General features: G+C 39.5%; 1 long non-coding RNA gene and 2 pseudogenes across 1 annotated transcript; 1 reads left to right on the top strand and 2 right to left on the bottom strand.

Moving 5' to 3' along the window:
• Positions 1 to 29,135: 29,135 nt before the first annotated feature.
• LOC134761283 (uncharacterized) lies at positions 29,136 to 33,426 on the bottom strand. Its single transcript, XR_010139721.1, has 2 exons — positions 32,252 to 33,426; positions 29,136 to 29,947 (listed from the first exon to the last, which is right to left on the bottom strand). It is a non-coding gene; the product is annotated as an uncharacterized LOC134761283 (long non-coding RNA).
• Positions 33,427 to 58,079: 24,653 nt separating this feature from the next.
• Positions 58,080 to 58,229, top strand: LOC112133328 (U2 spliceosomal RNA; annotated as a pseudogene).
• A 6,189-nt stretch (positions 58,230 to 64,418) lies between these two features.
• LOC100937335 (metallothionein-2-like) lies at positions 64,419 to 64,604 on the bottom strand (annotated as a pseudogene).
• Between the last annotated feature and the right edge of the window lie 4,703 nt (positions 64,605 to 69,307).

Here is a 69,307-nt window from a genome sequence, read left to right as displayed (position 1 = left end):
GAAAAGCTAACTTAGATTGTATTCCCTCCTAAGAAGGAAACTTTGTTCTTATTCATCTTTAATTCTTTATACCATCTAGCACAATGCCTAGAACAGCAGAGGCACTACAAAGTAGCTGCAGAATTACCAGAAATATTACTTTAAAATATGTTGTTCTGCCTGTTTAAAACCAGACCTAAATGAACACCTTTTGGGTTTCCTCTAAGATCACAAACAAAACTATTTTAATCTCTGGAAGCCACAATTTCCTGTTCAACACCTAGCTTACTACAGTCACATGTTTTCCTGCCTATTCGTGACTCTTATTTTGTTTGGGCCTAATAAGGTTATAATGAAATACACAAGAAATAATAAGACCTGCCCTATGTGTGGAATATCTGGAAGTATGAGACACAAATTATTAAAAGTAGAACTCTTGGACAGGCTGTTGGAATGGACATGCTGTTTCCTTATCATCTAAAAAGACTTAAGGGAGAATATCCCATATTAAGAATCACTTTATTTAATGTTTCATGCCTAAAAAGAACAAAAGAAATGGCTGAAGTTGGAAAAGAAAAAAAATCCAGACAAAAACAATCCTTTGCTTAAATAACTTGACGTGCAGGAAAAACACATCCATGGGAGGGCATGGAAAAGGTCACCACAGGCCTTTCTTCATCTGTTTTCCCGTTCTCCATTCCTCAACCCTGATGAATTGTGTGTCCTCTATCCCCACCTTAGAGGACTTCAATAATGGTTGGGTGTGTCTCTTTTTTTTTTATTCTCTTAATTTTTTAATTATACTTTAAGTACTAGAGTACATGCACACAACGTGCAAGTTTGTTACATATGTATACATGTGCCATGTTGGTGTGCTGCACCCATTAACTCGTCATTTACATTAGATATATCTCCTAATGCTATCCCTCCTCCCTCCCCCTACCCCACGACAGGCCCCAGTGTGTGATGTTCCCCATCCTGTGTCCAAGTGTTCTCATTGTTCAATTCCCACCTATGAATGAGAACATGCGGTGTTTGGTTTTCTGTCCTTGCGATAGTTTGCCCAGAATGATGGTTTCCAGCTTCATCCATGTCCCTACAAAGGACATGAACTCATCCTCTTTTATGGCTGCATAGTATTCCATGATGTATATGTGCCACGTTTTCTTAATCCAGTCTATTATTGATGAACATTTGGGTTGGTTCCAAGTCTTTGCTATTGTGAATAGTGCCACAATAAACATACATGTGCATGTGTCTTTATAGCAGCATGACTTATACTCCTTTGAGTATATACCCAGTAATGGGATCGCTGGGTCAAATGGTATTTCTGGTTCTAGATCCTTGAGGAATAGCCACACTGTCTCCCACAATGGTTGGACTAGTTTACACTCCCACCAACAGTGTAAAAGCGTTCCTATTTCTCTACATCCTCTCCAGCACCTGTTGTTTCCTGACTTTTTAATGATTGCCGTTCTAACTGGTGTGAGATGGTATCTCATTGTGGTTTTGATTTGTATTTCTCTGATGGCCAGTGATGATGAGCATTTTTTCATGTGTCTGTTGGCTGCATAAATGTCTTCTTTTGAGAAGTGTCTATTCATATCCTTTGCCCACTTTTTGATGGGCTTGTTTGATTTTGTCTTGTAAATTTGTTTAAGTTCTTTGTAGATTCTGGATATTAGCCCTTTGTCAGATGGGTAGATGGCAAAAATTTTCTCCCATTTTGTAGGTTGCCTGTTCACTCTGATGATAGTTTCTTTTGCTGTGCAGAAGCCCTTTAGTTTAATTAGATCCCATTTGTCAATTTTGGCTTTTGTTGCCATTGCTTTTGGTGTTTTATTCATGAAGTCCTTGCCCATTCCTATGACCAATGGAACAGAACAGAGCCCTCAGAAATAATACCACATCTACAACCATCTGATCTTTGACAAACCTGATGAAAACAAGAAATGGAGAAAGGATTTCCTATTTAATAAATGGTGCTGGGAAAACTGGCTAGCCATATGTAGAAAGCTGAAACTGGATCCCTTCCTTACACCTTATACAAAAATTAATTCAAGATGGATTAAAGACTTAAATGTTAGACCTAAAACCATAAAAATCCTAGAAGAAAACCTAGGCAATACCACTCAGGATGTGTCTCTTTCTGAATTACTCAATGGGAAATGAGTGTCTTTATTTATTTATGTATTTATTTATTTATTTTGAGGCCAGGTTATGAGACTGGCTAATTTTGTTTTGTACTTTTTTTTAGAGATGCGGTCTTGCTATGTTGCCCAGGCTGATCTCGAATTCCTGGGTTCAAGCGACCCACCTGCCTTAGCCTCCCAAAGTGCTACAATTACAGGTGTGAGCCACCGCTCCAGGCAGGAAATGAGTATCATGTCACATTTATCTTTCAGAACAAATGCCAACATCACTACCACTACCCATTTCTTTTATTGAGAAACAAGAAAGAAAAAAATGAACCCAAACTTTCTGAATACTGAACAGTATCATTTTTAATGATTAAGTAATCAAAATAATCAGTTGAATCTAAAAATAAAATTTGAATCAAATTAATTCTTAAATTTTTTAAAGTATCATTGTGTTTCAGTATAATACACAGTTCGTAGATTAGAAGGGAAAATGATTAATTTATTTCTTCAAGTAGGAAGGCATAGGAGAGGCAGGTGATATGAAAACAAAGGGCTGGGCCAGGCGTGGTGGCTCACACCTGTAATCCCAGCACTTTGGGAGGCCCAGGCAGGTGAATCACCTGAGGTCAGGCGTTCGAGACCAGCCTGGCCAACATGGTAAAACCCCCATCTCTATTAATAGCACAAAAATTAGCTTGGTGTGGTGGCATGTGCCTGTAATCTCAGCTACTTAGGAGGCTGAGGCAGGAGAATAGCTTGAGCCTAGGAGGCAGAGGTTGCAGTGAGCAGAGATCATGCCATTGCACTCCAGCCTGGGCTACAGAGTGAGACTCCATCTCAAAAAGAAAAACAAAAACAAAAAGAAAAAAATAGAAAAGAAAACAAAAGAAAAAGGAAAACAAAGGACTAAGGGAAGAGAGAAAAGGAAGCAATGACTCCGCCTGGCAGAACACTTCCTTTCTGTGAAGGAAACAGTTATTTTCTAAACTGCACTCCCAAGTAATCAAATTCTTCATGCTTGTCCCCTCTAGACACATCACTGTAAGCTCCCGTACTGAATGCCGTTTTTGACAATCTCTTTATTTCTAAGAAAACATCCTTCGTTGTTGAGCAAGATTAAGTTTTCATTCAAATATAGAAAATTACCACCATTTACTTTTCCTTCCTATTGTTATACTACATCTCTTTCCTGGAAGACTTCCCTCATCTATTTAGGAGACTGCTTTGTGCTTTATAGGATGCAGTACTTCATCCAACGTAGCACTTATTTGTCCATTTTATAATTGCCTAAATAGTTTTTGTGTTCCTGATGTATTTACTCTTCTTAAACACTGAGATTTTATCCTTTTTAACCACAGTATCCCCAAGGACTAGCTAAGTGCCAGAAACATGGTTGGTACTCAATAAAGATTTAGTAAATGAATGAGTACCTTGATATTTGTGACTTATGGATCTAAGATTCTCTTGCAGGGTACTGGGCCAGGCCTAGCCAGGACATGAGTCTACAGGACTGGAAAGTGAGTATTAGTCCTAAGATAGGGTATACAGGCTGAGGAGGTCTAAAATGGAAAAAACAAGAGGACTGAATTCAAAGCAAAGTCCTCAAAGAGAACAAAGTTTAAAAGTCAAGGAAATATGGTCAAAGGTCAAAAGGGGAGTCTTAAAAGGGAAGAAAACTATCATCTATGACTCTTAAATTGGGGACCTTGTGTTCACAGGGGTATTTGTCAGGGTGCCTCAGAGGACAAGAAGCCAAAAGACCAACATGGACCATCTTCCAACAGTGTCAAGTTTATTCAATGGTGAGTAATTTGAAATATTTTATTTCTATTAAACATTGGTAGATAAAGTAAAACAAAAAAATACAGACTTTAAAAATAAAAATGAGATTTCAAAATAACTATGCTTTTAGTGAGCCACTTTGTTTCATACACAAAAGCTCCTAGAGTTTTGTGCTTTTCTCCTGATGTTGGGGTACTGCGGCCCAAATTTTTGAGATGCATATGTAGGATAAGAAACTGAGAAAAATCAAATTTTCAAAAAAATACTTGGGGTATAATTTAAGAGAGATCTTGGGCAATTGACAGGAAAAATATTGGGCTATCCTTAGCTAAACTTTACTGATTTGCTTTAAGGTATATTCTATGGACAAGAGAAAATGTTAAGCAGATCTTAACTTCTTTTTTAACTAAAATCAACTTTTTTTTTTTTCTTATTACAAATGGTGCATAAAACAAGGTTTTCCAGAAGTTGATAATTGTTGAATCTGGGTGATGGATACTTGAGGTTTCATTTTATTACTATCTTTATTTTTGGATTTATTTGAAATTTTCCATACTAAAAGGTTAAAGAGACAAAAAACAATGTATGCTTATTTACAGAAGAATATTATATACATGTGAGTGAAAGGAAGAAAATTAAAAAGAAATGTAAGTCATTGTCCAGATACTATCATATGACAATATTAATTTTCTGGAATATCTATAGAGAGAGATTAGGTAGAGATTTTTTAATTGTGTCCAAATCCCCAAATGCATTCCGCTCTATTATCCGTGAAATGGCAGTACTCTGATTTTAGAAATTGCCTTTAACTCAGTGTGTGAGCCTGACTGGTCTAAAGATAATCACATTCTTTCTGCCAGCTATCAGTTGAGAAATCAGCAGTTCTAGCCAATGATAAATGAAGAGATGGTGGCTACAGACTTCTAAAAATTTCCTCTTTGGTCTTTGCAGAAAGCAATAGCAAGCCATTCTCTCTTTCTTCAGCATATGAATGAGAAAGCAAGTAGTAATATCCAATTGCACCTGGAATCTATCTTACAATTATTTGGGGAACTAGCTGTGAGATAAAGCAGATATTTTGGATTACAGAGCAGAGAGACAGAAAGAACATTGTTTTTTAATAATATTGTTGGGTCACTGAATCAGTCTACCCTGAAGCCTATTTTACCTCTGCACTAGAACAATTAGATTAATAAATGTAATTATGATAATTATAAAAATATATTTATTTAATTCATTTTGAATTAGATGTTCTTTTGCTTCCTGCCCAAACTATCCTTCAGCATATAGTTTACCCTTTTTGTGCACTTAATGATGATATGTTATAAACATCTTTCTTTGTCAATAAATTCAATTCTACAGCTTCATTTTGAATGTGTAGTATTCTATTGTGTACTTGTACCTTTCCAACATCTCCAACATTTATTGTGCAATCTTGTGCTGTCAAATGAGTGAATTTTTTTAGTGCCAAGTCCACTAAGGACACAGTCTCAATATTCATAGTCTTCCTGAAGGCAGAACTTCTCCTCCATTAAATGATCACTATAAATAATATAGAACTATATGTTCAAAATCATTTTATTGGCAGGGCATGGTGGCTTATGCCTGTAATCCCAGCACTTTGGGAGGCCGAGGCGGGCAGATCACCCGAGGTTGGGAGTTCGAGACCAGCCTGACCAACATAAAGAAACCCCGTCTCTACTAAAAATACAAAATTAACCGGGCATGGTGGCTCACACCTGTAATCCCAGCTACTCAGGGGGCTGAGGCAGGAGAATCGCTTAAATCTGGGAGGCGGAAGTTGCGGTGAGCCGAGAGTGCGCCATTGCACTCCAGCCTGGGCAACAAGAACGAAACTCCGTCTCAAAAAAAAAAAAAAAAAAGAAAAAGAAAACACAGTCATTTTATCTAAGTCTGGGATCTGAACACAAGATAACACTTCATTTTTGTGAACCCACAGAAAGTTTTACATAATATTGTCTTCCTTTCCACTCCTAATTCAGGAAAAGTTTACTACAAACTAATACCAAAACAATTTTGCCACCTCATGGAGGATGCTCACTGAGTTCCAGGCAAAGGTAGGGCTCAGTGGCAAGAAATGTTTTTATTGTTTTCCTGGCATTCTCAAGTATCACTCGGATGAATCAGAAAGTAATGATGCACAAAGAAACTCTGGCTATTAGAGGGAAAGATAGGTTTTTAAAACGACTCATTTAGGGATTTTTAAGCGTAATATGTCACGTTAACCAATTAACCTTTAGCTGAAATCTTCTCAAAAAGGATACAGTATTACTAGATTAAGATTAGGGTTATCTAAGGAGAATAGGTAATAATTTTCTTTTTTTCTTCTTTCTTTTTTTTTTTTTTTGTTGTTGTTGAGATGGAGTTTCGCTCTTGTCACCCAGGCTGGAGTGGAATGGCACAATCTCAGCTTATGGTAACCCCTGCCTCCCAGGTTCAAGCGATTCTCCTGCCTCAGCTGCCCGAGTAGCTGGGATTACAAGTGCCTGCCACCACGCCTAGTAATTTTTTTGTATTTTTAGTAGAGACGGGGTTTCACCATGTTGGTCAGGCTTGTCTCAAACTCCTGACCTCAGGTGATCCACCCCTTCGGCCCCTCAAAGTGCTAGGATTACAGGTTGAGCCACTGCACCCAGCCAGATAATAATTTTCTTTCTTTTTTTTTTTTTTATTTGAGACAGAGTCTCACTCTGTCATCCAGGCTGGAGTGCAGTGGTGCGATCTTGGCTCACTGTAACCTCCACCTCCTGGGTTCAAGCAATTCTTCTGCCTCAGCCTCCCAAGCAGCTGGGATTACAAGCATGTCCTGCCACGCCTGGCTAATTTTTTGGATTTTTGGTAAGATGGGGCTTCACAGTGTTAGCCAGAATGGTCTCAATCTCCTGACCTCGTGATCTGCCCGCCTCAGCCTCCCAAAGTGCTGGGATTACAGGCGTGAGCCACCGCACCTGGCCAATAATTTTCTTTTTAACTATAACATTTCTATCTGTTATTGAGCAGCCCAAATATGGGCAGAGAAAATGTGAAAAATGTTAGTAGTTCATATGCATATAGTCACTTAATAGCTGTATAAAATACCATATTATGACAAAAAGAACCATGATTATGTCATAAATATCACAAGTATCAGTGTTCTACCAAACCTAACTGTATCTGTATTAGTTCCCTGCTTGTTTGCCTCTTAAGGTGAATGCTTTGTCAAAATTGTGAATACTCACATTATTTTGGATTTCATGCATGGGCCAGCCAATTTATGTTCTATTATACTCGTTTGTCATAATGACATAATTCTGCTGAATTGGTAAAAGTCCTAATGCAGATTATTTTATGAATAGAAAATTAAAAGAAAAATTATTGGCATAAAACAGAACCACAGTGGATGCTCACTACAATCTACTCTTCAATTTTACCTAGCACATACTCAAAGACATGCTTACATTCCAAAAATGCCCCTGCCAGTCATAATCTACATGCCATCAAAAACACCACCTCCTCTCCAGTGGAAAATCATGTCTACTAGACCTTCTCGGGTAGTGTCTGGAGGTCAGTGCTCAAGTCCAGGCTTTCTGTGAGATGTACAATCTCCTTCAGTGTAATTGAGTCAGGCTTTTAATGCCAAGTTCCAAAATACTGCAATCTTCAGTTAGATGATGAATTTCACTGTTCTGTCCATCAGGGTCCCAAGAAAAAATAGAAAGCACAACTAAAAAGAAAAATTTTTGTTTCTATATTTAAGTTTTTATTTAAACCTTAAGCAAACAGCTGAGAACAACACCGATGCACTTTCTGCTCATGAAACTTACATTCTGTGAGAGGAAGGGAGAATTCAAACTAATCATTTAATAGTAAAAATTAATCAAGAATTTAAGGAAGCTACAAAAGCTTATACTTGGAGGCCTGATTTGGTCAGGGAGGGGAAAATTCACTTGTCTATGTAGAGAGTAGATTTCAAGAAGGAAATTAAGTGTGGACGTAGGGTAATTCTGATTTATAATTCAAGAACCCGGGGTTTTGTAGTAGCTGAGGTATTGCCCCTCGGCCAGCAGTTACTAAAGGAGGGAGAGTCCCATGAAGCCATTTGGCCTGAAATGAGCAGTGACCTTCAGCTGAGGGACACAGGAAGGGAGGCTCAAGATAAGTACCCTTATCCTAGCCTCCCACCTCCTTCTTTTTTTTTTTTTTTTTTTGGAGACAGAGTCTCGCTCTGTCGCCCAGGCTGGAGTGCAGTGGCGCGATCTCGGCTCACTGCAAGCTCTGCCTCCCGGGTTCACGCCATTCTAGTGCCTCAGCCTCCCTAGTAGCTGGGACTACAGGCGCCCGCCACTACGCCCAACTAATTTTTTTTTGTATTTTTAGTAGAGACGGGGTTTCACCATGTTAGCCAGGATGGTCTCGATCTCCTCACCTCTCCGCCCGCCTTGGCCTCCCAAAGTGCTGGGATTACAGGCTTGAGCCACCGCGCCCGGCCCCACCTCGTTGTTATCTACTGCTGTGCCTCTGCATTGGCTGAACCCAACTGGAAGCCAGAGACGTAAGAATCCTTTAAGGTTGTTCATACAGGTCAGCCTCCCAGGATTGCATTGCAGGTAGAGGAAGGTGGAGCGTGGAGAAGGATTCAGAGGGGCAAATAAAGGTGCACTACAGACAGAATTACCTTAATAAAATATCTCATTTAGGGGAAAGAAAGGGGCTTGAGAATAATCACTTGTTAGGAGCAGACAGTATAAAATGTTCTTGACTTGATCCCTTGGAAATAGAGGAAGTGTCATTGCTGTTTTGTTTTGTTTTGTTTTGTTTTGTGAGACAAGGTCTCACTCTACTGCCAAGGCTGAAGTGCAGTGGCACAACCTCAGGTCACTGCACCCTCAACCTCCTAGAATCAAGCGATTCTCCAGCCTCAGCCCCCAAGTAGCTAGGACTACAGGTGTGTGCCACCACACCCAGCTAATTTTTGTATTTTTTGTAGAGATGGGGTTTCCCCATGTTCACCAGTCTGGTCTCAAACCACTGGACTCAAGCTATCCACCCGCTTTGACCTCTCAAAGTGCTGGGATTACAGGCATGAGCCAACACACCTGGCTCAGAAATGTCCTTTAAAAGCCAATCAGCACCTGATTTCTTCTCCCTGGAAAGATTTCCCTTTCCTTGTATCTTTCTGGGCTGCTTCTAAGAGGGATATTGGAGAGATTCTTCTTAAGTAGCTATATTACCTTTGCAAGTCCAAGTCATTCTTTATAAGTGTGGATACTTAGGCCTGAGGAATGCATTGCAAGTTGAGTAATCTCTGTTCCTAGGGCTAGGCTTCCCTTTCCTGGAAAATTTAATTAATTTAAAACTTCTGCTTGCTTCAAGTCAATTTGAATTTGAAACTCTATTTGCTAGTTACTAAAACAAAAAATCTTATGGAGTCATGCCCATTTAAGCTTCTGGTTTGCTAAAGAAAAAGGCCATCTCTACATCATTCCTGGCAGCTCTGCCTTTCCCCGTAACTCTATTTAATGACCTTTGTTTAGACACGGGTGAGAAACAGTAGCTGAAGTATTGAATGAGGATGATGGAGGTCTTCCTTCTAAAGTTTGCCCTTTAAGCTGAATTCCAGGGAAATGTGATTTGTAACAGGATATGGTATTCCTTTAGTCCAACTAGACAGGAGCTGCCAGAGATGCTTAAAAAGTGTTGCCAACTCTTTGGCTCCTCCTAGATGTCCACATTTTGTTTGCAAAGATCTCACTATTTCCTAACTGCTACAATGACTTTAAAGTGTGACAAATAACTAAAACAACTGTGTTATCTCCTAACTTCCATGGATTTCAAATCTTCCTCTAGAAATAAAATGCTTTGCTTTACAAATTTATATGCTTGTCCTATTTTTCCATATCTACTTTCTGGTGGGCCTGCTTAGATAGAAATTAGTACCTCTCTTGAAAGACAGAAATTAGTATCTCTTAAATCTTATTTAAAATATCTTAGGCCAGGAGTGGTGGCTCACGCCCGTAATCCCAGCACTTTGGGAGACTGAGGCGGGCAGATCACCAGAGGTCAGGAGTTAGAGATCAGCCTGGCTAACATGTGAAACCCCATCTCTACTAAATATACAAAATTAGCTGAGCATGGTGGCGCACGCCTGTAATCCCAGCCACTCGGGAGGCTGAGGCAGGCGAATCACTTGAACCCAGGAGACGGAGGTTGCAGTGAGCCAGAATCGAGCCACTGCACTCCAGCCTGGGAAACAAAGTGAGATTCGCTCTAAAAAAAAAAAAAAAAAAAATTATTAAATTACATTTCTAAAATTCTAAAGAAGTAACCCACTTCAACACCCTAATACTTTGCTACTATGGTCACAGGGGTTTTGGCTCCAGTATAAGAAATTATTAACTCAATATTTTTTGTATGGCTACCATGTATCTCACACTCTCAGAGCTCCTGGAGAATAATTAATTGTACAATCAAGGCCTGTGCTCAACAGAGCTTTTATTTTAGCTGAGTGGATCAATAGTTTGAGAACTGAGAAACAAGAAGTGATGGTTTATAGCTACTCTTCACAGCATGTCAAAGACAGTCACCCTCACAGTCAGAGATTGAAGGATCCTCACTTTCCCCAGTCATCTCAGCTTAGCTGCTTCCATATTTTAGATTCAGTAGCTTATAAATCTCTCAATTTCTAGATTTGTCAGTACTCCTTGGTTGAAATTATGGCAGAGTTGCCTGGATAAGGAGTTCAAATTTTTCTAAAAATTCAGATATTTATAACACAAATAAAATAGCTTTGCTTTATAGCCTTCTTTCTCCTGGAACGTTATAGTTGTTCCTCCATTATTGGGTCAATTAATTCTCAAAGTGACCTCTGCAGCCTGAAATCAATCAGGATGAGCCCTATGTATCTCAGCATTCTCCAACCCTGGGCTGAGTTCCTGGCCCAAGAGTGGCCATCTTCAAGTAGTTGGAAATGATCACTGTCCCTTCTCCTACATTATCCCACTTCCTCCCACACACACACACACACTCTTACTTACATGTGTTGCAAATTTTAATTTCACCTTGATTTCAGTCCCTAATGTCATATCTACTGGTATTCACTAGGTGCTATCTTCATGCAAGTGAGATTGCAGGCAAACTACTCTGACAGGCCAGTGCTCCCAGGACAGATATTCACATAAGTATTGTCACAGTGGTACTACTCTGAGGGCACAGGTTGTGGTAATGGTAATAGAAAGGGTAGGGGAAACTGATTTAAAATATGTTTTAGAGAAAGAATCAAGACAAGAGCTTTGCAACCAACTGAAAGGTAGAAAATATCTTTCCCCACGGGTGTTGCTGTTTTTTTAAACACATGTTTAGTTTTCTCTTTATCAAGAGTAAGGGAGACCTCTTAATTCAGTTTGAGATACACCAAGTTTGAGAGCTAATTCTATATTTAGCATTAGTGCACACTTTCCTATAGGCAATGAACAAAGTGGAACTGGACCTCAGGAAAAGTGTAAGATATCAGTTTTTAATTATATTCATAGAGTTTAGAGTGGAAGAGGTGAAATTATGATTACATATGAAGAGCATGTGAAAAAAGGTAAGCTGCAGCTCTAGGATGGAACTTAAATTTCTGTAGTAAACAGGGAAAATAAAAGAATACAGTGGTTTCTATCTTTTGCTGCAAGTAAGAATCACTTGAGGCACTTCTAAAAATTCTAATTCCCAGATTGTACCACATACCAAAATTGGTATGTCTATGGGTGGGAGCCAGGCATCAGTAATTTTTAAAGATCCCCAGATGATTTCAATGTGCAGCAATGAACTAATGAAGAAGACTGTGTATGAGTTGCTGATGTAGTTAAAAAAAAAAAAAAAAAAAAACCTGACGAAGTATGGTATGGAAGCCAGAAGAAAAGATTATAAAGGAGGGTTTGGGGCATTATCAAAGGCCTTTAAAATGTGCATTTTCTTTTATTCCACTTCTAAGAATTTAATCTAATGAAATTTAAAACTTGCCTATAAGAATATTCATTCTAACATTGTTTTGAATAGTCCTACCGAAAATGCAGTAGAACATCATCCCCTCATAAAAAATAATATGGATAAATAGATTTATGGTTATGGAAAGATCACCATGTGTTGTTAAGAGGAAAGTAGATCATAAACCAATTGAGAACAGTCTGATTTATTCATATAATTGTATGATATACAATATATACACATACTGTATTTTTAAAAATCTAGAAGCATGTACACACAATAAAATGTTAACATTCCCTAGAGGTTGAGAGGATGTCTGATTTTGTTCACATTCTTCTTATTCATCTATATTTTTAAATTATAATAAAGTAACACACATAATTTTTGAAGGGAGAGAATGGTCAAGCACTGGATTACCTCCCTGTATTATTTTATTGATGTGCTAGATTTTAAACCTTTGAAGGAAAACAGTGGCCCTCTTTTTTGTTGACCACTGTGTCCCTAACACCTGGCTCAATAGTTGTTACATACTAAGCATTTGATATTACTATTAGTGAATAAATGAATCAAATTCCTAATGGGTCTCTCTGCTTCCCACCTTATTCTCATCCAGTACATTATCCCACCTCTTGCTAGCATGTTCATTTTGAAATACCAGTTTCATCATGTCACTGTCTTGCTAAAAATCTTTCAATTACCATTTACCATTTCAGGATTTATCCTGGATTTTTAGCATAATATCTAATATCTTGTCTGCCTATCTCTTCAGCCACATCCCTGGTAATGGTATACTTTGTACTCTGATCTGTTTTCTGTTTTATCAGGATATCCACATAAATGATCTTCTTTGATTCAGAAGAGCCATTCTCTTTTTTGGCCCAACTGAACTATCCAGCTATCAGCACTTAACTCATCTTTCACCTTCTCTAGGAAGCTGTTCTCTTCTAGTCTAAATTAGGTGTCCTTCCTAATCTGAACTTTCCTTAGCCATAGCACGTATTATGTTGTATTGTATTATATATTATATCGTATTATATTTTATTAAAGTTTTTAATACTGTTTTATTTTATTTTTATTATTAATTATTAATTATTGTTAATGATTTATTAATTGTTAATTTATTATTAATAATTATTGTATTTTGAGGGAGAAAAATAGGTTTATTCAGGAGCTGACAACCAGAGGAGATGGTGGACTCATGTCACAAAGATCACCTCAAGTTTCTCAGGCTAGCTAGACGATTTTTATGGGAAGCACAGGAGTTGACTACGTGTGCGGTAGTATGTCTGGTCTTGACGACTATCTTGAGCAGTGGGCCAACTAGTGGTCTAGCTGGTGTCTGCTTGATTGCAACAAGAATATAGATGAACTACACACAGATGAAATACATTCTTCCTGGGGTGAAATGTTCCACAACCTTGATTTGACACTTAGTTTTTCAAGGCCTGTTCCTGGAGTTCTTGTTCTTTTTTTTTTATATATATATACTTTAAGTTCTAGGGTACATTTGCACAACGTGCAGGTTGTTACATATGTATACATGTGCCATGTTGGTGTGCTGCACCTGTTAATTCGTCATTTACATTAGGTATCTCTCCTAATGCTATCCCTCCCCAATTCCCCCAACCCCACGACAGGCCCCAATGTGTGATGCTCCCCACCCTGTGTCCAAGTGTTCTCATTGTTCAATTCTTACCTACAAGCGAGAACGTGCGGTGTTTGTTTTTCTCTCCTTGCGATAGTTTGCTCAGAATGATGGTTTCCAGCTTCATCCATGTACCTACAAAGGACATGAACTCATCCTTATTTATGGCTGCATAGTATTCCATGGTGTATATATGCCACATTTTCTTAATCCAGTCTATCATTGGTGGACATTTGGGTTGGTTCTAAGTCTTTGCTATTGTGAATAGTGCCATAATAAACAAACGTGTGCATGTGTCCTTATAGCAGCATGATTTATACTCCTTTATGTATATGCCCAGTAATGGGATGGCTGGGTCAAATGGTATTTCTAGTTCTAGATGCCTGAGGAATCACCACACTGTCTTCCACAATGACTGAACTAGTTTACACTCCCACCAACAGTGTAAAAGCATTCCTATTTCTCCACATCCTCTCCAGCACCTGTTGTTTCCTGACTTTTTAATGATTGCCATTCTAACTGGTGTGAGATGGTATCTCATTGTGGTTTTGATTTGCATTTCTCTGATGGCCAGTGACGATGAGCATTTTTTCATGTGTCTGTTGGCTGCATAAATGTCTTCTTTTGAGAATGGTCTGTTCATATCCTTTGCCCATTTTTTGATGGGGTTCTTTGATTTTGCCTTGTAATTTTGTTTAAGTTCTTTCTAGATTCTGGATATTAGCCCTTTGTCAGATGGGCAGATTGCAAAAATTTTCTCCCATTCTGTAGGTTGCCTGTTCACTCTGATGATAGTTTCTTTTGCTGTGCAGAAGCTCTTTAGTTTAATTAGATCCCATTTGTCAATTTTGGCTTTTGTTGCCATTGCTTTTGGTGCTTTAATCATGAAGTCCTTGCCCATGCCTATGTCCTGAATGGTATTGCCTAGGTTTTCTTCTAGGGTTTTTATAGTTTTAGGTCTAACATTTAAGTCTCTAGTCCATCTTGAATTAATTTTTGTATAAGGTGTAAGGAAGGGACCCAGTTTCAGCTTTCTACATATGCTAGCCAGTTTTCCCAGCACCATTTATTAAATAGGGAATCCTTTCCCCATTTCTTGTTTTTGTCAGGTTTGTCAAAGATCAGATGGTTGTAGAGGTGTGGTATTATTTCCAGGGGTTCTGTTCTGTTCCATTGATCTATATCTCTGTTTTGGTACCAGTACCATGTTGTTTTGCTTACTGTAGCCTTGTAGTATAGTTTGAAGTCAGGTAGTGTGATGCCTCCAGCTTTGTTCTTTTGGCTTAGGATTGTCTTGGCAATGTGGGCTTTTTGGTTCCATGTGAACTTTAAAGTAGTTTTTTCCAATTCTGTGAAGAAACTCATTGGTAGCTTGATGGGGATGGCATTGAATCTACAAATTACCTTGGACAGTATGGCCATTTTCAAAATATTGATTCTTCCTATCCATGAGCATGGAATGTTCTACCATTTGTTTGTGTCCTACTTTATTTCATTGAACAGTGGTTTGTAGTTCTCCTTGAAGAGGTCCTTCACATCTCTTGTAAGTTGGATTCCTAGGTATTTTATTCTCGTTGAAGCAATTGTGAATGGGAGTTCACTCATGACTTGGCTCTCTGTTTGTCTGTTATTGGTGTATAAGAATGCTTGTGATTTTTGCACATTGAATTTGTATCCTGAGAATTTGCTGAAGTTGTTTATCACTTAAAGAGATTTTGGGCTGAGATGATGGGGTTTTCTAAATATACGATCATGTCATCTGCAAACAGGGACAATTTGACTTCCTCTTTTCCTAATTGAATACTCTTTATTTCTTTCTCTTGCCTGATTGCCCTGGCCAGAACTTCCAATGCTATGTTTAATAGGAGTGGTGAGAGAGGCATCCCTGTCTTGTGCTGATTTTCAAAGGGAATGCTTCCAGTTTTTGCCCATTCAGTATGATATTGGCTGTGGGTTTGTCATAAATGGCTCTTATTATTTTGAGATACGTGCCATCAATACCTAGTTTATTGAGAGTTTTTAGCATGAAGGGCTGTTGAATTTTGTCGAAGGCCTTTTCTGCATCTATTGAGATAATCATGTGGTTTTTGTCTTTGCTTCTGTTTATATGCTGGATTACATTTATTGATTTGTGTATGTTCAACCAGCCTTGCATCCCAGGGATGAAGCCAACTTGATCATGGTGGATAAGCTTTTTGATGTGCTGCTGGATTTGGTTTGCCAGTATTTTATTGAGGATTTTTGCATCAATATTCATTAGGAATATTGGTCTAAAATTCTCTTTTTTTGTTGTGTCTCTGCCAGGCTTTGGTATCAGGATGATGTTGGCCTCATAAAATGAATTAGGGAGGATTCCCTCTTTTTCTACTGATTGGAAAAGTTTCAGAAGGAATGGTACCATCTCCTCTTTGTACCTCTGGTAGAATTCAGCTGTGAATCCATGTGGTCCTGGATTTTTCTTGGTTGGTAAGCTATTGATTATTGCCTCAATTTCAGAGCCTTTTATTGGTGTATTCAGGGATTCAACTTCTTACTGGTTTAGTCTTGGGAGGGTGTATGTGTCCAGGAATTTATACATTTCTTCCAGATTTTCTAGTTTATTTGCATAGAGGTGTTTATAGTATTCTCTGATGGTAGTTTGTATTTCTGTGGGATCAGTGGTGATATCCTCTTTCTCATTTTTCATTGCATCTATTTGATTCTTCTCCCTTTTCTTCTTTATTAATCTTACTAGCAGTCTATCAATTTTGTTGATCTTTTCAAAAAATCAGCTCCTGGATTCATTGATTTTTTGAAGGGTTTTTTGTGTCTCTAGCTCCTTCAGTTCTGCTCTGATCTTAGTTATTTCTTGCCTTCTGGTAACTTTTGAATGTGTTTGCTCTTGCTTCTCCAGTTCTTTTAACTGTGATGTTAGGGTGTCAATTTTAGATCTTTCCTGCTTTCTCTTATGAGCATTTAGTGCTATAAATTTCCCTCTACACACTGCTTTAAATGTGTCCCAGAGATTCTGGTATGTTGTGTCTTTGTTCTCATCGGTTTCAAAGAACATCTTTATTTCTGCCTTCATTTCATTATGTACCCAGTAGTCATTCAGGAGCAGGTTGTTCAGTTTCCATGCAGTTGAGCAGTTTTGAGTGAGTTTCTTAATCCTGAGTTCTAGTTTGATCGAACTGTGGTCTTAGAGACAGTTCGTTATAATTTCTGTTCTTTTACATTTGCTGAGGAGTGCTTTACTTCCAACTATGTGGTCAGTTTTGGAATAAGTGTGATGTGGTGCTGAGAAGAATGTATATTCTGTTGATTTGGGGTGGAGAGTTCTGTAGATGTCTATTAGGTCCACTTGGTGCAGAGCTGAGTTCAATTCCTGGATATCCTTGTTAATTTTCTGTCTCATTGATCTGTCTAATGTTGACAGTGGGATGTTAAAGTCTCCCATTATTATTGTGTGGGAGTCTAAGTCTCTTTGTAGGTCTCTAAGGACTTGCTTTATGAATCTGGGTGCTCCTGTATTGGGTGCATATATATTTCGTATAGTTAGCTCTTCTTGTTGAATTGATCCCTTTACCATTATGTAATGGCCTTCTTTGTCTCTTTTGATCTTTGCTGGTTTAAAGTCTGTTTTATCAGAGACTAGAATTGCAACCCCTGCCTTTTTTTGCTTTCCATTTGCTTGGTAGATCTTCCTCCATCCTTTTATTTTGAGCCTATGTGTGTCTCTGCACGTGAGATGGGTTTCCTGAATACAGCACACTGACGGGTCTTGACTCTTTATCCAATTTGCCAGTCTGTGTCTTTTAATTGGAGGATTTAGGCCATTTACATTTAAAGTTAATATTGTTATGTGTGAATTTGATCCTGTCATTATGATGTTAGCTGGTTATTTTGCTCATTAGTTGATGCAGTCTCTTCCTAGCCTCGATGGTCTTTACAATTTGGCATGATTTTGCAGTGGCTGGTACTGGTTGTTCCTTTCCATGTTTAGTGCTTCCTTCAGGAGCTCTTTTAGGGCAGGCCTGGTGGTGATGAAATCTCTCAGCATTTGCTTGTCTGTAAAGTATTTTATTTCTCCTTCACTTATGAAGCTTAGTTTGGCTGGATATGAAATTCTAGGCTGAAAATTCTTTTCTTTAAGAATGTTGAATATTGGCCCCCACTCTCTTCTGGCTTGTAGAGTTTCTGCTGAGAGATCCGCTGTTAATCTGATGGGCTTCCCTTTGTGGGTAACCCAATCTTTCTCTCTGGCTGCCCTTAACATTTTTTCCTTCATTTCTACTTTGGTGAATCTGACAATTATGTGTCTTAGATTTGCTCTTTTTGAGGAGTATCTTTGTGGCGATCTCTGTATTTCCTGAATTTGAATGTTGGCCTGCCTTGCTAGGTTGGGGAAGTTCTCCTGGATAATATCCTGAAGAGTGTTTTCCAACTTGGTTCCATTCTCCCTGTCACTTTCAGGTACACCAATCAGACGTAGATTTGGTCTTTTCACAGAGTCCCATATTTCTTGGAGGCTTTGTTCATTTCTTTTTACTCTTTTTTCTCTAAACATCTCTTCTCACTGCATTTCATTCATGTGATCTTCAATCACTGATACCCCTTCTTCCAGTTGATCAAATCGGCTACTGAAGCTTGTGCATGCGTCACATACTTCTCGTGCCATGGTTTTCAGCTCCATCAGGTCCTTTAAGGACTTCTCTGCACTGTTTATTCTAGTTAGCCATTTGTCTAGTCTTTTTTCAAGGTTTTTAGCTTCTTTGCGATGGGTTCGAACATCCTCCTTTAGCTCGGAGAAGTGTGTTATTACCGATCGTCTGAAGCCGTCTTCTCTCAACTCGTCAAAGTCATTCTCCATCCAGCTTTATTCTATTGCTGGTGAGGAGCTGCGTTCCTTTGGAGGAGAAGAGGTGCTCTGATTTTTAGAATTTTCAGCTTTTCTGCTCTGGTTTCTCCACACCTTTGTGGCTTTATCTACCTTTGGTCTTTGATGATGGTGACCTACAGATGGGATTTTGGTGTGGATGTCCTTTCTGTTTGTTAGTTTTCCTTCTAACAGTCAGGACCCTCAGCTGCAGGTCTGTTGGAATTTGCTGGAGGTCCATTCCAGACGCTGTTCGCCTGGGTATCACCAGCAGAGGCTGCAGAACAGCAAATACTGCAGAACGGCAAATGTTGCTGCCTGATCCTTCCTCTGGAAGCTTCGTCTCAGAGGGATACCTGGCTGTATGAGGTGTCAGTCGGCCCATACTGGGAGGTGTCTCCCAGTTAGGCTACTCGGGGGTCGGGGACCCATTTGAGAAGGCAGTCTGTCCATTCTCAGATCTCAAACTCCATGCTGGGAGAAGCACTACTATCTTCAAAGCTGTCAGATAGGGACGTTTAAGTCTGTAGAAGTTTCTGCTGCCTTTTGTTCAGCTATGCCTTGCCCCCAGAGGTATAGTATACAGAGGCAGGCAGGCCTCCTTGAGCTGTGGTAGGCTCCACCCAGTTCGAGCTTCCCGGCCACTTTGTTTACCTACTCAAGCCTCAGCAATGGTGGACGCCCCTCCCCCAGCCTGGCTGCCACCTTGCAGTTCAATCTCAGACTGCTGTGCTAGCAGTGAGTGAGGCTCCGTGAGCGTGGGACCCTCCAAGCCAGGCGCAGGATATAATCTCCTGGTGTACTGTTTGCCAAGGCCATTGGAAAAGCACAGTATTAGGGTGGGAGTGTCCCGATTTTCCAGGTACCATCTGTCATGGCTTCCCTTTGCTAGGAAAGGGAATTCCCCAACCCCTTGCACTTCCTGGGTGAGACGATGCCCCGCCCTGCTCTGTGGGCTGCACCCATTGTCTGACAAGCCCCAGTGAGATGAACCCGGTACCTCAGTTGGAAATGCAGAAATCACCCGTCTTCTGGGTGCTGCAGACTGGAGCTGTTCCTATTCAGCCATCTGGGAACCTCCTCTATTAATGATTAATTAATGAATTATTAATTATTATTTGTCCATGGTGATGTTTCAGAAAATATTGAAAAGAAGTCTGAAGAGAATAGAGTTAGCCAATCTGCCAATATCCCAAAATATTTATTTTGTGCCCACAAATGTACACGTTTCAGTGCACATCGTCCTCCCTATTGTGCACCCTCTGCCCCCAACGTTATTTCCCATAATGAAGGCAGAGTGACTTTTTAAAACTATAGACTAATCATGCCATTCCCCTCCTTAAAGTTGTTTTAAAATTCCTTATTGGCTTGAGAAAAAGATCTAATATCCTTATTATAACGTATAAGGCCAGGAAAGATCCAGTTCCCACCTACCTTTCCACACTTACCGCATACCACTTCCACACCACTCCCTCCACGCTACCACACTGAAGTTCCCACCTCTATGCATAGCAACATTTTTACTACCACAAAGGGAACTTTCTGTGTGTTCTCCATTATACTGCATTGTCAGTTTTTAATTATACATCTGTAAAAACTTTGCTGTCTTTATCAGTAGTAGGCATTTTGCCCAAAGTGTAATATACTTAAAGACTTAAAATAGTCAATCAAATGACAGAAGTTTTCACTTTTCATTATTTCGAGAAACTAAAGAAAAGGAACTAAACAAAATGCCTACTTGGATGTAGGCAATAGCTATAAGAATAGGTACAATGATATAAACACTACTTAATAAAAACTCAAAAACATGCACAGAGTTAATATTTGATTTGCTGTGGATATTTAAGAACTGAAGGATACTTATGATGGCACAAAATGTAAAAGCAAATCAACAGAGTTAAACACAGTTAAACTCACTATGCCAAGTACCTTCAGTTAAAAAATACATATTTCAATAAGTCCATTCTATTAATAACTTAAAAACAATATTTTTAAAAGCAGGCTGGGTGTGGCGGCTCATGCCTGTAATCCCAGCACTTTGGGAGGCTGAGGCGGGTGGATCATCTGAGGTCAGGAGTTCGAGACCAGCCTGGCCAACATGGTGAAACTCCATCTCTACTAAAAAAAAAAACAAACAAAAAAAAACAAAACATTAGCCAGGCATGGTGGTGTGTGCCTGTAGTCCCAGCTACTTGGGAGCCTAGGTAGGAGAATCGCTTGAACCCAGGAGGTAAAGGTTGCAGTGAGCCAAGATCGTGCCGTTGCACTCCAGCCTGGATGACAAGAGTGAAACTGCATCTCAAAAAAAAGAAGCAAAAAAAACTTTGCCTCTCAGGACTGTTATTTTGCCTGAAGAAAATAATATTTCCTCTAAATCTGAGTATTTAGACAATAATAAAAATTAAAAGATAACATATTATCAAGCTATAAATAAATAACATAAAATCTAAATGAGGCCGGGGCGCAGTGGCTCACACCTGTAATCCCAGAACTTTGGGAGGCCGAGGCAGGTGGATCATGAGGTCAAGAGATTGAGACCATCCTGGCCAACATGGTGAAACCGGTCTCTACTAAAAATACAAAAATTAGTTGGGCATGGTGGCACATGCCTGTAATCCCAGCTACTCAGGAGGCTGAGGTAAGATAATCACTTGAACCAGGGAGGTAGAGGTTGCAGTGAGCCGAGATTGTGTCATTGCACTCCAGCCTGGGCAACAAGAGTGAAACTCTGTTTCAGAAAAAAAAAAAAATCTAAATGAACGATTCACCCATCTCTGTTCCATAATCAAGACCAATAAAGTTAAAAGTCAATTGTTTTAATACCGTCTCTCAACTATACCCTCTAAGTTTACCTTTATTTTTTCTCCATCATCATTTAATGAAGGGTTATATCTTCAAACTGTGTTAAAGATACCTGTGATATATCCATGCTTATCTTGACTGTATGATGTATATGTGTAGGTTTTGGATGAAAAGGGACAGAGCAGGAAAAAATGAGGACTGAGGTAAGTTTGTAAGGAATACATGTAAATACAATGGGGAAATCTAGTTAATTTTTTGTTTACTTTTTCAGATAATTTTATGTACAAGTATTTGACCATATGACTAAGTACAAAACACACATATTAGTGAAGGAAAGATAGAAGACAGACTTCTAATTTTAAAATGGTGAGCATTTAATATAATCCCTCCTCTTACATTAAATTCATAAAAATTAAGGAAAATTTATTTTTTAAATAAATAAAAACATCTATGGTGAAAACTACAGAAATAATAATTAGTCTTTGAAAAATATGAGCAGAAAAGAAAGAGGTCACAGCCCATGATTCCCTCAGGAAAGTTCTAACCCAGGAGGTGAGACCAACAAGATAAATGCTCCACACTAGGAAGGAATGAAATCCAGGAGCAGGAGGGGTACCCAAAAGCCATTGGCAGGATGATTAGTTGGAGCCTCACAAAGGGAGAACCCAGACAGGTCAGCCCCTGGGTATCTCTCTCCTCTCCCTCCTATAAGACAAATAGCAATATCTATCTCCACAAAGGAAAGATGAATACAGCTCTTATTGCAGAGAAATAGGGCAGTGTATTAGAGAGCTGGTGACACCAAAAGGAATGAGATGCTCTCATACCAAGAGACCAGTCACCAAGTTACCTCACCACTCATAACACTCTTCAATAGATTTAGACAGAATGTAGGGAAAAAATATTTCAGGAGGTAATAGCCTAAAATTTTCCAGAACTTTATAAAAACATGAAACTACACAATGGGTCAGTGAAAGCCATGCAAAATTAAAAAGACAGGTACAAGATGGTGAAATCTTAGAATACTAAGTATAAAAAGGAAATTCCTGACACTACTAGAGAGAAAAGAAAGATTCCTTACAGGAAAATCAGAACAAGATTAACAACAGATTTTTCATCAGCATACTACTTGCAATTAAACACTCGAGCAAAATATTGAGTTGGAAAATACATATATATATTATATACGGTGTATATATATATATACCGTACGGTATATATATATGTATGTATTTAGACCTATAATTCTAACCCTAGCCAAATTATCAACTAAACAAAGCCACTATCAGAGATAACAATAACTGAGAATTTGATGGTCTTGTTCCCCAGTTCTGTATGAGTTTAGTTTAATATTAAATATTTAATTACACTTTAGCCATATTTCAGATACAATATATGGCTGATCTTATTCCTGGGTCTTCTGTCAATGGCCTACTATGTATGAATATATTCATTATTTTCTCTGTTACTGAAGAGATTCTTTTGAAGCTGCACTCATTAATGCAGCTGCACAGGTTAATATGCTTATTTTAAACCTATGTCCTTTGCCTCTCCTCTACCCTACAAAGAATAATCTCCTGGATTTTAGATTTACTTGAAGCCTCATGTCTCTGGCCTAATGCCCATCTCAGAAACCCATCTTTCCAAACAACACTGCAAGTCTGACAGTCTGACTCTGACTGAATCATGGCCTCTCCCAATCTGGCTCATTCAAATACTACTTAAACCTTGCTTAGAGCAGATTAAAATTTTTAGTAGCACACAAGATTATATGTTCTTTTAGAATTTTAGGCTACAATGTGCCAATAAAAAAATCATAAAGAATAAAAGAGTCATCTTAGCCCACAATTTACTAGCTGTGTGACCTAGGGCATGTTTTACTAAACATGCCTAAACCTATTTTTATTACATAGGGAGAATACCTTTTTTCCCCAGGGTTATTGTGCAAAACAAATGACATAATATATATGAGGCCAAACAATGCTGTCAATAAATATGAATGTTCTCTTCTTCCTCCTTCTTAATGACAGGGCAAGTTCTGCAGGTAGAGAAAAATGAATTCATTTAATCTTAAAAAATAATTTGAGAAATAAAAATAAAAATGCATGTTTCCAGTGCATGAATAAAGAAAAGTTAAAAATGAATTGACTGTATAAGGTGATATTTTAATTTACTCATGTTGCCATCTGTAAATGCCTATTTAAAATCAAATTACCTAATATTTTTTAAGTATATAAAATATTTAGACCCTCTCAATGTAATCATATCAATTATACAATATATTTGTGTAACTAAAGTATATAACCAGAAAACTTATTTGTTAATTTATAATGAGAAATATTGTCAATCTGGTCAAATGGACCATATTTTTCCGGTTGACCAGCAAACTTTTTCTTAATGGGAAAATTAAATTATCAGAATATTTCTTAGCATAAATTCAGCACCATACACATTAGTTCTGTAATTCCAAGGTACCTGATACATCTTCCTACACAATAGATATCTACATGCTAGGTTACTCAAAAATGAGGTAGCCTGATCTCTCACCTCTTCTCCAGCATAGTGTTCATTTCTTACAGCTGGTGTTAGACTTCAAGACTCTACTTCTGGCTGAATTGTTCTTCAAATTTGTTTTGCCTTCAAGCAGGGTTACTGTTTCATTTTATTGCTCTGAGAGTCACCTTTAGGATGACTTTGGATGTGCGCTTATTTAACAGGTTGGCCCTCAGAAGTTGTTTTCTTTTAATCAAATGGATTATCTAGTGCAGAATGAACTTTAAATTTTGAAGCAGGAGAAGTTTCCAATGAGAAGATGGCATGTGGTTTTCCTGCATTCTGATGTGGAAATTGAGTGGGCCGTTTTACTCTTGTACTCAAGTAGCTTTCCATTATTCTGAAAGACACTCCTGAATATAAGGGAATAGTCCCACCAGAGCCCTGACCTTAATGTAAATTTGATTTATTAGCCAGGCTGAACCTCCACAGAGTTAGAGATAGTTTATCTTAAATCTGAATTCAGCCTACTTGCTACTGAAAATTACTATTTTGTTCTTGGAAGTTGTGTTTATAATTTTTGTTTAACCATTTGCTTCCAGGAGGATAGGAGATGAGATTATGCCATACATACAGTAGCAACTTTTCTTTACCTCATCTTGAAGGCAAGATTGAATGCAAAGTGCATTGGATTTGACGCAGTGGCATATGGACTGTAATGTAACATTTCTCTTCCACATAAAGTGTTATTTGAGACTAAATGGGCAAACCACAGCGATGGCTTTGAGTAGTCTGTGGAGCCCAACACCAATATTAGGGAGGATGTGGGTTTTTCTCCTGATATAAATGGGATTTTCATTCATATGCACTCTGTAAATGTGTGTGTGCATGTGTGTGTGTGTATGTCTGTATGTCTGTCTGTGTCAGCTCACGCTACATGGAGGTCCGCTGGTTGCTATGCAGGGAATCTAAAAGATAGTTGGACCGTGAGTTCTAGGAGTAGCAAGTAGCTACTTCTGGTAGTAGCTGTTAGTCAATGGTCATAGATTAGTGTTTCATAGTTCTATGGTCAATGGTCATAGATTAGTGTTTCATAGTTCTATGGAGGCCCACAGAAATATTTGGTTTGGCCACAGCACTTTCTTTAAAAAAAAAAAAAAAGAATTAGTTGCCAGTATTGAAAAATAATATTTACCTTAAAACATATAAATTGCAGAGTTATTTTGCATAATCATAACTGGAAAAACTAAGCCCTGTTTCCATATATCAACAATCAGTTGGCTTTGAATAGCAGCTTCTTCCTTTAAATGCAGTATGTGGTCGTCAGTTCACTCATACTGGCTGTTATTTCTTTTCTTTTTTTTTTTTTTTTTTTTGAGATGGAGCCTCGCTCTGTTGCCCAGGCTGGAGTGCAGTGGCGTGATCTCAGCTCACTGCAAGCTCCGCCTCCCGGGTCCGTGCCATTCTCCTGCCTCAGCCTCCTGAGTAGCTGGGACTACAGGCGCCTGCCACCATGCCCGGCTAATTTTTTTGTATTTTTGGTAGAGACGGGGTTTCACCGTGTTAGCCAGGATGGTCTCGATCTCCTGACTTCGTGATCCGCCCATCTCGGCCTCCCAAAGTGCTGGGATTACAGTCGTGAGCCACTGCGCCTGGCCACTGGCTGTTATTTCTTAACATTAAAGCCAAATGGCATGGCCACATTTCTTAAACTATGCAGCCTTCACGCTTCCATTACCAGCCAGGCTTCTGTTGACATTGGAGTTTGCAAACCCTATGACTCCCAAGCCTGGCCAAGGTCTAGCCGGGCCTCAACTGTATTACGAAGAATTACAAGAACAGTTTCCCCTCCTGTGAGCTGGAGAGGCAATGCCACTTGCAATTAGAGGCAGAGTATCAGTCTGATAAATATCAGCAGCAATAAAGGTAGCGTCCTGTCAGTCAGCAGGATGGGAAGGCTGCAAGGAAGGACCCTGCTGCAGCAAGGCTCCTGAACAAAAGCCAAGCAGTACTCTAGGAAACGCTCCAAACAGTGTGGTAGAAAAATACATGCTAACATCTGGTAAGCAAATAGACAGTCTTTTTTCATAATTATATACATATAAAAATAAAGCATAACCTCATTATGTAGTGACATGTGTGGGATATGATGCGGTTTCTCTTCAAATAATCTGATCAATCTTTTATTCTTTAATTCATAGTACCCCCCCGTTTTTCTGTTTTTCTCCTTTAATGCCCAGGCACGCCACAGTACCAGGCATTATCAGTACCACCTCGCATTCCTTTCCTTATTTAAAAAAAAAAAAAAAAAAAAAAGACTAACTTTCTAGCTCATTGCAGACAACCCTTCCCCTTCCTCTCTGCTTCCTTTTTTTTTTTTAGACGGAGTCTCCCTCTGTCGCCCAGGCTGGAGTGCAGTGGCGCGATCTTGGCTCACTGCAAGCTCCACCTCCTGGGTTCACATCATTCTCCTGCCTCTGCCTCCCTAGTAGCTGGGACTACAGGCACCCGACTAATTTTTTTGTATTTTTAGTAGAGACGAGATTTCACTGTGTTAGCCAGGATGGTCTCGATCTCCTGACCTCGTGTTCTGCCGGCCTTGGCCTTCCAAACTGCTGGGATTACAGGCGTGAGCCACCGTGCCCAGCCTTCCTCTCCACTTTCTTTTACGTGCCCACCCTATCTAACAAAAATCAAATGCTTAGCCAACCGAGATTAGTTTATATTATACGACCTGACCCTGGCCAATAAAAAAAGGGTATGGGGCAGGACTTGCGATAGAAATAAAGGTTCTCCTGCCCCTTTGTTCAGGTGTGCTCTCATGGCAACTGGCCAAGGAGGCACCCCTCTGCGCAGAAGTAAAATTGCTTTGCTAAGAATCTTTTGTTCGAGTGTTCAATTTCCTTAGGATTTTGAACGTTATTCCTAACACAGGCTGATGGGGCTGGTGACATACGTGTTGCGCAAGTTCTGAAAGGGTCATCTCATGGTCATTCGTTTACATTTATCTACAACCACTTTCTCACTTGTTTTCCCTTAGCTTTACCCTGCATATGAAGTTTGGCTTAAAATAGAGCAAAAATCAAACAATTTTCCTGTGGAAGTAGTAAATAGGGAAAAAATAAAAATAAAAACAATGGTGTTTTTTGTTTGTATGTTTGTTTGTTTTTGGTTTTTTAGGTTTTTTTGAGACAGAGTCTGTCTCTGTTGCCCAGGCTGGAGTGCAGTGGTGCAAGTTCGGCTCAGTGCAACCTCCACTTCCCAGGTTCAAGTGATTCTTGTGCCTCAGCCTCCCTAGTAACTGGGATTACAGGCATGCACCATCATGCCCGGCTAATTTTTGCATTTTCAGTAGAGACTGGGTTTCACCATGTTACCCAGGCTGATCTCAAACTCCTGGCCTTAAGGGATCTGCCCACCTCAACCTCCAAAGTGCTGGGATTACAGGCATGAGCCACTGCGCCTGGCCGATGGTGTGGTTGTTTGATTGTTTGTTTTGAGATGGAGTCTCACTCTGTCACCCAGGCTGGAGTGCAGTGGTGCAATCTTGGCTCACTGCAGCCTCCACCTCCTAGGTTCAAGTGATTCTCCTGCCTCAGCCTCCCTGGTAGCTGGAATTACAGGCACCTGCCACCATGCCTGGCTAGCATTTTTGTATTTTTAGTGGAGATGGGGTTTCACTCTGTTGGCCAGGCTGGTCTTGAACTCCTGACCTCTGGTGATCCACCCGCCTCAGCCTCCCAAAGTGCTGGGATTACAGGCATGAGTCACCGCACTTGGTCAATGGTGTGTTTTTCAAAGATTATAAAGTATCCCTCATTGAAATGTAGGTTACACCTTTTCATAAGGAGCACATCTTTAACCTTACTTTCTTTTGTGGTCATCCATATGAATATTTTGAAACTCTATTAAATAGAATCATACAGAATTAAATTCTGTATATTACAGAATTGTCAGTATATAAGTTTATGCTATTGTATTTACATTTGAAAGGATCTGCTGCACCATAGTTGGAGACTGGGAATTTTGACAGAAGGTGAAATACTATGACTGGATATAATATGGAAGTGGGGTGAGTATCTTTGGTGTGAAAGGAACTTCACTAACACAAGTGGCTGAGCCCCAGCTGCACGTCATTATCTACAGAGGTGTGGTGTTTCAGTTTTTCTAGAGAGTCATTTCTGAACCCAAGCTGTGCAATGTCATGGAGACTACAAAGACTGCCATAGAACTAGGGAAGGATATCAAGGTTTCCATGTTGGGTTATTTTGAAAAAGCCCATATATTTATGTGACTGATTTTTAATTCATTTTATAATTATGAAACATGCCTATAAACAATGTCTACCGATTATAAATTTTGCATGCTCAGCCAGGCACGGTGACTCATGCCTGTAATCCTAGCACTTTGGGAGGCCAAGGTGGGTGGATCATCTGAGGTCAGGATCACCTGAAGTCATGTACCAGAGCCGGTCTTGGTGGCATGTGCCTATAATCCCAGCTACTCAGAAGGCTGAGGCAGGAGGATCTGGGCTCACTGCAACCTCCACCTTACTTGAGCTCAGGAGGTAGCGGTTACAATAAGCCCAGATTGCGCCACTGCACTCCAGCCTGAGGGACAGAGAGAGACTCCATCTCAAAAAAAAAAAAAAAAAGTATGTCCTACATAATATGTTGTAAATGAAAGAAAAGCAAGTGAAGTGAATGAGGAGAAACAAGTCTTTACAGATAGATACCGAGACATTAATTAGCTGCAGAGTAGGGCATGTACATGTTCAACTTTACAATATACTACCAAATTGCAGCAGTGTATGAGAGTTCCTGTGTTCCTCCATGGTTATTTCTCTCATTATATCTCAAGTGCCTAGCATAATGCTTAATACATGGTAGAGCATAATGACATTTGACAGATGAATGAATGAACGACAGTCAGGGTTTATTTACCATCGGGACTATCCAAAATACAAGCCCAGCATCAACTCCTACTAGAGGCATATAGGGGCAGACCCGGGATTATGCAAGGGTCTGCTCAGAGACGCAAAGTAGAGCACACTACAAGGGAGGAATAGTGACAAGGAAATGATCAAACTCCAGGTGAGAAAAGTGTGACAGGATAGGTGGGACATGGCAGCAAGGCAATCTGAGCGTAGGCAATACGCAGAGATCCAGGCCGTGAATTCTTAGCTGGTGGGAACCCTAACTATGAGGGGAAGACCCCAGGTTCTGAATGCAGGTAACAGCAAGGCAGAGACCTAGTGTTAGAGAAGAGAAACAATTGGCTTTTATGAAAGTAAAGAGACTTGGAGGTGTAAAGTATTTTAAGGAGGACTGGGGCACTGAGTGGTAACTAAAGAAAATCCCAGAGTTAACATCAGATTGGATCTGTCAGACTTCATCTATGCCTTTAAATTTCAGTCCTAGACCCCCAATCGCTAATGAATGTTGTGAACCCCAAAAATCTAAGACAGGTCTCAGTTAATTTAGTAAGTTTATTTTGCCAGTGTTGAGGACGTGCTCCCGTGACACAGTCTCAGGAGGTCTTGATGACATGTGCCCAAGGTGGTCAGAGCAGTTTGGTTTTATACATTTCAGGGAGACATGAGACATCAATCAACAAAGGTAAGATGAACATTGTTTCATTCTGGAAAGGCAGGACAACTGGAAGCTTGGAGGGGACTTCCAGGTCATACATAGATAAGAGACAAATGGTTGCATTCTTTTGAGTTTCTAATTAGCATCTCCAAAGGAGACAATCAGATTTGCATTTATCTCAATGAGTAAGGGATGACTTTGAATAGAATGGGAAGCAACTTTGCCCTAAGCAGTTCCCAGCTTGACTTTTCCCTTTAGTTTAGTAATCTGGCGGGGGGGGGGCGGCAGGATATTTTTCTTTCACATTTCCCCCCTTTTTAAAAATCTTTGGAGAAAACATGTTAAAAGAAAATGAGTCTCTGATCTCAGATTTCCTCTAATTTCTCATGGGTACGATGGGTTATTCCTAGGCAGATAGGTCCCGAGTTATTAGGAAAGCTCATTTAGAAGGTTGTGAAGCTTCATATCCTTTAAAGATAAAATAGGGGGAGGAAGGGAGAAAAACAACAATAAACAAAAGAGCAATCCTGGAAAATTGATATAGGCCACATTACTCTGAAATCCTTACATTGGAGGCAGGTAGGAAAGTGGCTTATGTATGTAAATAGGTTGCTGTTATTTTCTTCTGAAGTTTGAGTTGTCTAGCTTCAGTTCACAGGGCTTTATGATAGCACAGCTTAGTTTTCAGTGACTCCAAATTAGGAAAAACGGGGGAAAAAAAGAAGAAAAAAATGAGAATATTATTTTGAAGACTTGTAGACAAGAAAAATTAGAATTTGGTCCAAACTGTAGAAAATAATAAAAATTGAAAAACATTAGGCAAGACCTAGAATCTAACAACAGGTATAGTATAGGTTTTGAAACACAGTTATTCTCTCTCCAGTTTTTAATTTTTACTAAAGACAAATCATGATAGGATTGGTTTGCTTTATGATACTTGGCCAAATTATTTGTATACAGTTCAGCAAGAATAATTATTTTTTTACATATGCTTTTAAATTGGCTTTGATAAAAGTTTGAACTAACTTTGGGAAGAACTTAGTTTATAGTTTAGCTTTGAAAGAAAGATGATAACAGTCCTTTCCCAAAACAAACCTTATTGCCTGTGGACTAGACCGCCAAAAGTCACAAGATTAGAAGTCACGGTAATCTTACTAAATTCAAGATGTTGGCAGGGCTTGGTGGCTCGTGCTTATAATCCCAGCACTTTGGGAGGCTGAAGGCGGGCAAATCACATGAGCCCAGGAGTTCAAGTCCAGCCCGGCTAACATGGCGAAACCCCGTCTATACAAAAAATACAAAAATTATCTGGGAACGGCGGCACATGCCTGTAATCCCAGCTACTTGGGAGGCTGAGGCATGAGAATCACTTGAACCCAAGAGGCAGAGGTTGCAGTGAGCTGAGATCATGCCACTGCACTACAGCCTGGGTGACAGAGTGAGACTCAGTCTCAAAAAAAATAAATAAAGGCAGGGCGTGATGGTTCATGCCTGTAATCCCAGCACTTTGGGAGGCTGAGGTGGGAGGATCACGAGGTAAGGATATTGAGATCACCCTGGCTAACAAGGTGAAACCCCATCTCTACTAAAACCACAAAAAATTAGCTGCACGTGGTGGCATGCACCTGTAGTCCCAGCTACTCCAGACTAAGGCAGGAGGCTCAGGCTGAGGTAGGAGAATCACTTGAACTTGGGAGGTGGAGGTTGCAGTGAGCCGAGATCGTGCCACTGCACTCCAGCCTCGGTGACAGAGCAAGACTCTGTCTCAAAAAAACACAAATAAATAAATAAATAAAATAAAATGATGTAGCGTATTACACCCATATCAATCTCTTATTTATTTAAAGATTACACAAGGAAAGATCATTCTGTCTTGGGCTGGTTTTATAGTTTTGTAACCCCATGCCAAATTTTGACACCTTATAGCATTTGACAGGGATAAGTATGAAATTGCTTGATTAATAAGTACAAAACAAAAATGTATGCTGGCAATTCTTAAGACATTTCTAATATTACTTTACCAATAATTTTAAAGCTAGCTTATTTATTAAACATTTTACTTAAGTTACATAAACTTGAATAAGCATTTGACTAGTCTTTTCTTTTTTCCAATAAAGTATTTGATTCAAGCATTTTTATTTTCTTAAGCCAGTTAATTAGAGCTCTTTTATCTATTTTGAGTAGTGAAACATTCTGTACATAACATATAAATACATAGACATATTAGGCATGCTGATAAATTACATCTTATAGATTTATAAAAACCTTTTTTTCCCTATCTTAGACTTTCAGATTTTTGATAATCTGTTTCACAACCCTAGGCAGTTGTCAGGTAAACACCCTTAAATTTGCAAATTAAAAGAAACGACTCAGGTGAAATGCAAATAGCAAAATTTACATCACAAGGTACTGAGAGAAAGTCTGGTGGTGCTAGAGGGATATTAAAGATAGATGCCAAATCAAACATAAAATTACAAAAATCTATCGTAAGATTGGATAACGAGACCAGTTTTATTTAGATAGGAACTACTTATCTTTAACTGGATCTCTGAGCTGTGGGCAGAGCCCACACTGATTCCTGGGTCTCCAGAATGGGAGAATTATAATAAGGTTAGACCACATGATACTTTTTAAAGTTTTTTTAAGTGCACCTAAAAAAATTTTTTTTAAGCAAAGACATTTCTAAGTGTCTAAAACACACTCTTCCTTAAAAACCCAAGAGCAAACTCGTTGCAATAACTATGTTAGCCAAAAACAAAAACAAAAAACAGGTAACACAATACAAGAGTCAGGCCTCTGAGCCCAAGCTAAGCCATCATATCCCCTGTGACCTGCACATACACATCCAGATGGCTGGTTCCTGCCTTAACTGATGACATTACCTTGTGAAATTCCTTCTCCTGGCTCATCCTGGCTCAAAAGCTCCCCCGCTGAGCACTTTGTGACCCCCCACCCCTGCCCGCCAGAGAACAACCTCCCTTTTTCCTTTACCTACCCAAATCTTATAAAACGGCCCCACCCTATCTCCCTTTGCTGACTCTTTTCAGACTCAGCCCACCTGCACCCAGGTGAAATAAATAGCCTTGGTGCTCACACAAATCCTGTTTGGTGGTCTCTTCACACGGACGTGAGTGAAAAAAAGTAAGCAGTTTAAGAGCTGAGAGGACCTTGTCTGTTTGCATTCTTGGGATTCCATAAGGAAAAACAGGTTTCTCCTCCGAAGGGAGTCTGGTGCCTTCTCTGTTTTCTTTAAGGAACCCCAGGCTATTACGAACTATTTTAGGTTCCCCATGCAGCAGAGGGTGCAAGAGAAAGGAGAGAGAGCAGAAACAAATAAGTGAAGGAAACAGAATTCTGAGAAGAAAACTGAGAAGAAAAAATATTTTGCTCAAAAAAAAGAGACAAGGTCCTAGGAGAAAAGCAAAAACAAAAGCATGAGGGTCTTTTAAATACAAACACACACATATGCACACACACACATCTTGGATGTTAGCTTTTAATTAAGCTGACTTTTAGCCATTGAGCCCCTTTAAAAAATATATTTTTAAATATCATTACCATATTTCAGCTAGGACAAATTGCTGCTATTTCAGAAGTAATAGCCATTGCTCTTTCAGTTTGGCCTGATTAGCAAAAAGGCCATCTTGCTATGTAAATAAAGCCTATTAGTAGTCAAAATCAAAGCCTTTCCTATTTTTTTTCCTTTTGCTAGTATATTTCTCTGCTACCGCACCACCGTTTTTGTTGTTGTTTTTGTTGTTGTTGTTGTTGTCGTCATCATTGTTTGTCTGGGAATTTAGCCACTTCAGAGGCCTTGTTCCATAATTTGGAACTTCCTTTGGATTTGATCTAGTTGGATAGAGTTGATCAAACCCAATGAGAAAAAGACTGAAACAACAACAAGAACCAGAAACAAAAAACAACAAAACAAAAGTTAAGCAAAACAAACAATTGCACAACTTACATGATTACCAAGCACTCTAATGGTAAGGAGAAATTAAGACCAGGCGGTTGGAAATCTTAACTTTAACCAAGACAAACTCCGCTTCATTTTTCATGTGCATCCGTGTGAAGAGGCCACCAAACAGGCTTTGTGTGAGAAACATGGCTGTTTATTTCACCTGGGTGCAGGCGGGCTGAGTCTGAAAAGAGAGTCAGGGAAGGGAGATAAGGGTGGGGCTGTTTTATAGGATTTGGGTAGATACAGTTAAATTACAGTCAAAGGGGGGTTGTTCTCTGGCGTGCAGAGTGGGGGGTCACAAGTTGCTCAGTAGGGGAGCTTTTGAGCCAGGATGAGCCAGGAGAAGGAATTTCACAAGACAATCTCATCAGTTAAGGCAGGAACAGGCCATTTTCACTTCTTTTGTGGTGGAATGTCATCAGTTAAGGCAGGAACCAGCCACCTGGATGTGTACGTGCAGGTCACAGGGGATATGATGGCTTAGCTTGTGCTCAGAGGCCTGACATCATTTACTTGCCTAGGGATGGGTTTCAGGCTAAAGGCTGCTTTCTACCATCCTAGAAGTGGGGGGCAGCAGGGGGGATCTCATCTGGCTGGGTGCGGTGGCTCACACCTGTAACCCCAGCATTTTGGGAGGCCAGGGCAGGCAGATCACTTGAGGTTAGTAGTTCAAGACCAGCCTAACCAACATGTTGAAACGCTGTCTCTACTAAAAATAAAAAACTTAGCTGGGCATGGTGGTGAACGCCTATAGTCCCAGCTACTCAGGAGGCTGAGATAGGAGAATCACTTGAACCCAGGAGGCAGAGATTGCAGTGAGCTGAGATCGTGCCACTGCACTCCAGCCTGGGTGACAAAGCAAGACTCTGTCTCAAAACAAACAAACAAACAAACAACAACAACAAAAACTCATCTTCCCTGTTGGAAGTGAGCTCAAACTCCATAAAGGAGTTACCTGTCTTCCATCATTATGGAGGCAGGGAAAACTTGCCTTCCTTGTGTTGGAAGCAAGTAAAATTCAAAAAAAGGAGTTATGTACCAAAATTAACTGTAGATCTCAACCAAATTTTGGAAGATCAGGGATTCTCTGGAGAGGGTGCTTCCAGACCTCAGCAAATTATCCTATTGGTTTGAGCCATAAAGGTAGCTCAAGCTGATATCAAACACCAATAGGAGATTTGTCAAAGGTCAGGGTCACCTCTACTTAGAATCCCTCCGTGGTTACCAAAACGTGAACCCCCAAATTATGAGACAGGTCTCAGTTAATTCAGAAAGCTTATTTTGCCATGGTTGAGAATGTGAGCCCATGACAGCCTCAGGAGGTTCTGATGACATGTCCCAAGGCAGTCAGAGCAGTTTGGTTTTATACATTTCAGGGAGACGTGAGACATCAATCAACATACGTAAGATGAACATCATTTCGGTCTGGAAAGGCAGGACAACTGGAAGCTTGGAGGGGGCTTCCAGGTCATAAGTAGATAAGAGACAAATGGTTGCATTCTTTTGAGTTTGTGATCAGCCTCTCCAAAGGAGGCAATCAGATATGCACTTATCTCAGTGAGAAGAGGGGTGACTGAATAGAGTGGGAGGCAAGTTTCCCTAAGAGGTTCCCAATCTTAACTTTTCCCTTTAGCTTAGTGATTTTGGGGACTCAAGATATTTTCCCTTCACAATGTCAATGATTTTCTGGTGTAGTTCAGGGAGTAACCCAAAGGGTATTTGAGACAGTTCCCAAACAATTTAGAAGTTTATTTTGCCAAGGTCAAAAAACATACCCATGACACAGCCTTAGGAGTCCTGAGAACATGTGCCCAAGGAGGTCAGCTACAGCTTGGTTTTAGACATTTTAAGGAGACATAAAACATCAATCAATACATGTAAGATGTATATTGGTTTGTTCTGGAAAGGTGGGACAACTCAACTTGGTTGGGGGGGCTTGTGGGGAGTGGGATTTCAGGTCATAGGTGGATTCACGGTTGAAGAGTTTATCTAAAGGCGTGGAATCAATAAAAGGGAGTGTCTGGGTTAAGAAAAGCAGTTGTGGAGACCAAGGCTTTTATTATGCAGATAAAGCCTCCAAGTGGGAGGCTTCAGAGAGAATACATTGTAAATATTTCTCATCAGACTTTAAAAGGTGCCAAATTCTTAGTTAATTCTCTCCTGGATCAGGAAAAAGACTTGGAAAAGGAAGGGAATTCTTTACAGAATATGGATTTTCCCCACAACAGACACCATTGCAAGGCCATTGCAAAATATGTCAAAGAAATATATCTTGGGGTAAAATACTTCAGTTTTCTTCAGGGCCTGCTGTCTGCCATGTTGGTCTCTTATTGCTACAGTGTCTTCCTTTGTTGTCTTAAGGTCTCTGGTTTTTTTTATTTTTATTTTATTTTATTTTTTTTTTTGAGGCAGAGTCTCGCTCTGTCACCCAGGCTGGAGTGCAATGGCACGATCTTGGCTCACTGCAACCTCCGCCTCCTGGGTTCAACCAATTCTCTGCCTCAGCCTCCCGAGTGGCTGGGATTACAGGCGCCCACCACCATGCCTGGCTAATTTTTGTATTTTTAGTAGAGACGGGGTTTCACCATCTTGGCCAGGCAGGTCTTGAACTCCTGACCTCGTGATCCACCCGCCTCAGCCTCCCAAAGTGCTGGGATTACAGGTGTGAGCCACCACACCCGGCCAAGGTCTCTGTTTTAATGTTAATGCTGGTCAGTAGTGACTGAATTCCAACAGGACGAGGTATAATGAGGCATGTCTGACCACTCATTCCCATCATGGCTTGAACTAGTGTTTCAGGTTAACTTTGGAATACCCTTGGCCAAGATGAGGGTTCCATTCAGTTCGCTGGAGGCTTTAGAATTTTATTTTTCATTTACAAGCATTTATAGTGTCAGCCTGTAAATAGAGTTCTATTCTGTTCATAACTCATTTTCTTTGACCACCTCCTCCCTACTGACAATCATTTGTATTTCATTCCTTTCTCTGTCTGGTGTTTCCTGCTCTATTAGTCAGTCATTTACCCCAGTGCCCATAATTTAATACCAAATGATGGCTTCCCAATTTTAGCTCAGTCTACTTATTGAATGATTCCAAGTTAATCTGTTAGGATTAACTATTATCCTCCTCACATACATACATATATATTTATATACACATATATACACATAATGTCTCACTCTGTTACCCAAGCTGGAGTGCAATGACACAATCTTGGCTCACTACAACCTCCACCTCCCAAATTCAAGTGATTCTCCTGCCTCAGCCTCCCAAGTAGCTGGGATTACAGGCACATGCTCCCACACCCAGCTAATTTTTGTATTTTTAGTGAAGACAGGGTTTCACCATGTTGGTCAGGATGGTCTTGAACTCCTGACCTCAGGTGATCTACCCGCCTCAGCCTCCCAAAGTGCTGGGATTACAGGTGTGACCCACTGCACCTAGCCTTCTTCACATACTTTATTGTCTCTTGTATATTTCTATACTATTGTGTATAGTATTCACTTCAGGAAAGACCTTATTCCAACGCAATGATAGGAGGGGTAAAACCAATGATTAAGACAATAATTACTGCATCAAGTTTAAGTTCTGAGATACAAAATATCTATAGTAGTAGTTTGACATTCACAATCCCAGCAATGCTTAGGACTGCGTATTCCAAAGAAGCAGCCACACAGTGTAGAGAAGTCTATACACAACATGGCACATTATGATGATGGAACAATGAAAATGATAACATTGTCCTTACTCTTCCATCTTTGTCCAATGTTTCCTATTGTAAAGATATAACAGCACTGTTCCTTTGTGATGCCATAGTCTCCCTACACATGGAAGAGATATGGTTAAGTTTTATTCAGTAATTTATTCACTAATTTGATGGTTAAAAATTTCAAAGTATGGGCCAGGTGTGATGGCTCATGCCTGCAATCCCAGCACTTTGGGAGGCCGAGGTGGGCAGATCACCTGAAGTTGGGAGTTTGAGACCAGCCTGGCCAACACAGTGAAAACCCGTCTCCACTAAAAATACAAAACTTAGCTGGGCATGGTGGCACGCGCCTGTAATCCCAGCTATTCTGTAGGCTGAGGCATGAGAATTGCTTGAACCTGGGAGGCAGAGGTTGCAGTGAGCCTAGGTTGCGCCACTGCACTCCAGCTTGGGTGACAGAGCAAGACACTGTCTCTAAAAAAGAAAAAAAATTTCAAAGTATGTGCAATGAAGAACCATATTTAATAGACACATAAATATTAATTAATTAAGAAATAAATCTACTTATCTCTGAAAATACTGCTGATTGATCTGAGGGACTTGAACTTCAGCTATAATCAGATATATATATTTAATTAATCCATTGCAGAATTTTAAACTGTAAGCTGTTTCATGAATTTCCCTAAATCAGTAGTTTCATGGAATATTGACAAATGAAATATTCTCTACCTTCACTCCTTTTCTGGCACTCATAGGGAATGAATAAAATATTAGACACCAATACAATGTAACAAATATCAAATATTAAGTGCATAGAATGTACAATTAAACTGAGGATTTCTGATAAGCCTAATTCTACAAAATCTGAGTGCCCACTACTATAGCAGTAGGTACTACTTCAAAATTCAGGCCACACAGCCTCTCTTAAGTCTGTAAAATGTGTAACTTGTGTCCTGCCATAAAGTCAACAAGTATCTTTTTATCATGCTATGATCCCCATTCTTTTCACAGTGAAGATTCAACAAGATCATCTATTTAAAGGACAGCAAAGAATCTGACACATAGTAAGCTATTGGTTCATTCATTTATTCATGTAATACTTATTCCTAGAAGTATTTCCTAATATGGGGGAAAGATTCAATAAGATCATCTATTTAAAGGACAGCAAAGAATCTGACACATAGTAAGCTATTGGTTCATTTATTTATTCATGCAATACACGTTCCTAGAAGTATTTCCTAATGTGGGGCATAACTCTATGGCTTTGTGCCTTAACACAATCTAACTGATGTACATATTCTAAAAACTCACATGCAAATCTGTGTATATACAGATCCATCTATCCTTTCTATTCACAGAAAGAGAATATTTGTTCTTATTAGTTAGGGCCAGAATGTTTTGTAACTGCATATCTTTATTCCTGGGCCATCTTGAAAGTTACTTGACATGGGGAAAAGAAGAAAGATGAAGAGGAAGAGGTAAGAAGGAGGGGGATGAAGGCAGGAATAGAAAACATTAATCCAATGACATTTTGAAATGATTATTTCCTGTTTTTACTTTTTATACAGTCTGGAGTTTGTTTGGTATTTTTTAACTAATTAATACACAATCTCATTCTCTCTGATTTTCTTTTTTATCTTCTCAAATTTTTCCAATTACCATGTATTACTTTAGAGAGTAAGCAAAAAATATAGCAGGAAAGCTGAAATAAGAATAAACAAGATAACTTTAAGACTATTAGTTACCACCACAGTTCGCCTGTGCCCTTACATAGACTTGGCATATGATCCTGGAAGGGTCATCTCCTGTAGCAAACTGCTGACCTTGGCAGGTGAAGGATGTTCTGTCACTTCAGGGAAAGGCATCATGAAGGAATAATAACAGGCAAAATTAAATGAGGACAGTGACAACCAATACATAGGTGGAGCTAGAAAACCAGACCAAGAGAGTTTCAATCTACTCAAAAAAGAATGGGATGACTGGGAATAATTAAAATCAATGGCAAGATATCCTTTCCTCTCAAATTGACTGCAACAAGTGCCAGGCAAGGACTAAACAATTCTTGTTAAAAGGAAAGAAATAAGTAACCCAAGCGTTACTCATATGAAAACTCTCACACACCTGTCCTCTTGCTATTTATTAATTTTATTCTTACTCAAATCTCAAAATAATTTGGTATCTCCTTTTTGCCACTGGAAAGGGATGAGCATTAGTAATTTATACCTATAGACCTAAGCTCTGATGAAGGGCTACATTTTTTAAGATAATAAAAACAATAATTTATGCCTTGCCTTTTTTCTGAGAAGTAGGATAGCAATATTTTAAATGGAATAATTGCCATATGGTCCTGAAACATTCACATGTATATATACAACCTCTCATTAGACATAACAAATACTGGATGATATGTAGAAACTAATCTTGACCAAAAAACAACAACAAAAAAATCCTGACTTATGGCATATGCCTTTACAGAAAATTCACCTAGTGTGGTAAGTATGCAGCTAGAGATGGCCTTAGAAAAAATACTGTAGGTTGGCCAGGCATGGTGGCTCATGCCTGTAATCCCAGCACTTTGGGAGGCCGAGGCAGGTGGATCACAAGGTCAAGAGATGAGACCATCCTGGCCAACACGGTGAAACCCCGTCTCTACTAAAAATACAAAAAAAAGTAGCTGGGTGTGGTGGCATGTGCCTATAGTCCCAGCTATTTGGGAGGCTGAGGCAGGAGAATTGCTTGAACCCAGGAGGTGGAAGTTGCAGTGAGCCAAGATCATGCCACTGCACTCCAGCCTGGTGACAGTGCGAGACTTTGTCAGAAAGAGAGAAAGAAAGAGAGAGAGAGAGAGAGACAAAGAAAGAAAAAGAAAGAAAGAAAGAAAGAAAGAAAGAAAGAAAGAAAGAAAGGAAAGAAAGAAAGAAAGAAAGAAAGAAAGAAAGGAAGGAAGGAAGGAAGGAAGGAAAAGAAAGAAAGGAAGGAAGGAAGGAAAGAAGGAAGGAAGGAAACTATAGGTACATACATTTTTTTTTCTTACATGTGCTGGTTTATTATAAAGGATATTGCAAAGGATCCAGATGAAGAGAACCACACGGGAAGGTATGAAGGAAGGGGCCCGGAGCTTCCATGCCCTCCCTGGGTGCGCCACCCTCCAGGAAGTGCCACATGTTCAGCTATCTGGAAGCTCACTGAACCCTGTCCTCTTGGGTTTTTATGAAAGCTTCATGACATCAGCATTCCTTCCCTCAGGATATAGGATGGAACCCTCTCCTGCGAGAGTCTTAAGCCTCACAATTAGAAAAGTGGGGAAACATTAGAGTGAAAGGAAGGCAGGAGAAGGTCAGAGGCTTGTTCCTGAGGCCTAACATACCCAACATTATAACAAAAAAAGAAAATACTGTAACAAGGGATATAGGAGTTATAAGCCAGGAACTGTGTACTAAAACCAGTGTATATCACAACATCACAGGCCACTCCCTGGTTTTCCACCATGGTGCCTTTACTTCAAAAATATATATATTATGCACAATCATTAACAATTAATCCAATCCTTCATATTGTTTGAATGTCTTCCAGGATGAGGCCACTCAGGTTTGCAGGTTTCCTCTCAATCTTGTCAGGTCTTGAAAGCAAGAGTGGCCTCAGTAAGTACGCAGCTTCACCCTTTAAGGCATCTGGGATAATTAAGCTAAGAGACAATTTCATCTCTTGCTCTGAGACTCTTTTGAGTTGTTATGTAATACTGAATTTTTCTCAATTAATAACTCATTTGTTCATTTATTTACTCTCAGCTACTATTTCTCTTTCTCTCCATTAATACCCAAACCTTTTCACCTTTGGAAGAGAAATTAGAACCACCACAGTGCCGGTCTACGTTGCAAGTAGTAATACAAGTCTAGCACTTAGCTCCTCCTCAGTCCACGCCCATTCAGATCGGGTAAGATTACATAGGTGCAGAACTAGTGAGCTATTTTTACCACCAGGCAATATAGCTGCATTCACTGATAGCCCCAATTTTTCTAGATAGCATGAAGACACAACCCACTCCCATCATGCCTTTGGGAATTTTGATATAAGGTTTCAAAACACAGTTACAGGTTTTTGCTTACAAATCATCACTGCTGTTCCAGCAGTTGTAATTGCAGTCCTGGTCCTAGGACCACTATATCAGCCAGGAGAGAAAAAAATAAATTTCTTTTAGGTGATTTGGGGAAGAAAGAAAAACTTACATTTGTTATACCAGTGTACTCCTCTCTTGGCAAGAATGACATAGTCATACCAGCATCCTCCCAACTCCCTGTTGCCCAGATCAACCAGAAAAACAAAGAAAAAAAATCTAGCAGAAACACTCTAATCTTGCTCATGTTGAGTGTGAGCAGACAGGAAGGCATGTGAGCCAGCCCTTCGTGCTTTTATCTCCCCCTGCTTTACACAATCAATGTTTCAATTGCCTGCTCTACTTCTCTATCAAACTGTTACTCTAGGTGGATATCTCTTTGCCCATTGTTGGACTATTGTTATGGGCTGTACAGTGTGTTCCTTGGTCTGAAAAAATGATGGTTAGCCATCTATATCCATGTAATATCTTCTGTTCCAGTTTTTTATGGCACTCAGAGAATTTTCATCTTCTTCTGGGCAAGCAACATCCACTCCATAGCCAGTGTCTATTCCTGTCAAGACCCATTTGTAGCCCTCCAGGGCTACCAGCATTTGTCGCACTTGCCAGCTATGTTCAGGGCCTTCCCACCAGAGAATCTGTCCCAAAGCCATCAGCAGTCTCTGACTTTCTTATTGAGAAACACAACAGTTCTTTCTGGTGTTTTGTGCCTGAGAAGGTGCAAAAGAAACATCTCTACATTCAGCCCATCTCTGCCCTGTTACAATACCCCCATATCCACTCATTTCAAAGGCCCAGGTGGCCACTGCAAGGGAGTACATGGGGATATCTGCTTGTCAATTCCAGTCACTTTCTGAACCTAGAATGGAGTTCTTCTGATGGGCATTGACTTGTTCTTCTTTAATGCACCCCTCAAATCTCCATAGAACAGTGTTCCTATGTGCATCCATTTAATAGGCCAAATTTCCATGGCCCTCTTGCCTGAGTGTATGGCCAGGCCATGGGTCACACTGCCCACGGGTCAGTAAACACCCAAACTCAGGGGCTTTTACCATTGATCAATTCTTCCATCACTGTTAGAAAAACAGTGTGCAATTCAGCCCACCAAGCAGATCTGTTTTTACCGTCTTTTATCAAAGTAGCTGCCTTCCAAACACGATGGTGTCCATTTACCTTGGAATTACCGTCCACAAACCAAGTAGCTGTTTTTCATCAGTTGAGAGCCATTTATCAGGCACTGTAGAATCTAGCAGTTTCTCACACAGTTCCAGAGTCAGTCTTGGGAGAAAAGAAACTCCCTGCTCAAGAGAATCTCCTCCTTGCATTTCTTAGGTGGCATGATCCTCTATAAACCATGTCTATTTTATTATGGAACTCTCCTGGGCACTGCCATCCCTGTTAGAATGTTTCTCTGACATCGCTGGGACAACATGGGAATTTCAGGTGTTATAGGGGTAGCTTCACCTAACATTTCATAGCAAAGCAGTAAATGCCCCTCAAATGGAAGTTCCATAGTCCAAAGTCCCAGTAGATGTTGCTGGGAGGTGCTCAGAGGCTTTTGCCACAAGCTCCAGGAAATACATCACAGAGGCTTATCAAGTGGAGAATTTATCCATAACAGCATTCTAGCTTCTACTCTGCACTGTGTGGACTTGGGCAATCTCACTTGTTCCCATTTAGCATGTCCAATTAATATTGCTTGAGGGCAGATTTACATGCCTTCTGTTTTACAGTACCAGGGAGGAGAAATATTTCCCAATGAGATACTATGTTCATTCCCACAAAAAAAATCAGGTAAAAGAGATGCAATCACTTCACATAAAGTGTTTTCAAATATACCAACTTTCATAATCCTATCAACTCTTAAATTTTTATGTTCCAGTTTCAGGATCTTCTCTTCTTTACCCCCAGGTCATTTTACCCTATCTTGTGTAAAAAGCTTTGGGTCCCCAGCCAAGGATTGAGCCAAAGGACCCTGGCCCTTTTATTAATCTTTATCTTGATTAGTCTTCCTGACTGTTGCCCCAGGCAATTTTAGATCTGATTTTTCATTGTAATCTCTGCCTTCCAGCTTTTTAAATTTCTCCAAACTGGCAGAAATACAGCAGACTGGTTTGCGGCCTTTTAATGTTGGGGGACAAGATGGGGCCCCCTCTGGTCCATCCAACCTTCAACAGTGTTGTATTAAGACCTTTGCTTAACCCCATCAATTTCTATTTTATTTATTCTATTTCTTAATAAGCATCTAAAGTTTTCCATTCTGCTGGGACGAGTCCCATGATTCTCCCCTTTCTTTTTCTTCTTAGTTTCACCCCATCAATGTTTTCTTCATTCACTTTGTATTTTAATAACCATTTTAAAATTTCTATCTTCCTGGGATGAGTCTTTGACTCTCCCTTTTGCCTTTCACTGTTCTCTTATTAATTAACCTAATGTTTTTATTAGCATCTATGAGATCCATGAGGGGAAACTGAGACCACAAATTTGATAAGGCTTCTTGAACTGTTGTTTGAGTCTGCAGGAGTAATGTCACATGGGGTGCCCATATAGAAGGGGCCCTCTTAACCAGAGTATTTACCACGACCTGGGTAATGGACATATTCACTGAGTGAATATTCATGTCCTCATAAAGCCAGTCACACATGGCTTGCATATGAATTGTATCAGCTGCCTTATGTAAGATGTTCCACTTGGCATTTATAGGTGGAGTTCAACAGTCTGCCTTCTCAAATAGATCTTATAATGGCTTTTATCCAATCTATCAGACTGGCTGTTCCTTGAGGAATAACCTACATATCTGGATCATATATACCCATCTGTGATTGTTCAAATGGTCAGCTGTGGGTCCTATATCAACCCAAACATGCTCTTCACTCTGCAAGATTTGAAACCAAAGACACTACCCCTACATTTGTCATTCTTATAATCCATTTTAGCAATAGTTCCTCAGGAAGCTGATAACAGCATTCTACAAAAATGAAACAATTCCTTCACACTATGCTCTCTGGTTTTGTTACCAGCTGTGAATCCAACAGGTCTGCAGCAAACGATTCTTGCCTGCAAGGAGGAAAGAATACATGGGCATCGTTCCAAGGTTTGCATTTCTTCTCCCCTGATTCTTCCCTTGGGATGGGCTGTCTGCATGCACACTGGTCCGCCAGCACCTGGGGAGGGGCAACATGCACACTGTGTTTACCGAAGTTGTACACATGCTCATTTGAGGCATTTTTTCCTTACCAGTCAAGTATTCCTAGAGGAAGATCATATACCAGTTAATCTCTGCCATTTTGCTTCTTAGTGGGCATTCTTGAGCCTGTTCGCCCAACTCCTGAAATCTTATCAGGAAGCTGCTGATCCCCAGTTTCAGGTGTTGTCTACTTATTGGGAGACTGTTTTTCCCTGGCACTGGCTGTGACCAATTATTATTTTAGAGCAACCGTTTAACAACCAACTGACCATCACCTAATGGTTGCCTGGCATTTCTGGATGGGGCTTCGCTCCTGTCCTGCTCATGCCTACCTAACTACCTACTCTAATAGTTTAAATAGTTACTTGGTTTTGCCCTTCCTTCACACTGACTGTCTTCCACAGGTTTCAGAGGTACTATCTACTGTCCCTGCATAACTTTCTCCTTTGTGGGTGATTTTGAGGCTAGTGGCCTAAGCTCAGACATGTCCCCATCTGAACTTGGTCCAACTTCAAGTCCTGATGCAGCACCCTATTTTACTTTCATTTTAGCAATTATAAGTAACAATAATCAAAGGACTGAATATTTTGCTTTTTTCTTATTAGTTTGCATTCCCTTTTGCATCCAGTGAACCAATTCCTAGGGAGTTCTATCCATCTCTAAATTCCGCTGGTAACTTTCACCTGTAGTAACTGATCTCAACACAACTGCAACTGCATATCGTGGGTGACCACGATGGTCACCCAGGAATCAAAGATTCCTCATCCCCCCACCCTTTTAGCCTTTCTCTTCCTAAACCACATGTTTCTGTGAGTGAGGACTGTTCTAGCAAATCCCATTTCACTGACATCAATTGTGTAGGGGAACTCTCCCTGTGTTTCTCTCTCCTCTGACAACACAACAATCATCAACACAGAATAAGACTTCTATGACCAAATGCATGGAGTTTTTTCCTAACACACCAAGCAGCAGACACCAGCTGGATGTTCTTTAGTTCCATTCCAATCCTATCTACCCAGAGATAGAGTCAGATTCCACAAACTGAGGGCTCCGTCCCCACGACTGCCAACTACACACAAACCAGTTGCAAGTCTGGGCCTCTGGAACTTCTGACCCTTGGGCTTCAAGTTGCAGTTCCCATGACCCCTTTTTTGAGTTCAGTTAATTTGCTGGAACAGCCCACAGAACTCAGCGAAATGCTTACATCTACTGGTTTATTATAAAAGATATAGCAGGCTGGGTGCGGTGGCTCATGCCTGTAATCCCAGCACTTTGGGAGGCCGAGGCAGGCAGATAGCTTGAAGTCAGGAGCTCAAGACCAGCCTGGCCAACACTGCAAAAATGCTGTTTCTATTAAAAATACAATAATTGGCAGGCATGGTGGTGTATGCCTGTAATCCCAGGTACTCGGGAGGCTGAGGCAGGAGAATTGCTTGAACCTGGGAGGAGGAGGTTGTAGTGAGCCAAGATCGCACCACTTCACTCCAGCCTGGGTAACAGAGCAAGACCCTGTCTCTTAAAAAAAAAGTAAATAAAAGATATTACAAAAGATACAGATGAAGAGATGCATAGGGTGAGACATAGGGGAAGGGGCACAGAGCTTCCATGCCATCTCTGGGCATACCACCCTCCAGGAACTGACATGTGTTCAGCTACCCAGAAGCTCTGGTACATACATGTTGTTATTCCACCTGAAAAGCTGTTTGAAACTAGTTTCATTCATATGCTACAACAGAGACTTGTAGACACAGAAGTAAGTCAAAGTAAATTACAGATGAGAAATATTTGCTGAAAGATAAATCATTTTTCTTAGGCTAGTCTGTGATCTTAAAGTTTTCTTCTCATGCTGCACAAGGACATATATTACAAGGTAAGAGGGAGTATCTGCTTTCTGTAAAGCCTGTATACCCTCTTCCTGGAAGAGAACACCAAGACATAAGGAGAGATCTTTCTATAAACTTCTTTAATACGGGACTTTATGAGGAGAGATCTTTCTATAAACTTCTTTAATACGGGACTTTATTAATTTAATGTATTTATTAATACATTTAATAAATGTATATGCTTCAACTAAAAGATGGCCAATAGCCAAAGTAAGGAAGAAATAATCAGTAAAGTTTATAATATGCTTTCATTTTTGCCTCTTATCTCAAAATTAATGAAAAATTTTTCCTTGGCTAGATTGCTCAGTTCAATAAGCATTTATGTTTTTACTATTTAAAAAAATGATCTCTGTAAGGCTTTATGCTAAAAGATGTCATAGAAAATGCAAAAACAAAAAATAAACAAATGTCTTTCCCCATGAACTAGCACTTGAAACTTTGAGCTTATGTAAATTTTAAAACAGAATGACAGACTTTTCTGTGTTGATATCCCTCATCTAAGGAAAAAAAATGCCTTAAACCTTTGCATACTACCAAATAAGGCATGATTCTCCATTTAAGCAATATTTAGTTTTCAACAGAGAAAATAAAACCTGCTTTATCCAGACTACCCTTGTAAGACTTTAGAAATCAGTTGCTGCTTAAGAACCTGGGGCAAACAAACAGAAAAATAGAATGGATTGGTTCCTCAAGAAAAGTTGGTATTTTGCAAAGCTTGCTTTTTTAGAAGTGTTTTCACATCCCTACACTTCTTCAGTGCTTTTGAATGCTGCCTAATGGAGATATTCCATTTTTCCTATTTCTATAAATGTAATTTAAGGAAAAGGGTTCAGCAAATATGTTCCTCAACCTTGGAGCTCATAGCCAGTCTTTAGTTTTCCATCTCAAGTATTGTGTTCCTCATCCTGGAAACCACATATATGTTTATAGGTTTGGTGGTATAAAAGATACAAAGAGGATCCTTGAGGGCTATTTTAAAAGCACTTTAATTATAGAATTATTGTTCTTCAAACTCTCCCTGTTTTGTTTTGTTTTTGTTTTTGTTTTCTTGAGACAGTGTCTCACTCTGTGGCCCAGGCCGGAGTGCAGTGGCACAATCTCAGCTCACTGCAGCCTCCGCCTTCTAGGTTCAAGCAACTCACCTGCCTCAGCCACCCTACTAGCTAGGATTACAGGCGTACACCACCATGCCTATCTAATTTTTGTACTTTTTGTGGAGACAGGGTTTTGTTGTGTTGCCCAGGCTGGTCTCAAACTCCTGAGCTCAAGTGATCCACCCTCCTCTGCCTCACAAAATGCTGGGATTACAGGTAGCAGCCACCACACCTGGCCAACTCCTTTCTTTCCTACATGAGGTCAAGGCCAAATGCTCTCCACTTGGAGGCCTTTTTGATATCTTGCTAATTCTAGGAGGAGTTTTCTGCTTATTAAAATCCAAAGACATAAACCACATTGCAGTTCAAAAGTAGAAAGATAGTAGGATCTGGCTGGGCGCGGTGGCTCATGCCTGTAATCCCAGCACTTTGGGAGGCTGAGGAGGGTGGGTCACCTGAGACCAGGAGTTCGAGACCAGCCTGGCCAACATGGAGAAACCCCGTCTCTACTAAAAATACAGAAAATTGGCAGACACCTGTAATCCCAGCTACTCAGGAGGCTGAGGTAGGAGAATCGCTTGAACCCGGCAGACAGAGGCTGCAGTGAGCTGAGATCGTGCCATTGCATTCCAGCCTGGGCAACAAGAGCGAAACTCCATCTCAAAAAAAAAAAAGGAAAAAAAGAAATATACGATCAGTTGGAAAGACATCCTCCTGGCTTCAGATGCACATTGCAAGCAGGCAGGGGTGGGGCATGAAGAAAACTCCTCACTCAAGTAAACAAAGCCCATTAGGTTCACTCATCACCACAGGAGCCTCTGTAGCCGAGATGTGTGATGACAGCTAAGTTTACAGCTATCACAATATCAGCTATCACCATGTAAAAAGGATTATTTCATTGTCACAGCTCATTAAGAGACAGGCTTGTTATGAGATTTTAGCTTAGATTTTTATTTAGGATGTTTGGATTTTTTAAAATTATCACTTAGATATTATCTGTATCTGAAAAAATTATCAAATACTAAATTAATAAACTAATATGCTATTTGAGAAAAACAGATTTTCGTATCATTTTAATTGCTGCTTTTATACTAAATAGAATTGATCTTGTTTTCCTTAAAATGGTGCATGCTAATCTAATTGTTACCATGATTATCAGTTTCAATTTTGTCAGTACAAGTTGCCTGTTCCAGTACTCTTCCTTTTAAAGATTTCTCAGTTGTATTATCTGTTAATTCTTATAGATAAACTTTTTAATCATTTCATCAAGACTTCTCTTAGAACAAACATCTAATTTATTTGTTTTACCAAAATATATTCCAGATTATCTTAGGTTAAATATAAATATACAAACAAGCACCAGAAACAATTGGAAGAAACCATAATTGAATATTCATCTCATCTCTAGGCGGAGAAAGAATTTCTAAGCATGAAAAGCAAAAGAAGAAACAATATGAAAAGACAGATAGATGTGACTGTTCTTGGCCTTTCCCTTTTTCCTACATTCGTTTTACTAGCTGGGTAATCCGGATGAGATACTTGCCTTGTCTGTTCCTTTTTGTCCTCTTCTATACAGCTGAGAAATAAACTCAATCATGATGAGATTATGGAATATCAAGTGCATGAACTATTAGGCAGACATTTAAAAACACATTAAAGAAGTATAGAAATAAGAAATCATTTCTGTGATCTAAATAGATTTAGAAGTTTGTTTTGCCAAGGTTAAGGACATGCCAGGAAGAAATGAACGTGGAATAATAGAAGCAGTCTGTGGTCTGTGCCTTTCTCCAAGGATGAATTTGCAGGCTTCAATATTTAAAGAGGAAAAGCTGGCTGGAGGGGAAAAAGGGAGAGTGTGGTAATTCACAAGCTGCAGAGGAAAATGAACAAGTAGTGGAATTGTCAATTAAGTATTGATCTTGGGCTCAGTAAATCGGCACTTTACGTAAAATAAGGTGAACATAGAGTAGCAGTCAGTGGAGATGTTTAACTTTTATCTGTAGCTATCTGCTTAGTAACAAAAGGAAAGGCAGTTTCTTGCTTGACTCATCTTTCAGCTTAATTTTTTTCTTTTTTGGCATAGTGAATTAAAGTCCCAAGTTTTTCTTTTTCATTCACACTATAATCAATATTTCTATGGTCTTTCTCAATTCTAATGTTGTGTGTTGTTTCAAAATAACTGAGTTTATATATATACAGGAAATTCCTATCTTTTATTTTCATTTTGAGAAATATTTGATCGAAGTGAAATTAATAGAGAAAAAAATTGGTTGATGACTAGTTATCTTATAAGAACATAAGAAAGTAGCTACCAGATTATAATTATTGCTGCAGTTCTTAAAGGGAAAAATGCTTTAATGGTCTCTCCTAAGTTACTGCATTATGTTCTTTATGAGGAAAAACTTCAAAGCATGCAATATACACCTAAGGCAACGACCCTCACAAATCCCTTTAATTGAGTTCTGAAGTGCCAAGCCAACCGTATCATGTTGGTGGAATGTTAGAATTTGGCCTCTTGGTGTCATTATTGTAGGAGTTATTAAGAAATTATTTTAGGCAGCTAGAGAGGAAAAGGGGTCCTTGGGAAGTTTTTGTTTTTAAAGCAGCTCTTAGAGCCAGGCCGGCAACCTTTGATATGCAAATACCATCCATTAGAAACTGGGTCCACCCAAACAGGGCTATTTCCACTGCCATCTTGACCTTGCCCCACACTTCCTGGCAACATGGCCGCCCCCACATATTCCCCACGTGTGTAGAACATCATGGTGCCCTGCATTTGCATATTAAAAGGCTAGGGTGGGAGGGCCAGCTTTTTCCTGGGCTACTTGAATGACATGCTTTGTCAAAACAATCTCCTGAGCCCTGTACAAATCAGACACTGCCTCCTCCAGCCTCTATATATATACCTGGCTGGTATCCCTGCCAGATGGGGTTCCCTCTCTCGGCTTTGGAGCCCCTCTCCCTCTGTCTGTACAGGGGAACCTCTTCCTTCTGCCTTCTCTTTTCTTTCTTGCCTATTAAACTTTCCGCTCCTTAAAACCACTCCACGTGTGTCAGTGTCGTTTTACCTAAACCAGCATGAGGACCAAGAACCTGGTGTTCCTCCACTCATCGGCGCTGTATCATCATCATGACAACGTTCAAACATTTTAACAATGTGCATATTAATGACTGGTCACCTGCATAATTCCCCTAGAAATCTGCCTACTAATCTCACCACCCACAGAAGCAGTTGTGAAACTGTTGATGTGTGTAGTTATTTCTAAAAAGCCCCAAGACAGATATTAATTATAGTATAAGGGTGGGTGGATGCATATAATTTGGGATTTTAAACTCAGAGATACTTATCTAAAAACTCCATGACAACGAAACTTTGTCAGTGATGCTTTCACACATGCAAGGAAGATTCAACTACCTGGAGAATGGAGGGTGTAGTCACCTCAAAAATAAGCTGGGTTATGCTTTGATTGCAAAGGCCTGGGGCAAATGCTAAAAAAAAAATTGTTCCTCTTCGGCTTTCTTTTCTTTGTTTTTACTGTTGTAAATGCTGAGCAGCCTCATTCACAGTAGTCAAAAAATTTGATCTTTGGCATTGAAATTGAAATAGCAGTCTCTCATTTTCAGGAAGCAAAGAATCTGATTTATCCAAGGGACAGGCAGTCACTTTTCTGTGGACTGGTAATTCCCTTCCATGTTTACCTGGGAAAGACCTCTTGGAAGTTGTACTTTTGTAGTTTTTTAGCTAAAATTGTCAGTTGAAAATATGATGGGACTTAGAAATCTTTTCCCCTGCTATTACAGTTGTGTCATTGACTCATTTCTAAGAAACTATCATGAAACTCTTATCTGAGGAGCCATTACTTTTTATTACTAAGTTGGGCGGGTTTTAAAACTAGCGACATGGAGCGACAATGTCTGAAGTGTAAGTGTAAACCTTATTGTTCCAAATAAGGGTTTAAAGTGTGTAACTATTATAATATGTGATCTAACAAAATGGAAGGAGGGAAAGGGAGAGAAAGAGACAGAATGGCTTTGTAGACCAAATTGTGAACATTAAGCCAGATATAATAGAGCTGCTGATCAGATCTAGCTCTTCATATGAGACTTCCACAGGCATGAATACTAACTGGGATAGAGTCATCTACTAAATAATGAGTTCATGCTAAAAAAGTCATCCAGACCATCCTTCATCCAGACTTTAAAGACTGACAATTTCTAAAGTCCCTCAAATATGTTTTAATATTCATCTCTTGGCCAGGCACGGTGGTTCATGTCTGTAATCCCAGCACTTAGGGAGGCCGAGGCGGGTGGATCAACTGCAGTCAGGAGTTCAAGACCAGCCCGGCCAACATGGTAAAACCCTGTCTCTACTAAAAACACAAATATTAGCCAGGCATGGTGGTGGGTGCCTGTAATTCCAGCTACTTGGGAGGCTGAGGCAGGAGAATCGCTTGAATCCTGGAGGCAGAGGTTGCAGTGGGCCGGGATCATGCCATTCCACTCCAGCCTGGGCAACAAGACTGAAACCTGGTCTCAAAAAACAAAACCAAACAAATATTCATCTCTCCTCCTTGCTCTGCAAATTGCAGCTCTCTGAGGTCCTTCTCTACTCTGCAGACTAAATTAGCCACTTCCTTCTCTTTGTCTGCAGAATACCTTATAGATTCTTCTGTTGTAATCATAGCTAATACATATAATGCTTACTCTATGTCAGCCATTGTTCTAGGTTCTTTTTTTTTTTTTTGAGACGGAGTCTCGCTCTGCTGCCCAGGCTAGAGTGCAGTGGCGCAATCTCGACTCACTGCAACCTCTGCCTCCTGCGTTCAAACTATTCTCCTGCCTTAGCCTCTCGAGGAGCGGGGATTACAGGCATGTGCCACCACCCCCAGCTAATTTTTGTATTTTTGGTAGAGATGGGGTTTCGCCATGTTGGCCTGACTGGTCTGGAACTCCTGACCTCAGGTGATCCACCCACCTTGGCCTCCCAAAGTGCTGGGATTACAGTCGTGAGCCACTGTGCCCGGCCTGTTCTAGGTTGTTTACATAGATTAACTCATTTAAACTTCAAGTAATTCCAGAGGAAGTTTCTGTTACTATCCTCATTGAGGCACACAAACGTTACATAACTTTTCAAAGGTTACCTATCCAGGCACAGTGGCTTACTCCTGTAATCCCAATACTTTGGGAAGCCAAGATGGGAGGATTGCTTGAGCCCAGGAGTTCAAGACCAGCCTGGGCAACATAGTGATACCTACAAAAAACTTAAAAATTAACCAGGCATGGTGGCGCACACCTGTGGTCCCAGCTACTTGGAAGGCTGGAGTAGAGGATTACTTGAGCCCAGGAGGTCAAGGCTGCAGTGACCTGTGATTCTGCCACTGCATTCCAGCCTGGACAACAGAGTGAGACATTGTCTCATAAAGAAGAAAGTATGGCTGGGTGCTGTTGCTCACGCCTGTAATCCCAGCACTTTGGGAAGCTGAGGCGGACAGATCACGAGGCCAGGAGTTCGAGACCAGCCTGGCCAACATGGTGAAACCCTGTCTCTACTAAAGATACAAAAAATTAGCCAGGTATGGTGGCGCGGGCCTGTAATCCCAGCTACTTGGGAGGCTGAGGCAGGAGAATCACTTGAACCTGGGAGGTGGAGGTTGCAGTGAGCTGAGATCACGCCATTGCACTCCAGCAATGGAGTCTCAAAAAAAAAAAAGAATAAAGTGTGGCCGGGTGTGGTAGTTCATGTAATCCTAGCATTTTGGGAGGCTAAAGCAGGTAGATTGCTTGAGCCCAAGAATTCAAGACCAGCCTGGGCAACATGGTGAAATCATCTCTCTACAAAAAAAAATTTTTTAAAAATGTGTCCACCATGGTGGTGCATGCCTGTAGTCCCAGTTACTCAGGAGGCTGATGCGGGGAGGATCGCTTGAGCCCGGGAAGCACACACACCGTCAAATTTAGCTGTAGCGGGTTGTATAACAACTTTAAGGACACTAATTTCTTTTTTTTTTTTTTTTTTTGAGATGGAGTCTCACTCTGTTGCCCAGGCTGGAGGGCAGTGGCGCGATCTCGGCTCACTGCAAGCTCCGCCTCCCGGGTTCACGCCATTCTCCTGCTTCAGCCCCCCGAGTAGCTGGGACTACAGACGCCCGCCACCACGCCCGGCTAATTTTTTGTACTTTTTAGTAGAGACGGGGTTTCACAGTGTTAGCCAGGATGGTCTCGATCTCCTGACCTCGTGATCTGCCCACCTCATACTCCCAAAGTGCTGGGATTACAGGCGTGAGCCACCTTGCCCGGCCGACAATAATGTTAATAACTTCTGATAACCCACTACCATCAAACCAGCTGTGTTCATGTTCTTAACCACTATATGGTTAACTACTATGCTGTTACATTGAATTGTGAACCTTTACATGTCTAGGTCCTTCTTAGGAACCAACTGTTCACTCCTCCAGGGTAGGAGTTCTAACTTACTCATCTTCATATCTTGAATACAGTGCAGGAACTTAATAATTTTTGTTGAAATGAATTACAAATCCTTTAAAGACTAGGATCTTTATTTTTTTAACTTTTACAGCGATACCGTATACTTTGAATGCTCTGCACACTATAAATAATAAACATAGACAAAGGAATGAATTTACCTCCTTATGAATAGGGTAAATCTTACCAAAGGGAAACTTAACAAATGCTGAAAAATATAAAATATAAAAGTGGGGGCTGGGCGCGGTGGCTCACAGCTGTAATCCCAGCACTTTGGGAGGCCAAGGCGGGCGGATCACCTAAAGTCAGGAGTTTGAGACCAGCCTGATCAACATGGTGAAACCCTGTCTCTACTAAAAATACAAAATTAGCCGGGTGTGGTGGCTCATGCCTGTAATCCCAACTACTCAGGAGGCTGAGGCAGGAGAATCACTTGAACCCGGGAGGCAGAGGCTGCGGTGAGCAGAGATCGCACCATTGCACTCCAGCCTGGGCAACAAGAGTGAAACTCCGTTTCAAAAAAAAAAGCGGGAAACTGTTAAAGGTTAAAAATGTGAGCAAATCTGACTCCCCTTCAAAAGTTTAACACCTCTTTCTTCTTTACACATTCTCCAATAATTCAGTTCTCTTAAAACAAGATTCCATCATCTTATACACTGACTAAATTTTTTCCTTTTGAGTTCTTAACTACCTATGTCTTAGATCAGAAATTCTGAGCCTTTTTTTTTCCTCTTGGCACAGAGAATATTCCTCTAGTAGGACAAGCTGCAGGTAATACATACTTGTCATCCATAGGACTTACTAAAACTTTACCCTTTCCCTCCGTGACATTTTTTCATGTCACTCACTCCTTCCTAATATTCTCTCCTAGGTGAGCATCACTGACTCCCATTCCCAGGCTTGGGAATCACTATCTAATACTACTTAACTTTTCCTTGTTTCTGGGTTTTATTCTGTGTGGAAGAAATAGTTATTCATTTCCAGTTTTCCATCTATTTCTTCACTAATGATCCTATATAGGATACACTCTGCTTTCTAACAATTCCTTTTTATATAATCCCCTTTCTTTTCTGACATTCCAACAGATAAAATTCAGACTTACAAATCTTATTTATTCATAATATAGATTTATTTAATCTACCTAACATAATTTATTCTGCATCATATTTTTGAGTATGACAGTTACTGTATTTGCCACGCTAAGACTTGCTAGCTGCTATAAACAACCATCCCAAAATCACAATGACTTCACAAAACAAAGTCACAGTCCAAAGTTGATGAGACAGCTCTCTTCAGCAATTCTTTTCCAAGTGTTGACTAGAGAAGTTCCACTATCTCAGAATCCTTTACTGAGAGACAGGGAGAGATTTGTTAAAGGATATAAAATTACAGCTAGATAGGAGGAATAACTTATAATAATCTGCACTACTGTAGGATGACAGTAGTTAACAATAATATATAGTTTCAAATAGCTAGAAGGAAGATACTGAACATTCCCAACAGAGAAATGATAAAAGTTTGAGCTGATAGATATGCAACTCTCCCTGATCTGATTATCACACATTAAATGTATGGAAACATCACTATGTGCATGAATATGTACAATAGCCATAAGACAGTAGAGTGAGTACATGAATGATTGTGAAGAATATTTAAAGAGCCAAGTTTGGAAGTGACACCAGTGAGTTTTGCTCACATTCTATTTCTCAGTCATATGATTGCAATCTAACTCCAAAAGAGGCTTTGAACTATAGCAGTTTCCATCTGCCCAAACAGTAGAAATAAGATTGGTGAGCATCTAGGCTGTCTCTGCCACAGTTCTCCTTTCTGGCCATGCATCATCCCTTTTATTTATCGTCCCACACATAAAACATATTCGCCCTATCACTGACCCAAAACTCTTAATCACTGACTGCATCAGCCCAAAATTTAGGCTCTTCAGTTGATATTCAGTCCTTTCCATCTAGATGTGATGCCCCAGGCTCCGGAGACCTATGAACTAAAAAAACAAGTAAATACATATCTAATTACAATGGTGGAGCAGGGTTACAATTACCACAATAAACACTTCCATTCAGAAGGGGAAAAAGAAACACAGCAACTGGTTTGGGGCAATTTTAAAATCCCATTGGGCAGACATTGCCTTGGGGACAGGAGAAATTCTTGATTAGGCACTGTTTGTTTTCTAGAGAGAGTTCTTTTATGCAATGTCCTCACCCTCTGGAAGGTATCCCCCTGTCTATTATTCTCCGTGACTGCATCTGCAGTGGGAACTGGGGCACATGCCCTTTTTGGCAGCTATATGAATGTAAAAGCCTACTGCCTACTGCCTGCCACCTGCTTGAGGGTTTAGGACATGCAGGTTGTGTTAAATTCTGATATCCTAAGTGTTTTTTTATTGCAATTTCATGACTCCATTGGCAAAATTATTTATTCAAAACTTTATATTCTTCTATCTGTTTGTTTCCAATCAAATCCACGTGCCAGTAACTATACCAATAATTTATTCCTAGAAATGATTGTCTAGTTGGATCTGTGTTGCTTCTTTGCCACTGTGGTTCCTCTTTTTACTTAAATGGCAGGTATTTTGAGTCTATTTGGAGCAAACAATGTGTAAGGCATACCCTAATCTGATCTTTGCTGTGAGTCCCTTTATCCAACTATTAGTAGCAAGTTGTTCTGGACTTCTTTCATTCAAAGCCTTTTGTAAGTCCATTTCTTACTATTTAGGATTTCAAAGTTAGAACTATTCAACTTGAAAAGCTCTGAATTTCTGTTCTCTCTCTACTTTCATTTCTGTTCATCAATTGGCCAATCTTCTTCTGGGAGCATCTCTTTTTTTACTACACTTTGCCAAATAAGCCAACAGTCAACAGTCCCAACGAACTCTGCCAACATTTGATTTTGCAAACTCTTCCTCTAAAACGACAAGCCCAGTAGGTACATTTTCTGCCTTGTAAGAAGGTGATAAATTTACCAAAAATTTTACCACCATATAACATAGATCTCTGGTATCTCTCTCTTCACTATCCAGCTAACAGTTGTCAATGTCATGTATTTTAGGTTTTTGTTATGACAGCACCTCAATTTTGTTACTAATTTCTGCATTAATTGGAGTAAAGATCATTAACTGCTATAAGAATAAACTCCAAATTGTAAGGGCTTAATGCAACAAAAATTTGTCTCAGGTTTGTGATATGGATCAGGTTGCTCTCTGGGGGACTCTACACCAAGTGATGATGCTGAGAATTAAAAGAGAAGTTATGAAATGTAAGCTTTCTGTGTACTTAGAAAATTAACCCATCTCTGCGATAGGGAAGAAAGAGCCCCTGTGATAGGGAAGAAAGAGCCCCAGGCATAGAATCGGAGTGACTACGTATGATTCCTGGCTTTTAGTTCTTACTAAACATTAATCTTAGCCAAGTAAATTACTGTCTCTTAGTCTTTGCTTACTGATTTATAAACAGTATTAGTAAAACCTACATTGATAGGGTTATAGAGCTATGCAATTCAGTTTCATATTTTATTAGTCAAGTATATTAACGCGAGTAACAGAAGCCAATTCTCATTAAGCAGAATTTATTAAAAAGATTTTATATATCTAAGAGAATTGTCAAGAAGAATAAAGAAACAAGTTTTGAAAAAGGGAAGATCAACAATGAGCACTATGCACCAGCCAGACCCACAAGTAAAACCATAGATTCAGGGTCATAAGGGGACTGCTCCCACCGTGGCTGAACACTGGATGCCACATGTACAGTGATCACCTGAGGCACCAGCCACCATATGCCACCACTAGTTTCATTTCCACTACTGCCCTGGAACAGGTTGTTGCTATCTATACTGCTGCCACTATCAGAGTAGATTCTCCACTGTTGCTACTCTTTTGTATCACCAGCTCCCAATGAAAGTTCAACTGGGTACAGCTGATCAGGTGAGCCTAAGTCATGTTACTGTGCTGTAGTTGAAAAGAATGATGGGATATAGAGCACATGGCCTTTGGAGCTTCTGTTAAAGATACATATTGCAGAGAATTCCTCAAATATAGGAGGTGGGCAACAACAACAAAAGACCAAAGTTCACTTTAGGCACTTATTGACTTATGTCTGGCAATTTCTGGGTTCAAGGGATAGAAGTCAGTGAAATAGTTTCTGCCTCTAAAAAGCTGCATATGGAGGTAAGGTGCAGTGATGCGCACGCCTAGTACCAGCTATTTAGGAGTCTGAGGCAAAAGGATCACTTGGGCCCAGGAGTTCAAGTCTAGCCTGGGCAACATAGCAAGACTCTGTATCTAAAAATTAAATTAATTAAATTAAATTAATTAAATAAATAAAAATAAAGCTGTATTTTAAAAGCATTTTATAAATTAGAAAGATCTCAGAAATTTAAGACACTATGTCTTCTTGGCCTTTTGGCTAAGATCAAGTGTAGACATTAATAATATTGCTATTTTAATACTTTTTTTTTGGGGGGGGACGGAGTCTCTCTCTGTTGCCCAGGCTGGAGTGCAGTGGCATGATCCCGGCTCACTGCAACCTCCACCTCCCAGGTTCACGCCATTCTCCTTCCTCAGCCTCCCGAGTAGCTGGGACTACAGGCACCTGCCATCACGCCCAGCTAATTTTTTTTTTTGTATTTTTAGTAGAGACAGGGTTTCACCTTATTAGCCAGGAAGGTCTCGATCTCCTGACCTCGTGATCCGCCCACCTCAGCCTCCCAAAGTGCTGGGATTACAGGCATGAGCCACAGCGCCCGGCCTATTTTAATAATTTTTATATCAATAATATAATACTAAAAGATTCCTGAGATATGTTACTTTTATTCAGATTTATGTCAAGGTGTCCATCTAATTTCAACATTACTTTGCTATTCAAAAATGTAAGAACTAGATATTTTACCTTCTTATAGAGAATAATAAGAGAAATGTCCTTCTCCCTGGGCTAAATCAGTTATTAACATTCAGTGAATTGAGTGATTGATCTTTTGAAAGTGAGTACTATAGATTATTTTTAGTTGCCTTACTTATAAAATCGTGGCAATGACCTAGGGAGTTTGTGACTTAGCCTGATCCAGAGGGATGGATCAAAATCAAAGGTGGAACCAAGTCTCACAAATCCTACTTCTTTTGGGAACAAACGTGAGGAACCAGTGACAATAATCAGCAACCATCAGACAAATTCCAAAAATAAAAATAAAAATAAGCAGGACCTTATAATTCTGACACAATCAAATCCCAAGGGATTTGCTTGTTCAACTGTCTTTGAATTACAAAATAATTATTTTGGAACTGCAAAATTATTTTGAAATGTGATATATTTAAAAATTCACGGCCAGGCACAGTGGCTCAAGCTGTAATCCCAGCACTTTGGGAGGCCAGGGCGGGCGGATCATTTGAGGTCAGGAGTTTGAGACCAGCCTGACCAACATGGTGAAACTCCATATCTACTAAAACTACAAAAAAATTAGCCAGTCGTGGTGCCTCATGCCTGTGGTTCCAGCTACTGGGGAGGCTGAAGCAGGAGAATTGCTTGAACCTGGGAGGAGGAGACTGCAGTGAGCCGACATGGCACCCCTGCACTCCAGCCTGGGCAACAGAGCGAGACTCCGTCCCCAAAACAAAAACAAACAATAAAATAAAATTCACATGAAACAACCAGAAAAAAGAAATATCATTATTAAAATGAAGAGAAAAGCATCAGGAGCATTCATTTACAGAGTGAATACAAACCATTTTGCTCTAATAACCAGTTTCCTTAGTAATCTTTCTGAATTTATTCCTTTTCAATTCACTTAGTCAAAGAAATAAGTAACCTAACTGTTTTCACTGGTTAGAAGGTGAAAGAAATAGATGACAGCTGAATTACAGTCATCACTGTGTGATTTCATAAGCTGTTACTTTCCCAAGCTGTAAAATCTATCCTTCCTTACCATAAAAAAAATACACATTTCTCCCTTTGAACTTTTTGAAGCACTTTATTCAGCAGCAAAAGACATTCTTTAGATCCCCTGAGATACAAAGGTGGTATTTTCCCCAAGATGAACATTCACTACGCCATCAATTAAGGAGGAATCAGTGATGTTAAAACACACTGAATACAATTAACTGTTTTACATGCCAGCATAATACCCTCTTAATAGTCACATTAAACATTAAGAGAATACTATTTCAGCCATTTCCTCTAATAGGTTGTGCTATATACTCCTTTGCCTTCTTTTTCTTTTGTGATTATTCAAAGGAGGCAAGACAATAACAATATGAAGCATAGGGTAAGTACAAGACAATTTTGCAAGGCACTGAGCTCCTATAATAATCTTCATTCAAGATCATTAATATAGTAGTTTTAAAAAGATAAAAGGATAACTTCAATCTAAATAAGTTCTAAAGATAACACATCAAGATCCATAGATGCAATTTAATCCTCACATTATACATTATACTGATTAACAAGATAATTGCAAAATAAATTCCATGGTGGAAAAATATCAAAATATCAACAATATGTATCATGTGGAAAGGTGAGGTTTTTGATAATCATGGTACATTCTTTTTTCTTTTGAAATATATTTTCTACATTTATGTATACTAACACTAATAGATATGTCCATTAGAATTTTGTAACTTATCTCATTAGTATCATTTACCTAAACAAAACTAGAATTAAAATATAACTACTGTGGTATTTATCTTCCTCTAAGCTTAGAAAAGATATAATAGCAGGAGATCATCGAAAGTGTGAGAATTCAGTGTGCACATGCTTAGACGGCACTGACTTCCATATACTCCCTTAAAGTTCCCTATTCCTCATATTCCAGATTCTACTACATATCGTTATTTTTAGACTATCAAGTCACAAAATTGAATTAATCACACCCTCCATTTCATTGAACATTTTCAGCATGTGTGCAATACCCCTTTTTAAATTTTACCTTTCTACTTTTTACTACCTTTTTCCCATGCATCCACCATTATCACCTCACCCCACCCTTATATATTTAATTTATACCCTACCAGTATATCATTGGTATATTCAATTAGATATATGTGTATCTTTAAAGATGAATTTGGTGTTTCTGGGCATATGCATGTAATATCCTTGAAAGTTATTCTTTTATAAATCTCATATTGTTTATTCCCCAATTTGTCATGATATTTTAAGAGCCATCCAGATAAATATTAATCTAGAACATTATTTCTGAGTGCTGAATATAACTTTATCATGTGTCTATCTCTTATTTTATTTCCCGTTCCTCTGTCAATGGACATCTAGACTTCCTCCATTCTTACTACCACAAACATTGCTGTGAAAAATATTCCTAGGGACATGTGCAAGAGACTTAGAATTGTAATTGCTGCATCATCGAGAAAGTATAAAGATAGTTAATTTACCAAGTACTTTCAGGTTGCTCCCTGGAATGGTTGCAACAGTTTACTTTCCCTTAAGTTGAATGGGAGGTTTCTTATTTCCCAACATCCTCACCACTGCGTGATATTCTCAGGCTTTCTAATTGCTTTAATTTTCAGTTCTCTGATCACAGAGTAAGGGTAAGTGACTCTTCATTTGCTTATGAACCATTTGGGATTCCCAGTTTATTTGTGTATTTTCTGTTTCAATAGTAGAATGCAAACTTCACAGGTGCTGTTGTTTATTTGCATCTCCATTCCTTTCCTGATTAGTTTTAACATAAATTTGTCTAGTCAATCTTTTAAAAGAAAAGCCAGTTTTGGGTTTTTATAGTTCATAGTTATATGTTTAGAATACATTGAATGAATGATGAATAACTAAAAAAGGAATGTCATTTGCTGTGTAACAAACAACTGCACAACTAATGACTTATAACAATAAACTTTTTATCCTCACTCACCAAGTGCCCACCTACCTGTGGGTAGTTGTGGCTCTGAAGAGGTATATTGGGCATGGCTCCAGCCTGCAATTTGATTGAGGTCTGCAATGAGAGGAAACTATTGTTTAGATTTTTTAAAACTTAGATTTATAGTTTACGTGTTCTAAATTCCTTTTCTTTAAAATATAGGAAAGAAAATGATACCAAATATTTATGACCCAGTAAGCCTAGGAAAACATCTTGCAAGCTGAGTTGTCATGAAAATATCTTGAGTAAGATTATATTTGATTATTCTCTCTGCTTTAGTGCAACTTAATATGTATTACTTATATTTTCTGACTTTCATTGTAAAGATGATAAGCCTCTCCAATATGGCAAATAATTTTACTACAGAGACTGTCTTAACATAACATCTGCCCAAGGTTTATTTAAAAAAAAAGAGCGTGTTTCAGAAAATTGCATGAAGTCATCAAACATGACTTATGTCTCATAGCAGGGTTGCTATTCAGTCAGTATACATGACCATACAAGTTGTTAAAATATTGAAACAATCCTATATACATGGTAAATAGAAGCTACTTTGAGCCCCTGCCATGTGCCTCTGCCCCAGCCCACCAGAGGTGTACTCATAATCCTGACATGAAGGGCACAGCATCCAGGAAGCTGCTCCAGCAGTTTGGCTGGTGTCTGTTCTGATTGGTCAGTGCCCTGTGTTGTACTAATTGTTATATATTTTAGATATCACATCTGAAGATAGGAAATGGCGCATATTCTCATGTACAATTTGTAAATAAACTCATGGGATTTTGTCGGGGGTGGGGGTTGGGCTTTGTTCCTCCAACAAATACACACGTATACATACGACATGCATGACACCTATGTATACGCTCTGAAATGTCTGGGATAAAGAAAGCGATACAGTGTGTCTCTCTTCCTGAAGCTGTTTATATTAAAGATGCCTCTGGCAGTTTTTTATCTAAACACATTACAAAGCTTCACTTGTTCCACACTTTTCACATCTCTTAGTTAACTTCTGGATTCATTCCTTGTCTTACTTGAGCACATCCTCCCAAAATGTTTTCACACAGAATTGTTGTCAGCCTTCTGAGGCCTTGTGTACCTTACAATAACTTATTTCAGCCTTACATAGAATTAATTGGATATAGCATCCTAGCTTCAAATTTCTCTTACTGCAACAATTTCTCTCTCCTCTTTCTATCTAAATACACTCAGCCCTATGTATCTTCAGGTTCTGCATTTACAGATTCAAACAACCTGGGACCGAAAATATTCAAGAAAAAACAAATTAACAATTAAAAAATACAAATAAAAACCAAAACAGCATAACAACTATTTACATAGCATTCATATTGTATTAGGTATCATATGTAATATACAGATAATTGAATGTATACAGGAGGATGTATGTAGATTATGAGAAAATAGTCCATTTTATATAACAGAATTGAGCATTCCTGGATTTTACTATGAAGGCAGTGGGTCCTTGAACCAATCCTTGAAGATACTGAAGAAAGACTATACTAATGTCACTCTTTCATCCTGCAAAATTCTGTTACTATATCTTACCTTTTCTCTCAGTTTTTTAGCACAGCTTTGTCCTTCCTGAGTCCTTCTAGAAGAGTTGATTGACCTGATCTTTCAGCTCACTAATTTGTATTTCAAGTGTGTTCACTCTGAAAAACAGTATCTAAAAAACATCTATAAGGTTTATCTAATACCATACTTACTGAGTTATTTCAGTTATTAGGTTTTTCATACTGAGTATCTCCAATTGGTCCTTCATAACTGATTTTTCTGATTCATGTTTCTAATTTCCTCCTTTGGGTCTCTAAAAACATTTATAGTCCTTTTTAAAAAAATTATTACACTTTTGAAAATTTTTTTCTATCTGATCCACTCATTTGGCTTCCTCTTTTATTTTTATTTTTTTTAGCTTCCTCTTTTAAAGATATCTGTTTGCCTACCTTCTTTTCATAGTACATACATTCTTCACATTTTGTGATTTTGTTATTTTTTTCCTGTGAACATACAGTCCCTTATGGTCTTGGATAATATTCAGATGATTTAATAACAAGGACAGCATGGACACCAACTAATCCTAACAGAATTCTGAACATATTAGAACAGATAGATGCTCACTGTAACTACCTGATATAGGCTCAATGACTGTCGTCCTAACTTGAGACTATCAGCTAATCATACTAATTAAGTGTACTATTATACCCTGATTAGTATCCTCAGATTACAAAGTTATTGTACCAAAAATCTCCTCCTAAAGACCCAATTCTGATGTTGATTTGATCTAAACTGGTTGACAACATAATTTCTAAATCTTTTCCCTGCAATGATTAAAATATAATCCAACAGCTTCTTAAGATTTAAAGATAAGATTTTTAAGATCATAAAAGGTTTAAGATAAGAAAGACCGTACTAATATCACTCTTTCGTCCTGCAAAATTCTGTCACTATGTCTTAACTTTTCTCTCAGGTTTTTAGCAGTTTGTCACTTCCTAAGTCCTTCTAGGTAAGGACTAAGATAAAATAATTCCAAGAAAAGACCTTATGCTAGGAATAGTCTGTTTACCATCCAGCAAGAGTATTCTTTTCATTTCCAAATTAGATAACCTGCTACAATCATGAATTATTTTACATAGTTTATTTATATTAAAATTTAATAAAACAGTGGTAAAGTTTATCTGGTACATTAATACTATTCTTTTTTTTTTTTTCCAAGTCAAAGCTGTTTTATTATCATTCACATTATTTCATAGAAAAAGGAATGTAGCAAACGTCAGGATCAGGGTTGTACATAAAAAATCCAGGTTTGTAGAGGTCGCGTTATTTACATCTGGGAGCAGGGCTGTCCCAGCATCAGGCGCAGCAGCTGCACTTGTCCTATGCCCCTTTGCAGATGCAGCCCTGGGCACACTTGGCACAGCCCACAGGACAGCAGGAGCAGCAGCTTTTCTTGCAGGAGGTTCATTTGCACTCTTTGCACTTGCAGGAGCCGGCGCAGGTGCAGGAGTCACCGGCGGCACAGGAGCAGTTGAGATCCATGGCGAGCTGAAGAGGCGGCTGGAGTCGGGACAGGTTGCACGCGGGATCGCTGGGACTTGGAGGAGGCGTGGTCAATACTGTTGTCTTTTTAAACTTTTGTTCAACATTTCAGTATCAGAATATTTCTTCTTTGGCACTTGCTTTCAATTAGCCTATCTTGCCACTAGATGGAGAGCGATGCCACTAGGTGGAGGGTGATGCCTACTATTAGATGGTACGTAAATTTACCTTCTTGCATTCAACAGCCTTAAAAGATAGCTGTTTAAGTATAATGTGTATATACAGGGTCTTGTCTTAACATGGTGAAAAATTAATGTTCCAGTTTCAAAAGCGAACTTATAACATCTTTTTTCCTCTAGGTCATTGAAACAAGAATTCTCTATCTCGCTCTCTGTCTTTCTCTTTCTCTCTTTAAATTTTTTTAGAGACGGGGTCTCCTTCTGTCACTCAGGCTATAGTGCAACGGCATGATCATAGCTCACTGTAGCCTTGAACTCCTCGGTTCCCACCTCAGCCTCCCCAGTAGCTGGGATTACAGACTTAAGCCATCATGCCTGACGAGCCTTCTTTAATGCCTGTGCTAAAACTCCATGTACTTATTTGGGAAGAAAAGGGAAGATGGTTAGCCCCATGAATAGTGATAATAATAATAATAAAGTTATCACCATTTCAGGATGGTGCTGTACATGCCACCTGCTGGAGAAAAAAGATCTGGGAGGTGTTACACTGACAGCCTGAGGGTTCCCCAGGAATTCATTTAGCCTCATTAATTCGAGGAAGGGTAGTTATTCCACCAGCAAATTCCAGCAAGTGAAATGGCAGCTTTGGACATTTGGGCCTCTCTAGTTTCTTTGAGTTATACGGTGCTTCCTTGCAGAATTTATTTCCCTCCATGGATCTTACTGTGAGTAGCCAGATATCTAAATCCTGGGCCCATGCACAAGTAACCCCTAGACCTCATAAAATTATACTGCTGTATATTTGTACACTTACATTTCAAGTCTAGCATTTGCATCTAAATTCATTTGGCTGCGTTATAATCAAGTCACATAATCTTACTTTCATTTTAAGTCTTACAGGCTTCAACTAAGTTTAATTTTGAAAACAAGGCAGGGCGCGGTGGCTCACGCCTGTAACCCGGCACTTTGGGAGGCCAAGGCGGGTGGATCACTTGAGGTCAGGAGTTTGAGACCAGCTTGGCCAACATGGAGAAACCCCGTCTCTACTAAAAACATGAAAAATTAGCCAGGCGCGGTGGCTCACGCCTGTAATCCCAGCACTCTGGGAGTCTGAGGCGGGCAGATCACTTGAGGTCAGGAGTTCGAGACTAGCCTGGCCAACATGGTGAAACCCTGTCTCTAATTTAAAGAAAATACAAAAATTAGCCAGGCGTGATGATGCATGCCTGTAATCCCACCTCCTTGGGAAGCCGAGGCAGGAGAATCGCTTCAACCGGGGAGGCGGAAGTTGCAGTGAGCCGAGATCACGCCACTGCGCTCCAGCCTGTGAGACAGAGTGAGACTCCATCTCAAAAAAAAAAAAAAAAAAAAAAAAATTTGAAAACCGTAAAAAGAACATTTTTTTACTATATACTTGAAAGATCAAAAAAGAAGTGTCTACCTACCAATACAGAGCTACAGTAAGAGGTCACTAGACATTAAGTTATTTATTTCACTGGTAATAATTTTACATGGTTGAACAATCATGTTAAGTTTCTCACCATGCGAGATGCAAGATGATTCATAAATGCATTGCTGGGAAATACTGGGGAAACAGATCGTCTAAAGACTTAATTGTGGCCGTGCGCGGGGGCTAACATCTATAATCGCAATAATTTGGGAGGCCGAGGCCAGCGGATCACCTGAGGTCGGAGGTTCGAGACCAGCCTGGCCAACAGGACAAAAGCCCAGTCTCTACTAAAAATACAAAAATTAGCCGAGAGTGGTGGCGTATGCCTCAAACCCCAGCTACTCTGGAGGCTGAGGCACGAGAATCTCTTGAACCCAGGAGGCGGAGGTTGCTGGTGAACAGAGATTGGCCACTGCACTCCAGCCTGGGTGACAGAATGAGACTCCATCTCAAAAAAAAAAAAAAAAAAAAAAAAAAAAAAAGATCTAATCGTAATTCACTTGTGGTGAGAATTAAAATCTTCAAACTTATTAGCCAAAGAAATTCAAAGTTTTTAATATGTCACTTTCCTTTTCAAAAGCATTGACAAATGTATTAATCCTGATTGACAATATGGAACAAGGATCGCTGGAAGGAGTATAAACTGGTATAACTTTTCAAGAGAGCAATTTTGCAATCGTTATCAAAAATTTGAAAATTATTCATATTGTTTAACTAGGGAATTTATTTTATTTATTTATTATAGAGAAAATTACATAACAACCAAAAAATGTAAAACTCAAGGGATGGTTAAACAAATCCTAGTACATAGTTCTATTTCCATTACAATCAACATCGAATAAGCTTTCCGTGCCTTAGAGGTTAGAAGGTAAAAACTACGTTTCCCAGACATCTTCGCAGGGAAGGCTGCGGAAGGGTTTGGGTTTCGCCAATCAGACGCACCGTGTGCAGCGGCAGGGCGGCTGCGGTCCTTTTGGATGCTGCCCACCCAGGCCGAGACTGCTTTGTTCTGCCAACGGCAGCCTCGGGCTTCTAGTGCTTCCACCTGACGGGGCTGCCTTTGGCTCGCAGGACTACTCATGCCATTTCTGGAGAGTGGAAGTTGTTCTTAAACGCTCACACAGCGCCTGCCCCTACAATTCCAAACAGTTTGTAAGCCATCTAATGGTTTGCAGCCAGCGATAAATTCCTTTCTGCCTATTTATTCTGGAAGAGCAGTCTGCAACTGAACCATATCAAATACAGTATCGATATGGTAGAATATGGCACATCAATTTAAAAATAGCGTTGTTAACTAATATTTAATGGCACAGGGGTAAATTCTGTAACTTTTTTATGGACACAATTTATTTTTCACTGATTTATAACTAGATCACTACTCATGCCAAAAACTATTTTCGTAAAGGGCCTGTGTAGTCTTTAAGAGCGAACAATTAAACACATGTGAGTAGTTTCGCTTCGTTGTAGGGAAAATTAAAAATGATTTTTAAACACAATACCAAAAGGATTTCCCTCCTTGACTCGGCCGCGATTCTGTGGCTGTACTACCCAATTTATCTCAAAAGGTTTTATTTTTAGGCTGAATTCGTGTATCAACCAAAGTAGCCTGTCTTAGAAATTCAAGCAAATTTGGCTCAAACTTATTTTACAAAATAGTGGAATTCCTGCACTCCTCTGGTTTCAGTAGTGCAACCAATTCTTGGGAAAGAGAAGGAAGGTAAGAGGGTGGCTTAGATATTTTTTCCTAACAATTGAGTGATTTTTTGCTTGCTGTCCCCATTTTTCTTTTACAAAAGGGGAAGGGAACTCTGCCTCTTACCCCTCTGGTGTGAATTAGACCACTTCCCTTAGCAGGTAGAAGCAGCACAGTCAATTTTGGTTTTAAATGATTTTTTTCTGCCTGCATTTCACAAGTCTACTGAGTCATTACATTATCATTTGAAAACACTTTGTAATCAGAGAACACATCAACATGTTCTGCATATGTTTGGGATAAAGAATATGCAATGTAGAAAAAAGGTAAGGTTAGTCATTTGGAGGAAGGACTATAAAACATTTTCTGAAAATGATCTTTTTTGTATTTTTTCTTAACATTTTAGAATATAATTTTAGAAAGGAGCATGCTTTGGACAGACTAGAATTTAGAGCTCATTGTGTGACTTACCTTTGTTGTCCTATTAAATCTTCCCAGGATGCCACTACACCCACTTCAGACTCCTGAGCCTCAAAGTGTCTAGGAGGCAGTTTGATATGCAGACTAAAGTGAGATTTAAGATCACATAGCTCTTGGTTCAAGTTTGAGTTCCTTTATTACTTTAGTTAACCTAAGTGTCTTTTTTTTCTTTCTTATTATGTTCACACTTCAGAGAATAAATTTCATTTTTAAAGATGTCTTATAATGGCATCTTTTAAATTGAGATTATAGGCCAGGTGCAGGGGCTCACGCCTGTAATCCCAGCACTCTGGGAGGTCAAGGTGGGACCTTGATCACCTGAGTTCAGGAGTTCAAGGCCAACCTGGCCAACATGGTGAAACCCCATCTCTACTAAAAAATATTTTAAAAATTAGTGTGGCGTGGTGGTGCACACCTGTAGTCCCAGGGAGTGCTGAGGCAGGAGAGTCGCTTGAACCTGGGAGGTGGAGGTTGCGGTGAGCCAAGATCATGCCACTGCACTCCAGCCTGGGCAACAGAGCGAGACTCCATCTCAAAAAAATGTATAAATAAATAAATAGGGATTATAATAGCAATTTACTTATACGGCTATTATAGATTAAATGAGCTAATGCATGCATTTAAATTTTAGCACGTAAGAGTATAAGGCCCTAAGTGTATGTAAATAGTGAAGAAATTGACCCAAACTGAACTTTTTATCTTCCCTCCAATACTGAGTATTCTATATTCCGTATCTGTGATTATGATGAGGACATCTTTTAGATCAGCAGTCCCCAGCCTTTTTGGCACCAGGGACCAGTTTAATGGAAGACAATCTTTCCATGGACAAGAGAGAAGAATGGTTTCCGGATGAAACTATTGCACCTCAGATCATCAGGCATTAGTTAGATTCTCATCAGGA

The sequence above is a fragment of the Pongo abelii genome, chromosome 3 (genome assembly GCF_028885655.2).
Source record: "Pongo abelii isolate AG06213 chromosome 3, NHGRI_mPonAbe1-v2.0_pri, whole genome shotgun sequence".
Classification (NCBI taxonomy): domain Eukaryota; kingdom Metazoa; phylum Chordata; class Mammalia; order Primates; family Hominidae; genus Pongo; species Pongo abelii.
Note: the sequence above shows the minus strand (reverse complement) of the source record. Positions and strands in the feature narration are given on the sequence as shown.